A 60,948-nucleotide genomic window follows, 5' to 3' on the forward strand; every position below is an offset into this window, starting at 1 on the left:
AGTGCGAGAAGGCAGAGCGGCTAGATCATGTTGGTTGATGAATTTGACAATGGGAATTTGACAATGAATTGTTAATGTTGCGACAGTTCGTTTCTGGTAACAGAACAAAATAGTCAGCACATAGTAACTTCTGATTTAGCTGTACTTTAATTAATGCAAACACGTGCGTGGTATATGTGTGGTTCGTATATATACGGTCTCGCTGTTTTACCTCGCAGGGCAAAACAGAGAAGAGAGCGTCACATTCTATTGTTATCTCTTTTATACTGAGAGATATTTCCCGCTCAATGCCGACCTGTCCGAGGGAGGAGGAGCGTGGTTTAAACTTGCTCCTCCTGTCGTCGGCGTGTAGGCTGATCCCAGCGTCGTGACGCACTTCCTGTTGCCGGTTGTAGTTCTTGTCTTCAACAGATGATTTACGCGTAGTTTATGTACTTAGCATAGCTTCCCCAGTATATTATAAAGGTTATGCATACAAATAGCCAGTTCAACCCTAACAGAATGTAATAGGAAAATACGTTTCTCGAACAGAGGTGACTGAGTTAATGTTCAGGATTATTGATAATAGTTATTGAAATAGTAATAAAGTATAATTTCAAAACATGAGCATGAAAATAGATAATGAACATGAATCATCATAGTAATTCACAGTAATCTGTTAAAATGCTGTTTCAGTCCTTCCTCTTGCATTAGCAGTATGGAAAGGGACAGAAAAAAGCGCTCGCGGGAGTTTTTCTGTGAGGGTGAAGGGAAAGGGTGGGGGAGCTAGGGGGCTGTCAGCTATAGTGTGTAGTCAATAGCTGATTGGCCCGGGGTATTTGGTTTGCATAATGTAGGGTATATAGGGTAGCCGTACCGAACGCCATTGTTACGGATACAGGTATCCTGAGTGTGTATTTCTTTCTCTCCTTCTCCCCTCACAGGTGACAATCATCATTCCCCAATCAGTCAGTAATCAGAGGACACCTGCTCCTTTACCATTACCCTATCACATCCCTTTCCCTTGGTTTAAAAACCCAGCCAGTTGTTTTCTCTGTAGCTCAATCTCTATGTGTTTCAATCTCTCTGTCATTCAATCTCGCTCTCTCTCTGTATGCAGATCGCTCTTTTGGTTTTCTCCTACATGTCACACCTGTGAATATTGTTTTTTTTAAAGTGCTGACTGTTTGTTTGATGGAGGGAAAAGGGGGTACCAAGACCAGTCGCCCATGGGCCTACATTACACATAGGAAAACAGTGTCTAAGTACCCTAGTTAGAACTGGGTGGACCACCCACTGTATTTTTGGTTAGTTAGTTAGCTGTTATTGAAGTAGGCTAGTCTAGTTTAGGGGTGTTTTTGGATTATTGTTTCTTTCCTTGGGTCCAGTTTAGCCCCTTTTCTCACACCCCATTACCGTGTGTTTAAAAATAAACCCTAAGCGTTTGACGGTAGATTTAAGTTGTCTGTGGTTTTTGTTCTCACTGTTCCTTTTCACCATTATAATTTGCATGAGTTATGTTACGGGTCTCGTTCCCATCCCCCCCTAGACTGCAGGGCCAAAGGGATTCGTAACAGCCATATTACACTTCAACCCGACAATTTATAGAATGGTAAACCGAAGATATGCATGTCCCTATGGGCTTTTGAGAGGCTTGGTGCTGGCACATTGCCTCCAGAGGTGCAGATATGTAGACTAGTATTTGTTTTATGTAATCTCCACCTAGCCAAAATCTGTTCCTTGTGAATGACCTTAATGTTTTCCCCAACAGGACTCAGTGTTTGCGTCCTCGCAGATTCTATGCTTCAAGGAGCGAAACATGCATTGCCTGATGCACACTGCTGGGTGCACCCTGGCACAACTCTGGAGCGAGCAACAAATCAGCAGTTGTACCATTTGCGTACCCGTCAGTGATCCAATGCTACTGATTGTACACATTGGAACAAACAACGTAGCTCAAGGGGATTCTCCTAACAACATTATCAGGAGGATGCTGGAACTGATCGTCAGTTAGGGAGTATCAGTATGAAGTAAGGATTCTTCAAATTAAGGGCAACCATGGCATCTGTGATAGGGAGAAGCATCCATCCATGATAGTCTAGCTAGCTACATTTTCAGATATTACATATATTTTAAAGTTAAAGTGTACTGTTAGCTAACATTACGTGTATGATCTTATTATTCGTATCTCAGAGCCATTTGCTTTGCTAGTTATAGCCTAAAGTTTTTTCTGATCACAAGTATCATCCGATCCGACTATCAAATGTCAATTTACACATTTCAGCCCTGTTTGGTGTGGAGATGAAAGGTCTTAGAAATAATTGTGGTGTGCTTGCTAGTCTTGGTAATCTATGGAGAAATGTTCCCAAGGCACATGGCTGGTGGCTCAATTGATAGAGTAGAGTGATTTCAACACCAGGGTTGTGGGTTTGTTTCCCATGGGCGACCAGTGTGTAAATGTATGCATTGTAAGTTCCTATGGATAAGCATGTCTGCCAAATGAAATAAATTTGTCTTTGAAGCTGTTTGATCAGGCGCTAAAGAATACTGTGTCTGAGGGCTCATCTTTTGGAAGATGGTGATTCATCGTCTATGGGGGAGAAATTCCCCAGGAACTTGTCTGTTCGATCAGTCACAACAGGGAGCTGAATAACTACCTCCAGGTGCTGGCCAAGATCATTACCCTCTCAGTCTACAATGCCCTCTTGGATATGCTTATTGAGGGCTAAGCTTATTTAAAATATGGGTTCTATTTGAACGCCATCATTAAGTTTGCCGACAACATGACATTGGTAGGACTATAGACAGGAAGCCAGAGACCTGGAAATGTGGTGCCAGGAAAACAACCTCTCCCTTAACGTCAGCAAGACAAAAGAGCTGATCGTGGACTACAGGAAACGGAGGGCCGAGCACGCCCCCATTCACATCGACGGGTCTGTACTGGAGCGGGATTAGAAATTCAAGTTCCTCGGTGTCCACATCACTAAGGATCTCATGGTCTAAGCACACCAATAGTTGTGAAGAGTTCACGACAATGCCTCTTAACCCTCAGGAGGCTAAAAACCTTTGGCATGGACCTGGCAAATGTATTACCTCAGAGTCGCTCTCCAAGGACAGTGTTTTTGACAATAAATACCCACTGCTTCAGAAGACTGAAAAGAGAACACTCTTTCTTTACCATATATTTGTCATTATATAAGAACATATTTTTAAATAACAATAAATCATTTAAGCTGTTTTTAGATACATTGCTAGCTACTTATTTACCTCAGCCTACCTAGTCAGCTAGCTAGCCAGTTTTATTTAACTAACGTTAGCTAGCTAACTGTTACTGTAGCTTTCTGTTTGTATATAGCTTGCACTTTAGCCTGTCTGGGCTAGGGGGCAGTATTTTCACTGCCAGATGAAAAACGTACCCAATTTAAACAGGTTACTACTCTGGCCCTTAAACTAGAATATGCATATTATTAGTAGATTTGGATAGAAAACACGGAAGTTTCTAAAACTGTTTGAATGGTGTCTGTGAGTATAACAGAACTCATATGGCAGGCAAAAACCTGAGAAAAATCCAAGCAGGAAGTGAAAAGTCTGAGAATTGTAGTTCTTTTGATTCTCTATCGAAGCCACAGTGTCTGTGGGGTGACGTTGCACTTCCTAAGGCTTCTAAAGCCTTCAGAAAGTGGTTTGAGCATTTTCCTGTCACTGGGCAGATAATAGGAGCTCAGTTACTGAGTGGTCTGCCTGGCAACAAAGGGATTGGATATGCTCGGTCCCGCGCACGTCCCTCCTTTTTCTTCTTGAATGAATATGCTATTGTCCGGTTGGAATATTATTGCAATTTTACATTAAAAATACCATAAAGATTGATTTTAAACAGCGTTTGACATGCTTCTAAGTACGGTAATGGAACATTTTGACTTTTCGTCTCTCGTTCCGCGCTCGCGCGTTATGCCTTTTGATAAGTGATCTGTACGCACAAACAAAACAGAGGTATTTGTACATAAATATGGATTATTTCAAACAAAAACATTTCTTGTGGAAGTAGCAGTCCGACGAAGATCAGCAAAGGTAAGAGAATATTTCTAATACTAATTCTGAGTTTAGGTTGCCCCGAACTTGTGTCTGAATAGGGGTGTCTGAATAGCTCACCGTGATGGCTGAGCTATGTACTCAGAATATTGAAAAATGTGCTTTCTCCATAAAGCTATTTTAAAATCTGACACAGCGGTTGCATCCAGGGGTAGTCTATCTATAATTCTTAAAATAATTGTTATATATTTTGTCAACGTTTATGAGTATCTTTGTAAATTGATGTGCTGATTCACCGGAGGTTTGGTGGGAATACATTTTCTGAACATCACGCGCCAATGTAAAATGCTGTTTTTGCATATAAATATGAACTTTATCGAACAAAACATACATGTATTGTGTAACATAATGTCCTAGGAGTTTCATCTGATGAAGATCGTCAAAGGTTAGTGCTTCATTTAGCTGTGTTTTGGGTTTTATTGACACATGTCCTTGCTTGGAAAATGGCTGTGTGATTATTTTTGTCTATGTACTCTCCTAACATAATCTAATGTTTGCTTTCGCTGTAAAGCCTTTTTGAAATCAGACAATGTGGTTACATCAAGGAGAAGTGCATCTTTAAAATGGTGTAAAATAGTTGCATGTTTGAGAAAGTTGAATTATGACATTTTGTTTTTGAATTTTCCGCCCTGATATTTCACTGGCTGTGTCCCGCAGTCCCACCTAGCCCATAGAAGTTAATGGCATCAATTGAGGAAATGTTATCTTTGAAACCAGGCGAAGTACTATGAAGGCACCACTGATCTCGACAAGAGGGGCAGAGAAATTCACATTTCTGGGTAACGTTAAGCAGTTAGCTTCTACTAGATCACTGGAAGGATTTATGTACAACCATTTTCCATCTAGCTAGTTGATCATCTACATGTTGCTAGTTATACATGTATTTATATGGCTGTCATATTGAGGTATCTAGCGATAAATTAAATCTGATCAATCAAATGGAAAGGTGTAAGCAATTATGGTAGAGAGACAGACAGCCAGAAACATGTACAGAGAGGAAGAAAGTGAGAATGGATGAAAGTGAGTGAAAGACAGATGGGGAGAGAGAACAGACTTAGACTTTAGTATTTCAACAACTCTTGTCTTCCAACTTGTTAGGCAATCACATGTACCTACGGATGAAGGATGGCCATCCACACATGAGGGTGATTTTCATTGAGAAGGAGTTCGTGCTGACCGAGATGCATGCTGGCCATTTTGGAGAGAAGTGCATGATTGCCAAAATCAACCTTCTTCTGGCGTGGGATTGTCAAGGAGCAGCTGGGCAAGTGAAATAACTTTTTGTTTATCAATCACATTCAATTATATCTGAAATTATTGTAATTTCAATGAATGTCATATCAGAGAGCACACGTTTAAATTGTTCATTTTGTGCTTTACATTTTGTGCTTAAAGATCAGTACCTGTCTAGCCAGCCAGAAGTTTGAGAGGGTAAAGACTGTGGCTCAAGAGTTGAAGCCCATCAAAGTTGTTTCACCATGTGCCATGATCGGTAAGTGTCACAATACAAATGTTGATAAGTTGTTAGGTTGCTTTATTTGACCACAGCATTGTTCAATGTTATAGTATGTGTTTGAATCCTTACTATGAACATCTGCATACTATATATGACACAACAAATGAAACTTTAACGTAATAAGTAATGTATGACATATGTCAACAATCTGGTGTGTAAGGAAATGGGGTGTTTGCTAGCACAGCTGCAACCCGGGTTCGCTTTACTACATTTGTGTCTGAAGTGGGATGGTAGCCGTGAGTCACGTGACAATTTTCACCAAGTGGCTTAACCCTATTTATGCAATGCGTAGGGTGTTCATCTTTCATGCCAATTAACCAGGGTTTGCTTCCCTGCCCCAAAGTTCTCTAAAATATAATACTTGTGCTGTCAGTTTTTTGGTAATATGTATGATTACTTAATGTGAAAATGCTTTGTAATTATTTACAGGACAATTGTTCAGAGGATGGGGCTGGATGGAAAGCTCACAGGTGGCCAGGCCTCAAAGAAGTGGAATAATTTAAAGAAGTACAAGGTAGCAAACATTGGATGGGTAATGTCACTGTTGTTTCATAATCTCCTAAACTCATTGCTTTTGCCCTTCAATATTGTTGGTTCAATGAATACATTACTGAACCCAACTAAGATTTCCATAGTAGGTTACGGTAAATTTGAAATGTTATGCATGCCAGCTGGAAAAATGCTCAAACAATATATTGACATTTTCTTGTTATTTTACCCTCATGATAGGACTTGAAAAATGCTCCTACTGGAACAGGGACAGATCAGGGAGAGGCCACTGCTGAGAGCTGGTTCAAAGTAATGCATGAGGAAATTGGGGCAAGGACATTTATTTCACCACCTGTCCTGATTGCCTCTTGCATTGTAGGCCCCTCCACCTCAGCAGCAAAAGTGGTAGAGCAGCCCTCCCGAGGCCCCCTCACCCCAGGGAGATCCAAGCAAACCCTCCCCACGTCACCCCATCTACCACAGTGCAGCAAGATGACGCAGACAGCACCTCAACCCGCAAGCGCATGTGTGGAGCGGACAGAAAATACACCCTTGTGGAAAGGGAGAGTGAATGGGATAAGGCCAGGTTTACACGCCTGGAAGCCCAAACAGAGAGTGTGTTCTCGTCCAAATGGCAGATAAAATGTAGATTAATGTCATTATGCATGGCTGTTCTGTTCATTATTTTCTGTCCTGCAAGCGCACACACACACACACACACACAGTTGCCTGTATACATATGAAATGTTATAACATGTATTTTTTTTATGTATACAATTGTTAAAAACACAAGTGTTTGGGAGACTTCCGGTCGGGATATGTAAGAAGAGAGAGAGGTCCCCAATTAAACTTGAATTTTAACATTTTTTACATGTGGATGTATTAGTTGGTTATATTCTTCTAATCAATTTCCATGATACCATGAGCAAGACAAACCTGATGAGAATTGCTACGACTAACACATACCAACTACGCAAACACCGAAAATGGCTGCTGCGGCCAGCCCTCCTGTAGAGTCGGAGGCCTTGTCTATGACCATGCTTCTAGCTGAGGTAGCTAAACAAAGAAGTAGCCTAAAAGAGGATATGGCTTCTCTCATCAGCACTTCACTGGCACCTCTCCAAACATCCATTGACGACCGGTCAACACGTTTGGGCGACACCTCACTACACTAGAAAGTTTCTCAACTGACAACACCGAGCGGGTTGCTGAGCGAGAGGCAGTTGTCGCTCATATGAAAACAGTCAACATAGCTCTACTTTCCAAGGTAGATTTGTTGGAGAATTGTCCCACAAGGGAAAACATCCGGATCGTTGGCGTCATGGAGGGAATTGAGACTGGAGTCAACCCTGTGAAATTTTTCTCTGACATGGTGGTGGAAGTGATGTGGGTAATGGGGTCTTTGACAAGCTGCTGGAGCTTGACCGAACGCACAGATCTCTCGCCCCCAAACCCAACTCAGTAGAGGCCTGGGGCAATCATAGCATGCTTTCATCATTACCAAGACAAGGAACGTGCAATGCGCCGGGCGAGGAGGGAGCATCAACCAAAATTCCGTGGCCAAGATATACATACAATTCTACCCAGACTTCAATGCCAATCTGTCTCTACAAAAACACAAGTGTTTTAAATTAAGTCTGCTTGTCTGCTGTGTAATTTAGCACGTTTAAACAACTAGGATTGTTTATACTTTCTGTGAATTCATGTTTTGCATGGCCAAAAGTATCTGAAATTAAACTTGTTTTAGAGTAAAATAGTTTTAGACCTTTCAGAATGAGGCCCCATGGTAAAGCAAAAACTACAGCTTGGCGAAAACGAATACCTTATGCAAACAATTAACTTTAAAACAGCGGTTTCTAGTTTGATCTGCAAAGGGCCGGTATGGGTACAAGCTTTCATTCCAACCAGTAAGTCACATCTCTGATTCAATAACTTAGTCTTGACTGGACACTTTGACAAGGTGAATCAGGTGTGTAATGGACTGATTGGAATGAAAGCTTGGACCCACACTGACCCTTTGTGGATAAAACTGGACACCACTCAATGAAAACAGGTTAAAGAATAACAAGACATATTGATAATGACCACTAATTGTTTAACCTGTTATGGATAGGGGGCAGTATTTTCACAGCCGGATAAAAAACATACCTGATTTAATCTGTTTATTACTCCTGCCCAGAAACTAGAATATGCATAGAATTGTTTGATTTGGATAGAAAACACCCTAAAGTTTCTAAAACGGTTTGAATGGTGTCTGTGAGTATAACAGAACTCATATGGCAGGCCAAAACCTGAGAAGATTCCAAACAGGAAGTGCCCTCTCTGACCATTTCTTGGCCTTCTTTAGCCTCTTTATTGAAAACAGAGGATCTCTGCTGTAACGTGACACTTTCTAAGGCTCCCATAGGCTCTCAGAAGGCGCCAGAACGTGGAATGATGACTTTGCAGTCCCTGGCTGAAAACGACGTCTCCCGGTCTGAATATTATCGCTATTTTATGAGAAAAATCGCATAAAAATTGATTTTAAACAGCGTTTGACATGCTTCGAAGTACGGTAATGGAATATTTCGATTTTTTTTTTGTCACGATATGCGCCGGCGCGTCACCCTTCGGATAGTGTCTTGAACGCACAAACAAAACGCCGCTATTTGGATATAACTATGGATTATTTGGAACCAAACCAACATTTGTTGTTGAAGTAGAAGTCCTGGGAGTGCATTCTGACGAAGAACAGAAAAGGTAAAAATTCACCGGAAGTGTTCGGTGGGAATGCTAGTTCTGAACGTCACATGCTAATGTAAAAAGCTGGTTTTTGATATAAATATGAACTTGATTGAACAAAACATGCATGTATTGTATAACAATGTCCTAGGAGTGTCATCTGATGAAGTGCTGCATTTAGCTGTGGTTTTGGTTTTTGTGACATTATATGCTAGCTTGAAAAATGGGTGTCTGATTATTTCTGGCTGGGTACTCTGCTGACATAATCTAATGTTTTGCTTTCGTTGTAAAGCCTTTTTGAAATCGGACAGTGTGGTTAGATAAAGGAGAGTCTTGTCTTTAAAATGGTGTAAAATAGTCATATGTTTGAAAAATGGAAGTTTTCGGATTTGAGGAGTTTGTATTTCGCGCCACGCCCTATCATTGGATATTGGAGCGGTGTTCCGCTAGCGGAACATCTAGATGTAAGAGGTTAAACATGTTAAATTACACACCCCAACCTTGGTTGACACAAAATGGACAAAAACATGAAACGGGTAATAAGAACTTTGAAGCAATGCTGTCCAGTTTTATCAGCGATAGGCCAGTGTGGGTCTGTGTAACAGATGTATAGCATACTCTCCTTGCGTTGTGTTTTTTTCTTCTAATAAATCACATCAGCCAGTGGTCCCAGTTGAGCATCATTTATTCCTGTTGTTAAATGAGAAACAGCACGGTAGTTGTGCAGGGCTTAATGATACTGATGGCTGTCGATGGCAAAAGCCCTTGCATCACATTTTCATACTGGGTCACAAAATACAAAAATACAATACAAAAGATAACGTGTAAATACCTGTTGTTAAATGAGAAACAGCACGGTAGTTGTGCAGGGCTTAATGATACTGATGGCTGTCGATGGCAAAAGCTGTAGCATGAAGACAACTGTGTTAGCAGTGGGCTTATGTGACCATTACAACGGTGTATGCTAGCTAACACTTATCTACAGCAATCATATGCCAAAGCACATTCCAGAAAGCCCCTCAATCCCTAACAGGTACCATATACCCACACATGTATAAATCCGTAACGTACAGCAAACTTGAACACATTGTAAAATATAAAATATAAAACAGTATTCAGAACGTGACCTACCCCTTGCATCACATTTTCATACTGGGAAGACCTGATGTTCGCGATCTCCCCCTATCTGCAAGCGGGGCCAATCACAACACACCTTATTGTCATCAGTTGAACCAACCAATACGAATGCTTGAACATTAAGTACACATTTCTTTAGAGGCAAGTGGAAACATAACCAACCCTGTTACATTTGCGCTTTTATTTCAACCAGTAAGTTACAGCCTGACTGGTTGGAATTAAAGCATGGATCCATTCTGGCCCTTTGCGGATAAGATTGGACACCAATACTTTAAACGCAAACTACTGCTGGAAATAACAACTCAAAGTGAATGAGACCAAGAGGGTGATTTACACAGCTTGATTGTAGTTGTGGTCAGCCAAAATGGGAAGAACTTGGGACAGGTGCTAAATACATGCTTCCAAGTTGTTCCTGCAGCCCCGTTTGCTTCATTTGGACCCTTCCTTAGTACTCGTCCGGCGTCTACAATGTCTATTTGCATCTCTGGGTCTGGTTCCCCAACCCCCATGCAGATGTTGTGAAAAACAGCACAAGCACAGATGACTCTCAGCACAAACGTGTGTTGAACGTCCAAGGCCTTGAAGAAGATGCTCCTCCAACGCATCTTCAACATCCCAAAGGTCCTCTCGATGATGCAACATGCCTTTGAGTGCTGCTTTTTGTAGTGTTTCTGGACCACACCATGCACAGGCTACTGGAATGGGGTCATTATAGTGATGGGCTGTACGATGCTGGGATAGCCTCCATCGCCTAAGATGAAGTATTCTGCAGGCTTTTCTCAGCATACACAGGGCTGTTCTTAGCCCACGAAAATGTCAATGAAGCTCCCCTTGCTGTAACAGATAGCTTGAAGTTGAATGGAGGAAAACAGCTTCCTGTTGACATAATCCTGTGCATCTGGGCCTGTGGATGCCTTAATGCACACTTGACATCCATCGATTCTTCCCACAGACTTGATGAATGCCTGGCTCCTTGATAGCGTAGCAAAGCCTCCAACTCCTCTGGTTTGAGCAATAAAATGCAGCTATGACGGATGTCATGCAACTTCTCTGTGACCTGCACTGCATGGAGAACAGAGGTTTTCGAGACAGCACTGTATGAGAGCCCGTGTGCCAACCAATAGATCATATTTAGAACCTCAAGGTGACAACCCCAGCCATGTTGTTTGTGGACGTCAAGGTGACTCATAACCATGTTCATGGCTTCTCTGGACTAACAGGAAATCACTGCCAACATGAGTATCTACTGTAAACAGGTTTGAAGCACAGCACTCTTCATATGAACAAATAGTTTTTGAAGCAAATTTTACTTTTGTAGCGTAAACAGTGCAGTTAAAATAGAGGGTGCTAGCATTGCTAATGTTATCTAGCGCATACAACTTTCCCTGACAACACATTTATACATTATTGTTTTTGATTTACTTGATATGGTTGGATGGCTAGCATTTGATGTCTGCGGATGCATTGTCTTCTGGCCAAGATAAAAAATACAATTATTGTCACGACTTCCGCCGAAGTCGGCTCCTCTCCTTGTTCGGATGGCGTTCGGCGGTCGACGTCACCGGCTTTCTAGCCATCGCCGCTCCATGTTTCATTGATCCATTTGTTTTGTCTTGTTCCCTGCACACCTGGTTTACATTCCCCAATCACACTGCATGTATTTATTCCTCTGTTCCCCCCATGTCTTTGTGTGATATTGTTTGTGTTACGTGTTATGTTGTGACGCGTCAGACTGGTGTTCTTATATTCCGCTTTGTTCACGAATAATGTTTATTTGTTAAACATACATTTTGTGACTGTTTGCGCGGTTTTGCACTTTTGCCAATTGGCTGGAGGTTTGGACGCAGTCCGTCTGTTGGTTTTTCCTACCTCAATAAAGAGTGCGCCTGTTCACAACCCTCTGCTCTCCTGCACCTGACTTCGCTACCAGTACGCACACCCTTGACAATTATAATTGACTGTAGTGCATATAAAGCAAACAGCTTCTGCTGGTTCCATGATGACTGAAAACACAACTGTGGAACGAACGAGTGACGAATTACCGGGCAAGGGCGGTCCATTTAATATTCTTTCATTCCTCCCTCGCCCTACAAGTGTCAACTCATCATACGTCATGATAAGTGTCCACTTCATTTGAGGGCCAAGGGTGTGTCTTTTACGTGTTTGGAGTGCAGTCCCAGTTCTTCCATGGCCTGCATACTCACCAGACATGTCACCCATTGAGTATGTTTGGGATGCTCTGGATCGACGTGTACGACAGCGTGTTCCAGTTCCCGCCAACATCCAGCAACTTCGCACAGCCATTGAAGAGGATTGGGACAACATTTCACAGGGCACAATCAACAGCCTGATCCCAGTTCTATATTGTGGATCTGCTCCTAGCGGTTTACTCCGCTCCCTAGGCAGCGAACAGCCTGAGAGAAAATGATTCATACCCCTGCAGCCAATAAGAGTACAGGTGTCCCTATATAAGGGGGACGCTCCTCCTCAATCAGCCTCCCATTATCTTCAGCGACAAGACTGGACTGAAGAAGCCTAGAAGAGAAGAAATCTCAGGACGAACCCGTCGTCAAATCCTGTTCTCAACGCCATCCTTCAATGAGCAAGCCTTTCCATCTCCAAAAGCTCTTTTAAGAACTCAGCGTCGCTGGTCCTCTATGGCGGCTTCGGACCCACATAACTTATGTTTTGTGTGCTTAGGTTCAAAGCACGCTAGGGGCGGCCTCACGGATCCTCCGGAATGCCCTAGCTGCATACTCCTTTCTTAAAGGAGAGGAAGCAGCGGTGGGCATTTTTCAGAAAGGATACACCTCTAGAGGACGCCATATCTATGTTAGCCTCAGGTGTCATATGATGACGTTGCCTCTGGAGATAATGATGATGTTGGGAGGTGTCTGGGTTTTTCTCTGGAAAAATCCAGTCTACCAACCAAGGCTGAAATGTCCTCCCTAGGGAGAGTGAGGGGAATTTCACATCCTTATGCGAGGACAAGATGGGCTCTGAAATTTCAGCAGCCCCCTCCTACGCAACGGCCTCTCTGCGCTCGGATTTTACAGGGGTCATTGAGCAGGCTGCGAGACGGCTGGAGATTACACTGCCCCCCCATTCCCTCCATTGCAGAAGTGGATATAATGGTGGGCGGCCCCCACTCCAGACCAAGACGGGCGGCTGTGCCTTTGGCACCAACCATGCCCTCACTCGAAGGCGTACATCCCATTCCCCAAAGTAGATGGAAAACGACCTCAAGAGATCCCTAGGCTCGAGGATGCACTAGCTGCATACCTTGTCCCAGGTACGAGCTCTTGGCTGTCGTCCAAGAAACCCACACTACCGACGACTAAGGACCAGCTCACAGCACAGCTGGCTGAGGAGTCCTTTGTTCTAGGTGTACAAGTTGTAGCAGCAGCTAACAATATTGCCCTCTTGGCAGCCTCTCTATCCCGTCTCACCATGGGTAGGATTGAGCTGTCGGGAGAGGAGATAGAGGCGTCAAAAATTCCGGCGCCATCCTCTGTCTCACACCGGCTGTATGTTTTGTCAACGTCTGTACATAAATGTCAAATTTTTATCAAATTCTGGCTGTCTGTACTGTTAAGGTTCAAGGTGAAGTGGGATAATTGTAAGCCAAAAGCTGAAATTATCCCAATTCATTTTAAGAAAATAGTTGAATGGGCAAGGAAAACCCCTGTATGCAAAGTAAAAGAAAATGTAATCAACCACAGAATGCTATACGTGAAATTGATAGAAAATTGTCGTCCTAGAGACCGATTACCAATATCGCCTTCCACCTGGCTACGGACACAATTAAAGGGTTTAGACAACAGTCTGAAAGATTTTAATTGGCTTGTTTTACATAGACGTTTTCCAGTACGTTCAACACTACATGATCATAATTTGACCCAGAATACATTTTTTCCCAGGGACAAACAATTGTTTCGCAATTGAAACAATTCCCCATGTTTTATGGGAATGTTCCTTTGCCCAATTAGTTTGGTAAAAAATAAAACCGTTTTTTTGAGAATTTAAAAAAACTTTAAGAAGGGGTAACCAAATTTGAACAAAAAAATGTGGAAAAGGTGCAATTATTACAATTAGTGACTCTGGTGTCCCTTATTGAAGACCAAACTTTGGGAGGCCAGATGTGGTGCGGTCAATGACACCCTCAACTGGTCACCGACGGGATTGGTTCAATTTATAAAACAAGACATTTGGAAAAGAATACATTTCGAAATAGATAAGTGGGGCATCATATCAGTCAAACAGAGATGGAAAGGGATATACCCTTCATTGTAAATGGTTTCTATAGCCTATATATAATTGTATTTCGTAAGTAAAATTGAAATGTAGACTAAGCCTTTGTACATATTTGATATACCCTGAGGTTTATACAGAGTTCACTTTGGAATATGTGTATGTTTTTATTTATAGAATTGTTTGTATTCTTTTTGGAGTTTGTTAGAGGCATGCTAATCTTGAATGTAGGCCTATAATACTGGTCAGGTTCCGCAGAACAGCACTTTTTGTTATTTTTATATGGTTACGGTACTTTTTGATACTGTTTTTATAAATCCATGTTATGTACAACGTAATGCACTGCATTTGTAATTGTATTTGAATGTGAAATTAAAATTATTAGATTTTTTTTTTTTTTTAAATGTGCGGGGACGTTCATGGCCACTTTGGTTGTACTGGAACGACACACCTCTGGCTATCAAAGATGTGACGGCTCATTTTGGAAAGCATGAGGAGAGAAATATGCTGTCTAGATACCTGCCATTGGCAGGAGGGTCTAGAACAGCTGCAAAGGAACCCCCTCGCTCCACCGTCGAGCAGCTGCACCTGGCGTGCCGAGAGTGGGCCCTGTCCCTCCGCCAGCACCAAAGAAGGCGGCGGTGAAACTGATGAGAGAGACTTTCATTTCGTCACCCTGGCAGTCGAGAGGCGGTCAGAAGAGATGACGGCCATGACGGGAGGAGGGAGAGAGGACGGGAGAGAGCGCAGCACTTAGTGTGAGGGCGCCCACTGTAAATCCCCCACCCCTGTAAAGGGATGGAGGAGTCATTGTGTCTGTGGTTAATAAAGAATGTGTTCCATCTGAATTTCTCACAAGAGAACCTCTTTTCCATAACAAAACTGAGACCACTCAGATTCCCTCTTACCACTCTGTGTGCCGCACAGCCCAGTGCGTAGCTGAGCACACACAGAAGGACGTTGTGAGTAGGAATGACATGAGGAAAGCAAGACGGACGCTCGTAATGAGCCGTCATGCTATACCTCATAAAAACCCTACACTACACACTCTTAGGAGTGAAGTAGATAAGGGTTTTAAGAGCAGCCTCCATACACAGCCCCATAGTGGGCCAATGACACAATTGCTGTTGGGAGACAGCTGTCAGGAAAACACCTCAGTGTTTTATTTATTTTACCTTTATTAACAGATTTTTACCTTGTCAGCTCGGGGATTTGATCTTGCAACCTTCCAGTTACTAGTCCAACACTCTAACCACTAGGCTACCTGCCGCTCACTAGGCTACCTGCCGCTCACTAGGCTACCTGCCGCTCAGACCTGTGCTGTGTTCACGGAGGGCTGGAACCACCAGGTTACATGTATAACCGAAGTGTCAGCGCCCCCTATTCTCACAGAACGCGCTAGTATTCCCTCCCCCTTTCGAAGGGGGCCCACCCTTAGCTGTCCCACCATTTCAGTGTTGGGAGACAGCAGCGGCTTGGGCCATAGAGGAAAACAGGTCCTTCCTACTATCTGTACCACAGTGCTCTCCTGCTCTCAGAGCACTATTGGGAGTGGCAGCGAAGCTGCACCCTCTCCTGGCGAAAGTCGGACGCTGGAGAAGGATTATGCCATTCAATTCCATCGAACCCCCCCGTTTTTGGGTGTGGTGGAGACGGTGATGAAGACGCCAGAGAAAGTAACCGCTCTTGTGAAAGGGATTACGGAACTTTTGGCGAAAGAGGCGGTCACAGTAGTTCCCCAAGAGTAAAGGAACAGCGGGCTATATTCACCCTATTTCCAAATGGCCCTTTCCAATGCTCACGTCAAAGTCTACTGTGATGTATTCGCAACAGAGACTTTTGTGTAAGCATAGACCTAAAGGACGCATATGCTGGTACTTTCGCGTCACAGGAAGTTTCTGCGTTTCACCTTTCAAGGGGTGACGTACGAGTATGCCATTCTGGTAAGCCCTGGCACCTCGCACATTTTCCAAATGTGTGGAGGCGGCATTGGAACCATTGCGCCATCAAGGGATAAGGCTATTAGCCTACCTAGACGACCTACTGGTTTTGGCACCGTCAGCAGAGCAGCGATCACACACACACAACACTGACTCACCTCGCACGTGTCTGGGGTTCTGGGGGGGGGGTTGCTGCAAATTGGAAAAAGGGAGCGCCTTGGCCCAGTCAGAAGACTGTCTGTCTGGGATTACAGCTAGATACTGTGACCATGAATGCAGATCCTCAATGGGCTGCCTTGTTGCTAGCCCTAAGGTTTTATCCGAATCACGAGGTGATGGCGCATTCTGTCATGACACTTCTGGGTCTCATGTCGTCTGCCCACTCCGTGGTTCCGCTGGGACTTTTGCACATGTGCAAAACACAGCGATGGTTTGCCCAACTACGACCTAACCCAGTGAGGCACCGTCGTCGGTTGTTGACAGTTCCCCTTTCGCTCAGAGCGGACCTGAACTATTGGAGAGAACCGTGCGTAATGACGCAAGTGGTCCCAATAGGCAGTGTCATCCTGCAATCCAGTGTACACAGATGCTTGTCTGACTGGATGGGGAGGGACATGTCAGGCATGGGCAGTCAGAGGTGTGTGGTCCCAATCAGGACATCACATCAACCTCCTGGAATTGGAGATGGTTCTACTGGTTCTGACCCACTTCATGTCTACCCTACAGGGACACAAAGTGCTGATCTGGTCAGACAACAGAACTGCAGTAGCCTATATAAATCGCCATAGGGGAGTCAGGTCTCCTGCACTCCCCCGGTTGGCGGAGGAATTGTGGCTGTGGGCTCACAAGCACCTTTACTCGTTGACAGCAGCACACATTCCAGGCTGTTAGAACGTCGGAGCAGACCTCATGTCTCGAGGGACGACGAGTGGCGACTGCACCCCGATGTTGTTCTCCAAATATGGGAACAGTTCTGGAGAGGTCGCGTGTGACCTCGCAGTGTCCCCTATGGTTTTCTCTACGAGCCCAGGACGAACCGCCACTAGGGATAGATGCTTTGGCGCACCAGTGGCCAGATGTTCTCCTGTACGCATTTCCACCGCTGTCCTGCATTCTCCCACTGCTAGCCTGCGTGAGAATAGGAGGGCTGTAAATGATATTGATAGCCCCCAATCGCCCAGGGGCTCCGTCGTACACGGAGATGATTCAAATGTTGATTGCGCCATCATGGCCAATTCCACAGACAGGGCGCGATGTCTCAGGAGGCATGCATGATAGAGCACTGAATGTCTGGTTCCTGAGAGGGACAGGGTCGAGCGCCGTGGGTTATCTGATTCGGTAATCAGACCCATACAGGGCTCACGTGCCAGTTCCACATACAGGACATATGCCAGCATACGGAACTTGTTTTCACAATGGTGCGCCACAGAGAATGTGGACCCGTGTGCTGTCAGGTTGAGAGTGTGCTTTTTTCTACAGTTCATGTTTGACAAGCAGCGCTCACCCGCCAGCATTAAGGTGTTTGCGGCAGCGATTTCAGCTTGTCATGAGGGGTTTGGCAGAGACTGTCTTCAGTCACCCTTCAGTGAAACGGTTTCTATTGGGAATGTGGCGGCTTAGGCCAGTGGCTAGAGCCACAGTGCCCCAGTGGGATTTAACTGTGGGACTCGAGGCGCTCTGTGAGACACCGTTCGAGACATTGAATCAAATTCCCATCAAGATGTTGTCTCTGAAGACGGCACTGTTGCTTGCCTTGACTACAGCTATTTGGATATAACTATGGATTATTTGGAACCAAACCAACATTTGTTGTTGAAGTAGAAGTCCTGGGAGTGCATTCTGACGAAGAACAGCAAAGGTAATCCAATTTTTCTTATAGTAAATCTGAGTTTGGCGAGTACCAAACTTGGTGGGTGTCAAAATAGCTAGCCTGTGATGGCCGGGCTATCTACTCAGAATATTGCAAAATGTGCTTTCACCGAAAAGCTATTTTAAAAATCGGACACCGCGATTGCATAAAGGAGTTCTGTATCTATAATTCTTTAAATAATTGTTATGTTTTTTTGTGAACGTTTATCGTGAGTAATTTAGTAAATTCACCGGAAGTGTTCGGTGGGAATGCTAGTCACATGCTAATGTAAAAAGCTGGTTTTTGATATAAATATGAACTTGATTGAACAAAACATGCATGTATTGTATAACATAATGTCCTAGGAGTGTCATCTGATGAAGATCAAAGGTTAGTGCTGCATTTAGCTGTGGTTTTGGTTTTTGTGACATTATATGCTAGCTTGAAAAATGGGTGTTTGATTATTTCTGGCTGGGTACTCTGCTGACATAATCTAATGTTTTGCTTTCGTTGTAAAGCCTTTTTGAAATCGGACAGTGTGGTTAGATTAACGAGAGTCTTGTCTTTAAAATGGTGTAAAATAGTCATATGTTTGAGAAATTGAAATTATAGCATTTTTGAGGTATTTGTATTTCGCGTCACGGGATTCCTCTGGCTGTTGACTAGGGTGGGACGCAATCGTCCTACCTAGACCAGAGAGGTTAAGAGCTCATGCAGGTCACAGACTGTTGAGCTATGGGCAAACCCCCCCCCCCCACTCACAAAACAGCGGCTGTCTCATTGGCTTTGCGAAGGCATTGAGACGACTTATGAGGCAGCCAATGTCTCAAGGCGTAAGAGCCCACTCCACTCGTGTAATAGCGGCGTCTAGGGCCATTTTCAGAGGAATTGGGGTAGAGGATATTTGTGCAGAGGTGTCGTGGTCGTCACCGTCTCCTTTTATCCGATTCTACCTGTTAGACATGTCGTCTAACTCTCTAGCTCGTTCAGAACTTGAGTTAATTAAGAAAGGTTGCAGGACTAATGGGCTGTGTTCCCATCAGGTCCGCTATTTTTGACAGCCAGGGGAAAAGACTCGTGTAACATGACCTTTATTTGACACTGTCAACACAACAGGGAATGTCTAGACTGCCACCGGTGTGTCATTGTGCTGGGAAATAGTACTGTAACCAAGTGTTACTTGACTATTAGACCGGTCACTGAAGTTGATGGAATATTGAGGTATCATCTATCTGCTGAGGCAGAAATAATTGGCTCTCCCTATGGATTGAGTGTGGTGGATTACACTGTGAAAGCAGTGAGCTTGTCTCTTTAATTGGTTCAGCCTGTACTCAGTTTTGGCTAATGTGAAGGCTATAATTAAGGCGGGAAAACACAGGATTAACTTCACTAGGGTAGGGGGCAGCATTCGGAATTTTGGATGAAAAGCGTGCCCAAATTAAACTGCCTGCTACTTTGGCCCAGAAGGTAGGATATGCATATCATTACTAGATTTGGATAGAAAACACTCTGAAGTTTCTAAAACTGTTTGAATGATGTCTGTGAGTATAACAGAACTCATATGGCAGGCAAAAACCTGAGAAAAACCCAACCAGGAAGTGTGGAAATCTGAGGTTTGTAGTTTTTCAAGTGATTCCCTATACAGTGATGTAGGGTTCATTTTGCACTTCCTAAGGCTTCCACTAGATGTCAACAGTCTTTAGAACGTTGTTTCATGCTTCTACTGTGAATGGGGAGAGAATAAGAGGTCCTGGAGTCAGAGAATGACATGAGTTCAGTGGCGCGCGCTCCCGTGAGAGTTAGCTGTGTTCCTTTTCATTTTTGAAGACACTGGAATCGTCCGGTTGGAATATTATGGAAGATTTATGTTAAAACTTCTTGCAGCGCTGATCCCTTTAGCGGGATCAAATTCGACAACATCCGGTGAAATGGCAGAGCTCTACATAAATAGTCATATTAAACGTTCATGAAAATACAAGTGTCTCACATTGTTCAAAAGCCTAGAATCCTGGTAATCTAACTGCGTTGAAAGATTTTTAAAAGGATTTACTGTGGAAGCATACGATGCGATTATCTGAGGAGAGAGCCCCATAACAAAATACTATTTCAACCAGCACACGCGTAACAAAATCACAAAGATCTTCCTCTGTTTGCCATCCCAAGGCTCACTGTTACACAATGGTCTTTTGTTTGATAAAATAAATTTTTATAGCCTAACACGAAACATTTTGTGAAGCGCTTGTGTCGTGAATTCCGTCTCATTCAACTTTCGCTGAAGCATTCGATGTAAATACACACACTAAACGTGCGTTTATCCAGTCATGTTAGGATTCATTGCAATCAACTGGTTGTTTGTAACGCAACCAAACTTGATGGTTCTTTTTGCGGGACATATTGACCGAAATAAACCGATTTGAAGACAACAAGTAATGACCTCATTGTGCACCAATTATATGAGCGCTGTTTCGTTGATTGACCGTATTGTAACCCAATGACCACTGATCGTCTTGAAATCTAGCTAGGTAGATAGCCAATGAGCTGAGGTAAACGGCAATATGTGATGTTTGTGTGTTGGAAGACCAGCCCATGTAGTAAACTCGGGCGTAAAGAAGGTCTTTCGCCATTGAACATTCATAGTGGAAGGAGCCACGCTTGTTACGCACAGCAGTATTTCGGTGAAGCGCATCTTCAGCTACTTTTTATATTAAACATTATGGCGACTAAGTCAGGGAAAGTAAAATCCAAGTCTAGATATACAGATGTGCACCAAATGATTGAAGAAATTGATAGGGAAAGTGAGACAGAGTTGCTCCTGGATGAAGATTCAGTTAGCGAGCATAGCTATGACTCCCAGATGGAAGATTATTTTCTGCACGGAGAGGACATCGCTTTGGACTGGTAATTTCTTCTCATGCTAATGCCGTTGTTTGAAATTAATAATATCAAATATTATTCGTGATTTTTAACATTTTATTTGCAATATATAAAAATGTAATGAAATGTGTAAAGTACTCATATATATGTGTGTGTGTATATATATAAAATAAATATATGTATATAAATATATATATAAAATAAATGGAATGGAGTAGAATGTAACAGCAAACCCACACATCTCAACACAGCGACCATGATTCCTCCACTCAATCAACATATTGTGGATTAGAGGCCGCATGCCCGAGATGCATGTGTCTGCCGCTCCACCCCACCCCGACATGAAATAGCCTATTTGAGGCTGTTGAGGGGAGGGGAGGGCAGGCCCACAACAATGGCCAGAGTGAAATGGAACAGCACTTCAACCTAGTGACTATGTTCCCTGTACTCTATATATATCTGTTTATTATACCTGTTGATACAGGGCTCAGACGTGAAACTATTCTAACTGAACTTTTTTCTTTCACAGTGCCACTGACTCCGATTGGGAGCCCCCAATGTCAAGGTGTCAATACCCCACTGAAGCTGGTCCATCCAGCCGGACCCCTGCTGTCTCTGGCTCCATACCTCCTGGGCCATCTAGAGGTGTGAAGGCACTGATACAGAAGCAGCGGAGGGGAAGTGTGCAACCCGCAAACAAAGGGACAGACGGGGGTTGGCACACTGTCCTAGAAGCTGACGTGGGGCCACCTCAACCAAAATTTAGGCCGAAAAGGAAGCCAGGACCCCAGCTGAACATGACTGCAGGTTACAGCCCCCTTCAGCTTTTTCAGTTGTTTTTCTCCCAACCAGTTGTAGATTCGCTCGTGTCTAACACGAATAAGTATGGGGCGAAGAAGCAAGCAGGCAAAAAAGTAGCATGGAAGCCCATTTGCATGTCAGACTTATTCTGCTACCTTTCATCTACATGGGGCTGGTGAAGATGAAAACTCTGAGGGACTACTGGAAAACGTCATCTCTCTACCAACTACCTTTCCCCATGACTGTCATCTCATGCAAGAGGTTTCTGGTTCTCTCACGAGCACTTCATATCAGTGACCCAAAAGATGATGAAGAGAATGACAAGAAAGGCACAGCAACATTTGATGGACTCTGCAAAATCAAACCTCTCTACCTCAGCATTGTTGAGGCCTGCAAGACCTACTTTCAGCCTGCACAGAACCTCTCCATGAGAGGATGGTAGCCTCAAAGGCCAGAATCAGCCTCAAACAATACATGAGAAACAAACCGACCAAGTGGGGTTACAAGCTGTTTGTTTTGGCTGATTCTGTGTGTGCCTACACTTGTAATTAGGGACTTAGCTACGACACTGTAATTGAGTTATTGGATTTTCAACTGCTGGGTAAGGGCTACAAACTTTGTGGATAACTTCTACACAAGCCCTACCCTGTTTACAGACCTGAAGAAGCGGGACGTGTGGGCTTGTGGCACCATTCGCACCAACAGGGTGGGCTTTCCAAAGACAAAGGTGAATGACATGCCTAAGCGGGCTGAGCGGGGTACCTTGCGATCTTCCACCCTGTGAAGATGGCCTGCTCTTTGTAAAGTGGATGGATACCAGAGATGTGGTGATGTGCACAACAATCCACAAATCCTTCAGTGGCGATCATGTAGTCAGGCGGGTGAAGAGCGCTAATGGGGCATGGACCACAAAGAATGTCTCCATTCCAGCTGCTGTGAAGGATTACAACAAGAGCATGGGAGGTGTGGACATGTCAGATGCGCTGATAGGTTATTACAATGTTCTGCACAAGACAATGAAATGGTACAAGACGTTCTACTACCATTTCATCGACATTGCTGTGGTGAATGCATTCATCCTACACAAGGAAATTGCTAAGAGCTGTGGAAAGCCCCCCATCTCACAGCTAGCCTTCAGAGAGCTGCTCATCAGGGAGCTTGCTGGCTACAGCACCACTGCACCTGTCCCTTCTGCTCCTGCAACAAGTGTTCATCTGCCCAAATTTATTTCTGCAGGCATGGATGTGCCTCAGGGCCAAAAGGGCACAACATGGAGGCGTCGTTGTGTTCTATGCAAAATGAAGTCCCCCATCACCTGCACCACATGCTTGGTGACCCTTTGCTTTACAGCAGAAATAGACTGCTATGGCACATGGCATGAGCAGCGCAATATTGTGTAGAGGACTGAGGGTCTTCCAAATATTGAAAGTGTGTAAATGGGGCCACAGTGTCTCCTGACCCCTCCTGTCTCAGCCTCCAGTATTTATGCTGCAGTAGTTTATGTGTCGGGGGGCTAGGGTCAGTCTGTTAGATCTGGAGTATTTCTCGTCTTATCCGGTGTCCTGTGTGAATTTAAATATGCTCTCTAATTCTCTCTTTCTTTCTCTCGGAGGACCTGAGCCCTAGGACCATGCCTCAGGACTACCTGGCATGATGACTCCTTGTTGTCCCCAGTCCACCTGGCCGTGCTGCTCCTCCAGTTTCAACTGTTCTGCCTGCGGTGCTGTTATAATCTCCACCCGGCACAGCCAGAAGAGGACTGGCCACCCCTCATAGCCTGGTTCCTCTCTAGGTTTCTTCCTAGGTTTTGGCCTTTCTAGGGAGTTTTTCCTAGCCACCGTGCTTCTACACCTGCATTGCTTGCTGTTTGGGGTTTAGGCTGGGTTTCTGTACAGCAATTTGAGATATCAGCTGATGTAAGAAGGGCTATATAAATACATTTGTAAATAGTTACCCGTGTTTTTTTGTACATTTATATATTTCTTTTTTTTCATTTTCCCCCCAATTTTTTTGGGGTGTGTTAGAATACCATTTAGGTATTTTGTATATAGTTATTTGCTTCAAAATGTATAACTTCACGAATTTGGCCACTTGGGTACATTTTGGTAACTTGTGTGGGACACCTGGGTGACTTCATGCTAAATTTGATGTAGCACACTCATTCCGGAAGTTATCATTCTGAAACTTTGCACAAGTACTGTTGCCCTCTTAACTTTTTCACTGAAATTGCCCCCATCATTCCATCTGAATGTCTGTTTTGTCTTGTTCATTTTAAAGATGATGCAACAACAATAAAAAAATGGATGGTTTTTTCCTTGTATTATCTAAACCAGATCTATTGTTATATTCTCCTACATTCAATTCACATTTCCAAAAACTTCAGAGTGTTTTCTTTCAAATGGTACCAAGAATATGCATATCCTTGCTTCTGGGCCTGAGCTACAGGCAGTTAGATTTGGGTATGTCTTCAGGCGGAAATTGAAAAGAAGGGGGGGGGGGGTAGCTGTAAGAGGTTAAAAACATTCTAAAGTTTGATGCTATAAATCGTTTGACATATTTCTACGAACGTAAATATAACTTTTTTGACTTTTCGTCGTGACATTTTGCGCACGCTTCCTGCATTTGGAGTAGTGGACTGAACGCGCGAACAAAAAGGAGGTATTTGGACATAAATTATGGACTTTATCGAACAAAACAAACATTTATTGTGGACCTGGGATTCCTGTGAGTTCATTCTGATGAAGATCATTAAAGGTAAGTGAATTTTTATAATGCTATTTCTGATTTTAGTTGACTCCAAAATGGCGGGTATCTGTATTGCTTGTTGTTGTCTGAGCGCTGTACTTAGATTATTGCAAAGTGTGCTTTCGCCGTAAAACTTTTTTGAAATCTGACACAGCGGTTGCATTAACTTCTATGGGCTACGTGGGATGCTAGCGTCCCTGCGGGACACAGCCAGTGAAATATCAGGGCGGCAAATTCAAAACAACAAAATCTCATAATTCAAATTTCTCAAACATACAACTATTTTATACCATTTTAAAGATACACTTGTCCTTAATCCAACCACATTATCCGATTTCAAAAAGGCTTTACGGCGAAAAGCATAGCATTAGATTATGTTAGGACAGAGCCTAAACAAGAAAAACCACACAGCCATTTTCCAAGTAGGAGAGGTGTCACAAAAACCAGAAATACAGCTAAAATTGAGCACTACTAACCTTTGACGATCTTCATCAGATGACACTCCCAGGACTCAATGTTACACAATACATGTATGTTTTGTTCGATAAAGTTCATATTTATATCCAAAACCCCCATTTTACATCAGCGCATGATGTATAGAAAATATTTTGCCTCCAAAACTTCCGGTGAATGAGCACAAAAATACTCATCATAAACGTTAACATTATATTAAACTGTTATTCAAAGAATTATAGATAAACATCTCCTTAATGCAACTGCTGTGACAGATTTCAAAAAAGCTTCACGGGGAAAGCACACTGCAATAATCTGAGTACAGCGCTCAGAAAATCAAACTAGCAATACAGATACCCGCCATTTTGGAGTCATCTAAAATCATAAATAGCATTATAAATATTCACGTACCTTTGAGTGTTTTCCATCCAAATCTACTAATAATATGCAAATATTTGACTCTGGGCCCGAGAATTAGGCAGTTTACTCTGGGCACGCTTTTCATCCGAAAATGAAAATACTGCCCCTTATACCTTAAAATGTTAAGGAGAAGTTTATCTTTAATTCTTTGAATAACAGTTTTTTATTTTATCAATGTTTATGATGAGTATTTCTGTAAATTGATGTGCTCATTAACCGGAAGTTTTTGGAGGCAAAACATTTCTGAACATTACACGCCAATGTAAAATGGTTTTTTTGGATATAAATACGAACTTTATCGAACAAAACATGCATGCATTGTGTAAAATGAAGTCCTGAGTGCCATCCGATGAAGATCATCAAAGGTTAGTGCTTAATTTTAGCTGTATTTCTGTTTTTTGTGATGCCTCCCCTTGCTTGGAAAATGGCTGTGGTTTTTCTTGTTTAGGCGCTGTCCTAACATAATCTAACGCTATGCTTTCGCCGCTAGCGTCCCACATACCCTAGTAAGGTTAATGGACAGGGTTTAAATCAGGTCAGGTTTTTTCCTTTATTAGAAGGACTGCATGACATGACTCCTGGCTAGGTGGCACAGTAGTCAGGAGGGATTAGGGACATAGTTCTGTAATTGGTATTACAGTATTATTAGACCAATCTTAACCTGTTATGGCTAGGGGGCAGTATTTTCACGGCTGGATAAAAAACGTACCCGATTTAATCTGGTTACCACTCCTACCCAGTAACTAGAATATGCATATACTTATTGCATATGGATAGAAAACACCCTAAAGTTTCTAAAACTGTTTGAATGGTGTCTGTGAGTATAACAGAACTCATTTGGCAGGCAAAAACCTGACAAGGTTTCAGGCAGGAAGTGGCCTGTCTGACAAGGTGTCGTTCTTCTTGTCTCTGTTTATTGAAGAGTGAGGATCTTAGCTGTCCCGTGACACTTCCTACGGCTGCCATAGGGTCTCAGAAGGCGGTAAAAAGCTGAATCGTGGCTTTGCAGGCTCTGGCTGAAAAAAAGTAGCGCGTTTGGGTAGTGGCTGGTTACAGTACTGTGAGACTCATGCTTGTCGATGCGTCGACCGAAAGCTTTGTTTACTTTCCTCTGTTTAGCTAAAAGGAGACTCCCGGTCGGAATATTATCGCTTTTTTACGAGAAAAATGGCATAAAAATGGATTTTAAACAGCGGTTGACATGCTTCGAAGTACGGTAATGGAATATTTAGATTTTTTTTGTCACGAATTGCGCCATGCGCACGACCCTGATTTACCATTTCAGATAGTGTCTGGGACGCACGAACAAAACGCCGCTATTCGGCTATAACGATGGATTATTTTGGACCAAACCAACATTTGTTATTGAAGTAGCAGTCCTGGGAGTGCATTCTGACGAAGACAACAAAAGGTAATCAAACTTTTATAATAGTAAATCTGATATTGGTGAGTGCTAAACTTGCCGGGTGTCTAAATAGCAAGCCCGTGATGCCTGGGCTATGTACTTAGAATATTGAAAAATGTGCTTTCACCAAAAAGCTATTTTAAAATCGGACATATCGAGTGCATAGAGGAGTTCTGTATCTATAATTCTTAAAATAATTGTTATGCTTTTTGTGAACGTTTATCGTGAGTAATTTAGTAAATTCTTAGTGAATTCGCCGGAAGTTTGCGGGGGGTATGCTAGTTCTGAACGTCACATGCTAATGTAAAAAGCTATGAACTTGATTGAACAAAACATGCATGTATTGTATAACATAATGTCCTAGGGTTGTCATCTGATGAAGATCATCAAAGGTTAGTGCTGCATTTAGCTGTCTTCTGGGTTTTTGTGACATTATATGCTAGCTTGAAAAATGGGTGTCTGATTATTTCTGGCTTGGTACTCTGCTGACATAATCTAATGTTTTGCTTTCGTTGTAAAGCCTTTTTGAAATCGGACAGTGTGGTTAGATAAAGGAGAGTCTTATCTTTAAAATGCTGTGAAATAGTCATATGTTTGAAAAATTTAAGTTTTTGTATTTTTGAGGAATTTGTAATTCGCGCCACGCCTATCATTGGATATTGGAGCAGGTGTTCCGCTAGCGGAACGTCTAGATGTAAGAGGTTAATATCAATAGAGTTGAGTTCATATATCTGTGGTAAAGTTATTATGACTCATTCTGTTATCTGCCCACTAGTAATTGATTTTGCCTTTAGACTGAGTGGGCGGATTAGACCGATGACGCAGTACATTGTAACATAGTCTGTTTTCACAGTATATTACAGTACTGTGGGATTTGGTCGCAGCCATTGCTGAACTGACCTTTTCTAAAGTGGGAAGTGTTAGGCTCGGCAGGGAGTACATTTTGGGAGCGTTTCGCTCTGCCTTAAACCGCTCCCCTATGAGGCGGAGCTCCACGATGAAGAACGATAGTTACCGGAGTATAACTCCAGTTCTATGAATGGAGCGGAGCCCTATAGGGTTTAAGGCCCAGCTTAAGGCCCACCCCCAGTCTCGCTGAAGATCATTCTTCGGGAGGCTGATTGAGGGGAAGTGTTCCCTTCTACAGGGACACCTGTAATCCTATTGGCTGCAGGTGTGTGCATAATTCTCTCTCAGGCTGTTCGCTGCTTAGGCAGCAGGGTACACCACTAGGAGCAGAGCTCCCCTATGGGGCTCCGATCCACTTTACAACTCTGGTAACTATCGTACCTGGCAATATCCAGCAACTTCGCACACCCCAATGAAGAGGACTGGGACGGTCACAATCAACAACAATCAATCAACTCTATCTGATGGAGATGTGTTGCGCTGCATGAGACAAATGGTGGTCACACCAGATACTGACTGGTTTTCTGATCCACTCCCCTACCTTTTTTTAAAGGTATCTGTTACCAACAGATGCATATCTATATTTCCAGTCATGTGAAATCCATAGATTAGGGCCTAAGGAATCTACTTCAATTGACTGATTTCCTTATATGAACTGTAACTCGGTAAACATGCGAGAGTAAATAATAGCAATCAAGCATGGGCTTGGATCACATCAGTCAGCAATTGAATAATTACACGGACAAAGTAAGCCTGCTAAACAACGCCAAGTAGACAGACAAACAACTATATAGCCTCACCAAAGTCAACCGAAAATAACTAGATTGAACAATGACTACCTACGGAATATGATTCAAACACAATGTTTGGAGAAGAGGAGACTAATGCCCTGAGACAAGTGACTGTGAGTGAAACAGAGCCATGCGTGTTGTCTGGGGAATGAGAGCAGACAACAGCAATGCTATTGCTTGTACTAATCCTATTGCTTGTACTAATCCAATCGTTGCAGCAGGCTCAACCGATGCCCCGCCCTTTTCTTACCAGACAGAAGAACTAGCAAATAGTTGTTTGGAGCACACAGCGTTTCACACTGTGAGTGAAAGAGAGCTGAAAATAACATTTCTTTCAAATTTTGGATAATTACAAAAAGCACTTACATCATAAACTTATTCGGAAAAATTCTCCATGTCTGTTACAATACTTGAGATGTCCAAGTACACAGGCCTTGATGAAATATCTCTGGTTATTTCACCCCAAGTTTAACTCTTCTTAGGTGAGTGAGGTCACCTCACTCACCACAAGTCTGGTTTCATACAATGCTGAATATATATTTATTTTAACCGTTAGTCGCTCTGGATAAGAGCGCCTGCTAAATGACTAAAATGTAATGTAAATGTAAATGTAATATCTCAACGAGTCATGGTGGTGTGGTCATGAACTTGACCTGTCCTGTAGATGGCTAGATAGCCATCTTCCTGCAGTTCGGATGTGAGTACAACTATGACTGGAAGTTACTTTTTCGTAGGAGAATTTACGCACCAGATTAGGATAATTAACGTGGAAGGTTAAGAGGCATAAATAATGGTCAGGAAAACTTTTAGGTACAATGTCCTTCTAACCTGCTACAAAAAGTAACTTCCATTGTAGCTATACTCCCTCTCTAGTCACAACCCTGCAGCAGTGTTCATCACCGTGGAGGACGTACGTCAAAACATCATCTAGCGACAAATCAAGCAGCCAATAGCAGTTTTCGCTGAATTCTTTTTGGCAACACTTGTTCCCAGAACAGCAGAGCACAGCACCTCTCGCTGTACATGTGGTCTCAGTGTTGCAACGATTTTACAGTGAGAAATGCCAACGATTTTACAGTGAGAAATGCTATTGGCTCCTAAGATTTGTCGCTAGATAGCGTTTTACTATAGCCTCAACAATGTCACAGCAGTATGTCAATGTTGCGACAGTTCGTTTCTGGTAACAGAACAAAATAGTCAGCACATAGTAACTTCTGATTTAGCTGTACTTTAATTAATGCAAACACGTGTGTGGTAAATGGGTTGTTCGTATATACGGTCTCGCTGTTTTACCTCGCAGGGCAAAACAGAGAAGAGAACGACACCTCCTTTGTTCTCTCTTTTATTCTCTGACAGAGTTAGTTCCCGCTCAATGCTGGCCTGTCAGAGGGAGGAGGAGCGTGGTTTAAACTTGCTCCTCCTGTCGTCGGCGTGCAGGCTGATCCCAGCGTCGTGACGCACTTCCTGTTGCCGGTTGTAGTTCTTCTTGTCTTCAGTTGATTTACTCGCAGTTCATATACTTAACCTCTCTAGGCTAGGCGGGACGAATTCGTCCCACCTACGTAACAGCCACTGCTATCCTGTGGCGCGATTTTCAAAACCTTAAAAATCCTATTACTTCAATTTCTCAAACATATGACTATTTTACAGCCATTTAAAGACAAGACTCTCGTTAATCTAACCACACTGTCCGATTTCAAAAAGGCTTTACAACGAAAGCAAAACATTAGATTATGTCAGCAGAGTACCAAGCCAGAAATAATCAGACACCCATTTTTCAAGCCAGCATATAATGTCACCAAAACCCAGAAGACAGCTAAATGCAGCACTCACCTTTGATGATCTTCATCAGATGACAACCCTAGGACATTATGTTATACAATACATGCATGTTTTGTTCAATCAAGTTCATATTTATATCAAAAACCAGCTTTTTACATTAGCATGTGACGTTCAGAACTAGCATACCCCCCGCAAACTTCCGGGAATTCGCTAACATTTTACTAAATTACTCACGATAAACGTTCACAAAAAGCATAACAATTATTTTAAGAATTATAGATACAGACCTCCTCTATGCACTCGATATGTCCGATTTTAAAATAGCTTTTTGGTGAAAGCACATTTTGCAATATTCTAAGTACATAGCCCAGCCATCACGGGCTAGCTATTTAGACACCCGGCAAGTTTAGCACTCACCAATATCAGATTTACTATTATAAAAGTTTGATTACCTTTTGTTGTCTTCGTCAGAATGCACTCCCAGGACTGCTACTTCAATAACAAATGTTGGTTTGGTCCAAAATAATCCATCGTTATATCCGAATAGCGGCGTTTTGTTCGTGCGTCCCAGACACTATCCGAAATGGTAAATCAGGGTCGTGCGCATGGCGCAATTCGTGACAAAAAAATCTAAATATTCCATTACCGTACTTCGAAGCATGTCAACCGCTGTTTAAAATCAATTTTTATGCCATTTTTCTCGTAAAAAAGCGATAATATTCCGACCGGGAATGTCCATTTAGCTAAACAGAGGAAAGAAAACAAAGCTTTCGGTCGACGCGGGCACGAGCCTGAGTCTCACAGTACTGTAACCAGCCACTACCCAAACGCGCTACTTTGTTTCAGCCAGAGCCTGCAAAGCCACGATTCAGCGTTTTGCCGCCTTCTGAGAACCCATGGCAGCCGTAGGAAATTTCACGGGACAGCTAAGATCCTCACTCTTCAATAAACAGAGACAAGAAGAACGACACCTTGTCAGACAGGCCACTTCCTGCATGAAATCTTCTCAGGTTTTTGCCTGCCATATGAGTTCTGTTATACTCACAGACACCATTCAAACAGTTTTAGAAACTTTAGGGTGTTTTCTATCCAAAGCCAATAATTATATGCATATTCTAGTTACTGGGCAGGAGTAGTAACCAGATTAAATCGGGTAATCCATAGATATATCCAAATAGCGGCGTTTTGTTCGTGCGTTCAAGACACTATCCGAAGGGTAAAGAAGGGTGACGCGCCCGGCGCGTTTTGTGACAAAAAAAAATCAAAATATTCCATTACCGTACTTCGAAGCATGTCAAACGCTGTTGAAAATCAATTTTTATGCGATTTTTCTCATAAAAAAAGAGATAATATTCCGACCGGGAAACCCTGTTTTCATTCAAAGACGAAAAAATAAAAACATTGTGCGTCTCGTGCACGCGCCCCAGTCTCATTGTTCTCAGATCGACCACTATCCAAATGCGCTACTGTTTTTCAGCCATGGCCTGCAAAGTCACTATTCAACGTTCTGGCGCCTTCTGAGAGCCTATGGGAGAGTTAGAAAATGTCACGTTATGCCAGAGATCCCCTGTTTTGGATAGAGATGATCAAGAAGGCCAAGAAATAGTCAGAGAGAGCGCTTCCTGTTTGGAATCTTCTCAGGTTTTGGCCTGCCAAATGAGTTCTGTTATACTCACAGACACCATTCAAACAGTTTTAGAAACTTTAGGGTGTTTTCTATCCAAATCAAACAATTATATGCATATTCTAGTTACTGGGCAGGAGTAGTAACCAGATTAAACCGGGTACGTTTTTTATCCGGCCGTGCAAATCCTGCCCCCTATCCCCAACAGGTTAACATTGTCACCGATTAGGCTATTATTGATTTAATGTTGTCTTTACATATACTAAATAATATATGTGTGATATTGGTTTTGATTTAGAATGGACCATTATCATACACCTGTCTCGGACTGTTAATAACTGTGTCAACTGTACACTTAAATAGCGAATGGAGTTTTTCCCCATGGTTCATTTTCATGCCTGCCATGTAGGCTATACTCCCTTTTGTAAAGCAAAGCAATGTGCTTAATATTAGTAAAGTTGAAAAATAAATATAGTAGGCCTAGCATAGAGAAAGCTGATGGGATCCGCCTCCTTTTAATAGAGACAGACCATCAAAACTCTGTTTTATCACACATTTGCATAGCCTATAGAAATGTTGCGCAGAATGAGTTCATGGGCACTCACAAAGTGTTTGATTTGATTTTCGATTCGCATTGATATCAAAGTGATTTGAGGGACAATAGAGTGCTGAGTACCAGGCAGTTAGCAAATTTGGCGCATCAGCGCTTGGAGAAGCCGAATTACGTGAGTTTGACTACCATCATGACACGTAACCACCATAACAGCCCTAGTGTCAACAAAGGCAGCCTGAAAAGTAGCTTCATTTGTTGTTACACTTACAGTCGCTGGAAACCCTCTAATTATAGCGATAAATCCGCTAAATTGGCAACACTGGGTCTGGGTGTCAGCCAGGCAACACTTGCAGACCCGACCTTTATGAAAAAAGATTGAAGCCTGATTGCAGTACACTGCAGTTATTCTGCAATTACTGCGCCCAAAAAAACAGTCAACTGCAGTTACTGCACTTTTACAGCAGTTTCAAAACTACCATCTTTTTTTGTAACGGGAAGGCCTTTTTTCACCAACTTAGTTGTGATTGTTTCGTTCGAATTCCAGAAAAAAAATCTGATTTTGACACACTAAACCATTCACAATAAATCGTTCACAAGTCTTATGCGTAATTCACATTATGTTATGCCAATATCTGTGGCAATATGTTGTTTAAAGTGGCTAGAGAGGTCGCAGTAATGAGAGAAAAATAATATACAACTGAAAATATTCAGATGGGCAATTCATCCTTTGCTATATTTCATTTAGCTATGTCTAGAATTGACAGTTCACGCAGCTTTAGAATTTTGATCCTAGAGTTCGGATCATGGAATTCCGAAAGCATCACACCTACATTTAAATGTGTCTACCATGTCCACAGTGTGTCAGGATTCCCTTTTCCCAGCCTATATTAAAATGCCAGTATGCATTCTACAAACTGTGGAACAGGCAAAATATGATACCAACAACTGATGGCTAACTAGCCGGCTAACCTCTGTTCCAAGTTAGAAAGCAACGCTAAACGGCTAATGCTAGCCAAACACACTCCCCCCCCCTTCTAAATATTTCCTAACTGGCTCGCATTTATGAGGCCAGCAAACTTGTTCTTCACACAATAGCAACGTATTTCCTCCAATGTTATATTGAAAAGGTGCTTCTTGGTTTTCTGGAGACTTGTGGGAAGAGTGCTGATGATGTCACCCACTGTATGCACTTTTGGTAGCCTGATTGCGTCCATACCGAGGAGAAATCATCTGCACACAATCAGACCACTGTGGCAAACCTCTTCAAAGTTAGGAGCGTTTGTCACAAATTAAGTGGGAAACTGTCACCAAAGTCAGCCCAGAATGAAAGTTATTTCGAACATGACAGTACCTATGTGTTTGTTTCGCTGTCCTGGTCCACCCAGGCCGCAGGTAAGGTCAAGGATAGCAGGGTTCGGTACACAAATCTGGTTCTCGGTAGGTCCAGGTCTAAACGCCAAGAGTAAGTCCAAAACAGTCCAGCTCGTACACGGTAAATCCAGCCAATGTAGATTGTCTCTTTCTCTATGGTTCATAGATCCTTCCCTCTCTCTCTTCCTGGTTTTTCTTGACCTTTTATCTGTGGGTCGGCTCCACCTTCTGAGGGTTCCCCTTGCTCCTGGGAATTGTAGTTTTGGCAGTCGGCAATTTTGTGATCTGTAGTTCTGATCGGTGTGGCCATTTTAGTGATCGGGCAGAGCCCGTTTATTAGTTCTGCCCTCACATATCTGCCATTTATCACTCGACCCCCTTTGCCACACCACAAAGCGAATTTTGTGCGTCTAGATCCGTCTTTTCAACGGGATCTTTGTATTCCGATAGCAGAAGTCGCATGTAAGTGTCAAGTGTAGACACAACCTAAGACAATGTTATTGTTGGGACTTTTATTAAGACATATAGCGTTACCCTTCCCAGTCTCACATGTGCGTGAGGGAGATTGATGTGACAGAGAAGTTCAAGAGATGGTGTACATAAAGAGAGGACAACTTTTGCTAATGGCTTCGGTACCCTATAAGAAAGGGAACTTCATTATAACCAGACTCAATCATCAAAACCAGATCCTCCACTGGTAGCTTATCCCAAGCTAGCCTACCAGCTAGCTTACTTGCTGTCATATCATACTCGTGTCATGGGGGGAGAGTTCTGCTGTCACCTTTGGTAGGCTGGACACATGACATTTTTAACATTTTTTTCTTTCTTCCTGATAACTAGTTCATTGCATCCACCATGGAGCCCAGTTTCGTAATATTACCATATGTCCCAGCTACTCACCGTAGTTTTGAAGTAAACAGGCTTTATTTTGGGGCAGTTTTTAGCACCAACTTGCCTTCCGAATGTTCTATTCCCAGTCCATTGTTCTGTGTCACAATGCCTGCTTTGCTATTGCTGGCAATGAGACCTGCCCCCGTTAACCTCATAGGCTTGCCTCAAGTAACTTATTAACCTTTTCACATGTACCAACAATCGTGTGTTATCATTCTACAGTGGTTCAGCGTACGATCAAACAGACGGGGGTGATTAGAACGCTTATTAAGAATGTCCAGTTTCGGTTAACGCAACAATCAGCATTTGAGCTGGCCAATGTTTTTCACAGAAACATTTTGCACGAGTACAGTCCTTACAAAGTTATGTTCAGAATGTGACCGGTTTATATTTTGGATACAATGTTCAGACATTTGCAGAAGTAGCTACGGCATAACACAATCATCCAAACCCGGAAAATGTAGGCTACATTTGTTCTAGCGCTAACTGAGGAAAGATTGATGTAACATGAGCGGTCATATTTTTTTTAACTCTCAGCTGACAGAAACTACAATACGAATTGGCTATGAGCAATTACTATTTATAATTAAATCACATCACTGGTGAGCTCACCATTGATTGAAATAATTGAGTAAAATACTTTCTAGAAATCAAAAGTAATCCGACAATGGGTAGAATGTGTGTGCAGTCATGTTTGTTTTCGCGCATCCACCAAAGATAATAAGAGGAGACAAGATGAATTTGATCTATAGTATGCATGTTGAAGAGGGTGTGTCGTCTACCATCGTTCACTCACGGAAGTATTTCTTTTTTTTAACTTCTTTTTCTCCCCAATTTTGTGGTATCCAATTGGTAGTTACACTCGTCTCATTGCTGCAACTCCCGTACAGACTCAAGAGAGGCAACGGTTGAGAGGTGTGCATCCTCCGAAAAACAACCCAACCAAGCTTCTTGACACAATGCCCACTTAACCCAGAAGCCAGCCACACCAAAGTGTTGGAGGAAACACTGTACACCTGGCAACCGTGTCAGCAAGCATGCGCCTGGCCCGCCACAGGAGTCGCTAGAGCGCAATGGAACAAGGACACGTGAAGTGAACCCTCCCTCACCTCATTTTGTTATAAAATCTTTGGTCCAGAAAGCACTGTATATCAACAAACATGGCTTCACACATAGCTGGAATGAGCTTAGCTCATCAGTACAACCTTCAAAAAAGTATTTTCCACATATAATGTGTCCATTACAATCTATGCAAGAATCAGAATGCATGATTTGTCACCAGTACTTAAAAACGTGAATAAAACAATAAATAAATAATTACCACACAAAACATTTTCTGATAGTGATTTATTGATACAAGTGGCGTGGGCAAGCAGTCAATCACGTAACCTCTCCCATGTAGCTAGTGAGCTAAGCTATAGCATTAGCAATGTCTTTCAAAAGGAGACCACTCACAAATGTGGAAATTCTGGAGATTTTTTATAAATTCTGACAATGAGTCTGAGTATTGAAAGTCAGGAATCGGATTCTGACAGTGAGGAGCTGCCCCCCAACCTTGTAGCCATTGACAACCCTGAATCTGAGGGCCCCTTGTCTACTGACAAAGTCCCAGGTTTCTTTGAAGATGCTGGTGGTGATGGAGGCAGACCGACAGTGGATGCAGTACAGGAGTTCTGTGGTAGCTGGAAGGCCGCCAGCCATTTCACCCCTTCTGGCCTTGCTGTTCGCTTTGATGAGTCCCAGTCTGGAGTGCAAAGCCCCTTGCCATTTCCCTCTGAGGCAGAGTGCTTCAAGCTGTTTCTGACAGAGGAGTTGGTGGGAGACATAGAGGAGACCAATCACTATGCCTTGGCGCTACAAGAGAAGAGAGAGCCAGGAGTGGGGGGAAACTCACTAAATGGGTGACAACCACAATTTCTGAAATGTATACCTTCCTGGTGACAATCCTTCTCATGGGAATAGTTAAGAAAAACTCCCTAAGAGAATGCTGGAGCACAGATCCTATGTTTGCAACTCCCTTCTTTGCCAAACTCTTTTTGTCAACAATGCTACTGCCAACCTAAATGACCCATTACACAAAATAAGAAATGTTCTTACCAGCCTGACATCAGCATTTGGTCGGGTTGCCATACAAGGATCTATGCATTGATGAGTCCCTGATGTTATGGAAGGGTAGGCTGGTGTTCCGTCAATATATTCCCTCCAAAAGACACAGGTTTGGAGTCACGTTCTTTGTCATGTCCGAAGTGAAGATAGGATTTGTCCAGGACATTATAGTCTACACAGGGTCTACCACTGACATCCAACATTATGAGGGGCTTGGGGTGTTCGTGTCCACGGTGATGACCATGCTGGCTCCTCATCTAGGCAAGGGGCACAGTTTGTATGTGGACAATTGGTACAGCAGTCCCACACTCTTCCAGCATCTGTTCTCCAACAGCACAGGGGCCTGTGGCACAGTCAGGTCGAATAGGAAGGGGATGTCGGCATTCGGATGCAGGAAGATGCAGAGGGGAGGTTGAGTTCACTGAGAATGGTCAACAACTGGCAGTAAAGTGGCATGACAAACGAGACGTCCATGTCCTCTCCGCTGTCCATACAGCAACCATGTCGGCCACAGGGAAGGTGGACCACCTGACGGGAGAGAGAAAAATCAAACCAGACTGCGTGCTTGACTATAACCTCAAAATGCGGGCAATGGATAAGGCTGACATGATAAACATATTTTTGGAATGCACTCTAAAAAAAATATTTTTCCATCTGATCGACACTCCTGCCCTTCACCGCCAACTAACAGGTGAGATGATTACTGAAGGTATTTTTTGTAATTGGATGTATAGTTCACATACAGATCACATACAGTTCCATTATGCAATTATAGTAACAATATCTTACCCACCTACCCAGTGCATTATCATCTTCTCCCTTCCCTGATCCTTCCCACGCCCTCATAGGTAAAGTAATCACCTACCAAAAGTACAGAGAAAACCTAATGAGAGAGCTGCGGGAGGAGTACCACACCCGTCCTGCTGCAGGCAATCCCCTATGCCTCACTGCACGGCATTTTCCCTGCAAAGTCCCTCAAAAACTGCTACTCAAGGTAGTCGCACACGGAGGCACTGCAAAGTCTGCCTGTCTGGCACCAGGAGAAGGAAGCAGAGGAAGTTGACAAAGTACATGTTTAGCTTGTGACACACCTATGTGTTTCACCATGCTTTGGGGAGTATCATATGCTCAAGCACTATTGAGCACATCTACAGCAATTACTGACTGACCTGACAGGTGACTTGACAGGTGCATACTGTAGGGTGTATAGCGTAGCCATATTACACTTCAACCCGACAATTGCTAGCATGAGCATTCAAGACCGAAGATATGCCCCGCATGTCCCCATTTGCTGTAGAGAGGCTTGGTGCTGGCACGTTGCTTCCAGAGGTGCAGGTATGTAGCCTAGTATTTGTTTTATGTAATCTCCACCTAGCCAAAATCTGTTCCTTTTGAATGACCTTAATGTTTGCCCCAACAGGACTCAGTGTTTGTGTCCTCGCAGATGTTGTGCTTCACGGTGCGAAACATGCATTGCCTGAGTCACACTGGAGCGAGCAACACATCAGCAGTTGTACCATTTGCGTACCCGTCAGTGATTCACTGCTACTGATTGCACACATTGGAACAAACAACGTAGCTCAAGGGGATTCTCCTTACAACATTATCAGGAGGATGCTGGAACTGATCGTCAGAGTTAGGGAGTATCAGTATGAAGTAATGTTTGCCGTTTGCTTCATTCTACCCCGACCGAAGGACGATGCTACTACTAAACATGTAGTTAAGGAAACAAAAATCGTCTTTTGGAGCATCTGTCATATGAAAACGATGGTGTCATTTATTTTAGGCCTAACAGATTATTTCTGAGGCACTCACAACCAAATCACACACTTTATAACAGTGACCGACTTCATCTTAATTGTCACTGCAAGGGTAGACTTTTAGATTATTTGCAGCGTTTTTTTGTGTGTTTCATTACGAGGTAGGGAAGTCAAGGCAGGTTTAGATAGTTTATTACTGTTTTTTTTTTTTTTTTTTTATATTTTACCTTACATTGATCAGTGATGCAAACTGCTGAAGGCACAAAATGGTGGCACTTTTTTTGTTGTTGCACTGAAACATAAAAAAAAATATTAAAAAAGCCCTGCTAGGAGGCAATGCAGGTTTTAACTTCTCTAGGGCCAGTGGGACCTACGTAACAGCCAGTGGAATCCTGTGGCGTTTTATTCAAATACCTTAGAAATGCTATTACTTCAATTTCTCAAACATATGACTATTTTACACCATTTTAAAGACAAGACTCTCGTTAATCTAACCACACTGTCCGATTTCAAAAAGGCTTTACAACGAAAGCAAAACATTAGATTATGTCAGCAGAGTACCCAGCCAGAAATAATCAGACACCCATTTTTCAAGCTAGCATATAATGTCACATAAACCCAAACCACAGCTAAATGCAGCACTAACCTTTGATGATCTTCATCAGATGACACACCTACGACATTATGTTATACAATACATGCATGTTTTGTTCAATCAAGTTCATATTTATATAAAAAACCAGCTTTTTACATTAGCATGTGACGTTCAGAACTAGCATACCCCCCGCAAACTTCCGGTGAATTTACTAAATTACTCACGATAAACATTCATAAAAAACATAATTATTTTAAGAATTATAGATACAGAACTCCTCTATGCACTCGCTATGTCCGATTTTAAAATAGCTTTTCGGTGAAAGCACATTTTGCAATATTCTGAGTAGATAGCCCGGCATCACAGGGCTAGCTATTTAGACACCCACCAAGTTTAGCCCTCACCAAAGTCAGATTTACTATAAGAAAAATGTTATTACCTTTGCTGTTCTTCGTCAGAATGCACTCCCAGGACTTCTACTTCAATAACAAATGTTGGTTTGGTTCAAAATAATCCATAGTTATGTTCAAATATCCTGTTTTGTTCGTGCGTTCAAGACACTAGCCGAAGTGTAAAGAAGGGTGACGCGCACGACGCGTTTCGTGACAAAAAAATTCTAAATATTCCATTACCGTACTTCGAAGCATGTCAATCGCTGTTTAAAATACATTTTTATGCCATTTTTCTCGTAAAAAAGCGATAATATCTTTGACCGGGAAAGCGTGTTTACGTTCAAAGAGAGAGAAAATAAAAACATGGGATCCCCTTGTGCACGAGCCTCAGTCTGATGGTCCTCTGATAGAGCACTTACCAAAGGCGCTAATGTCTTTCAGCCTGGGGCTGGAATTACATCATTCAGCTTTTTCCCGGGTTCTGAGAGCCTATGGGAGCCGTAGGAAGTGTCACGTTACAGCAAAGATCCTACATTTTCAATAAACAGAGCCAAGAAGCCCAAGGAATGGTCAGAGAGGGTACTTCCTGTACAGAATCTTCTCAGGTTTTTGCCTGCCATACGAGTTCTGTTATACTCACAGACACCATTCAAAAAGTTTTAGAAACTTTAGGGTGTTTTCTATCCAAAGCCAATAATTATATGCATATTCTAGTTTCTGGGCAGTAGTAATAACCAGATTAAATCGGGTACGTTTTTTATCCAGCCGTGTAAATACTGCCCCCTAGCCCTAACAGGTTAACCAATTAAACATCAAAGAATAGGATCTACATGATCAGTCTCTGTGTAAAATAAAGTGGTTCATGTGAACCTAACTCACAGCTAAAAAAAAAATGTAAAGAAAGCAATCCAATGTTATTTGTTGCCTAGACTTTACTACAAATGACACTTAAGTCTTGAAAAAAAAAAACAATACACTAATATTTGTTAGGGTTTAACCAACTATTTATTTGCATAACCAATGTAATACAACTATTTAAACCTATATATTAAAATTAGTTGTGGTGCATAACTTATGAATACTAATGCTAAACATAAGAGGTTTATATTGTATTAACATAGATTGAGCGACATATAATAGACATGACTAACTGGAGGGTTGCTGGCTAGTAGTGTAGGCTGAGTAGACTCGTGACACACACAATGCCTGGTTGTGGGGCCGCTCAAGGACAGGTGTATGTGAGGAACTGAGAGAGGGGAGAATGGCTGTGGCACAAGAACAGGCACTGTCCTTGGGTGTCTGACTCTAGGGTACACACACGAAGATAAGCTAGAAGACAACTATGCTTGGCAACAAAGATGCGTCTAGAGGCTGGGACCAGCATGCAGGCCAACGATAGGCTGGAGTAAGTCTAAACCACACCCAAGCCTCTACTATGACAGGCCCTCAGGGAGAGGGAACTACGTCTGTCAAGAAGTATTTAAGGAAGAACTTATGTCATTTCAGTTCTCTGTTTGCCCTGCGAGGTGTTACAGTGAACCCATATATACGAAGATTGCATTTACCATTTATTCTGCTTGACTAATTCTATTAATAAACAGCTGAAAATATATTCAGTAGCCTAGTGTTAAATTTTGTTCTGATACCAGAATTGAATTGACGCAGCCCTAACATATTGCAGTTAGCCATGACAGCCTTTAATAATAGAACGCCTGTGACCACACACATAAATATTGCACTTGGGAAAAGAACATCTTAAAATAGAATGAAACAAACAAGCATTCTATTTTTGCTATATTATAGTGGCCACTATAGACATCGATCAAGTGCACAAGGCTACATGTGTGCAAAAACAACATTCACTGAGCAAAAAAATGTATAATTCCCCCCTTACTCAGTGTTACTGTCAAGTTCAACACAACAAAAACAATATCTTAGGGCCACACTGCACATTATTTACATTGTACACTTTCTGCCTGTGGACATCTGTTCTACAATGTGCCAGCAAAAGTGAAAAAGCGGGAAAGTGTGTGGTGTTCCTTTCACATTTATAGTGGCATCCAAGCTTAAAGGTAGGCCCAGCTCCAGCTCTACTTGATCCCTGAATCCACTTGTTTTAACAAGAAACGTCTAATTTTCACCTAATTATCTCATTCTAAAAATGTACCACATACTGTAGCGGGAAAACATTAGTTAACAGATAGTGCTTAGTTCGTTAACTAGTTAACATTTCACACATTGCCAGGGTCCAGTAAGGAACCTAACGCGTTATAACTTGAGGAACGGCAAGGAGTCGTATAGCAGTTAATACTATAGCGAATTAGTTAGGTTACTAATGTTAGCTCATCTGATGTTGTAACGTTAGGTAGCTAACGTTAGCTGTCTGACTTTATTAGCAAGCACATTTTCACACCATAAATTCAATTATTTGATCAGATAAGTTGGCTAATGTTGCTCAACATTTCTCTGGCTAGCTAATGGAGAATTCGATCCAGTTAGCAAGTCACTTAACAACGCTAATACTTGAACCACCAAACTTTCTCCCTCACTTCATACTTTCCAAATGCCAGTAGTTTTTCGGTTACAGCTCATGAAGTACTCTCCCTCACCTCTCTCAACCCGCCTCCGTGGTCTTCTCGCCTAACTTACCTCTTCGTTATCGCTGAGGGGACGCGCTGCTGTAACTGGCAAGCTGCCTTTCCAGAGAGCGCTGATGCGGTAACTAGTCAATTGGTTCTCTTCTTTCTTCAGTCATGTGCTGCGCTGCATTCTGTTGTAATGTAACGATTGGCTGAGCCTCGGTGGATATTTTCTGAAAATCCTCCCAACCATGAAAATGAATAAGTATGCCTGTATATGTTAGGTTAGACAGCAGGCCGGCTAAGAATGAACGAGTTGCCCTGATTATGTCATATTGCATATATTTTAGGATGGTTGTAAAGCCCTATGTCGACCGTCAATTTTACTCCATGGGAAAGTTTTGTTTGAGAAGTGTTTTGATGGGCTGAGCGCTGTTTGGATGTAGTAGCTGACAGAGGGCTGGCTATGAACGACGCGGAGCGGTCATCTCCCAACGGAGTGAAAATAATTTGCTTACTGAAAGGTGTAAATCACATGAGCATTCAAGAAAATATATTTATATCAAGCTTTCGAGATGGAAGGCTGCAGACGTACCCCACGCGTTTTGATCATGGTCACTCATTACTTTACAGCTAGCTATATATATCTTATTATGCCTGTGTTGATTGATTGATTTAATTTAGAAGACAATACAAAATAAAAACATAAGGGCGCTCCAGCCAGTGACGCATCCACATACAATTTAAGAAAATCATCAAGGATAACACGACAAAGCTTAAAATCTTATTCCATTATTGTCCTTTTGAAGAGGGAAGGAGGTATGCAACATGGTTAAGTGGCAATTGTAATGTCAACAGACAATGATGTTTGAGTCATAACATGAAATAATTAGTACAATTCCCTTTCCTAATAAACAACTATGGACAGGTACATCTCCCTTGTCTCACATGCCCTTAATATATAAAACAACCAATACCTAATATATACAAGACAATCACAATATGATAACAGGCACCAAAACGCAGACCATATGCATTTTCCTTCTCAGCCACATACTATAATCTTACGACTCGCTTTTGAGACAATACTACTATTTAGCCATTTTTTTCAGTAAGAACTTGAAACTACATATGGCAGATTATTCAAATTCTTAGGAAGATTATTCCAAAGAATGGCAGCTGAGTATAAAAAAGTGTATTTCCCAATACCACTTTTAAATCTAAAGGAACAACATCAGTTTCACTCAATCTAGTGGAATAGTTATGGTTATCCCGTACCAAGTTAAAGTAGTTACATAGGTACCTGGGGACCATACAACTTCATCTGAGAGACTCTCCTCCACTTTGAGCCATCTAAAGGCTTTCAAAGTGGGAATGGTCAAGATGCCTAAATGCTGGAAGTTTAAGAATAATCCTGACTAATTTGTTCTGAGATGTCTGCAATTCATGTCATATTATCTTTGGGGCGCTAGTGGCGCACCAGTCTAAGGCAATGCATGTCAGTGCAAGAGGCATCACTACAGTCCCTGGTTCAAATCCAGGCTTTATCACATCTAGCTGTGATTGGGAGTCCCAAATGGCAGCACACAATTGCCCCAGCGTTGGCTGGGGTAGGCCATCATTGTAAATAAGAATTTGTTCTTAACTGACTTGTCCTACATTTTTTTATTTTATTTCACCTTTATTTAACCAGGTAGGCAAGTTGAGAACAAGTTCTCATTTACAATTGCGACCTGGCCAAGATAAAGCAAAGCAGTTCGACAACATTCAACAACACAGAGTTACACATGGAGTAAAACAAACATACAGTCAATAATACTGTAGAAAAATACGTCTATATACAATGTGAGCAAATGAGGTGAGATAAGGGAGGTAAAGGCCACGGTGGCAAAGTAAATTAAATATAGCAAGTAAAACACTGGAATGGTAGATTTGTAGTAGAAGAAAGTGCAAAGTAGAAATACTGGGGTGCAAAGGAGCAAAATAAATAAATACAGTAGGGGAAGAGGTAGTTGTTTGGACTAAATTATAGATGGGCTATGTACAGGTGCAGTGATCTGTGAGCTGCTCTGACAGCTGGTGCTTAAAGCTAGTGAGGGAGGTAAGTGTTTCCAGTTCCAGAGATTTTTGTAGTTCGTTCCAGTCATTGCCAGCAGTGAACTGGAAGGAGAGATGGCCAAAGGAGGAATTGGCTTTGGGGGTGACCAGAGAGATATACCTGCTACAGGTGGGTGCTGCTATGGTGACCAGTGAGCGGAGATAAGGGGGGACTTTACCTAGCAGGGTCTTGTAGATGACCTGGAGCCAGTGGGTTTGGCGACGAGTATGAAGCGAGGGCCAGCCAACGAGAGCGTACAGGTCGCAGTGGTGGGTAGTATATGGGTCTTTGGTGACAAAACGGATGGCACTGTGATAGACTGCATCCAGTTTGTTGAGTAGGGTATTGGAGGCTATTTTGTAAATGACATTGCCGAAGTCGAGGATTGGTAGGATGGTCAGTTTTACGAGGGTATGTTTGGCAGCATGAGTGAAGGATGCTTTGTTTTGCGAAATAGGAAGCCAATTCTAGATTTAACTTTGGATTGGAGATGTTTGATGTGAGTCTGGAAGGAGAGTTTACAGTCTAACCAGACACCTAGGTATTTGTAGTTGTCCACATATTCTAAGTCAGAGCCGTCCAGAGTAGTGATGCTGGACAGGCAGGGAGGTGCAGGCAGCAATCGGTTGAAGAGCATGCATTTAGTTTTACTTGTATTAAAGAGCAGTTGGAGGCCACAGAAGGAGAGTTGTATGGCATTGAAGCTCGTCTGGAGGGTTGTTAACACAGTGTCCAAAGAAGGGCCAGAAGTATACAGAATGGTGTCGTCTGCGTAGAGGTGGATCAGAGAATTACCAGCAGCAAGAGCGACATCATTGATGTATACAGAGAAAAGAGTTGGCCCAAGAATTTAACCCTGTGGCACCCCCATAGAGACTGCCAGAGGCCCGGACAACAGGCCCTCCGATTTGATACATCGAACTCTATCAGAGAAGTAGTTGGTGAGCCAGGCGAGGCAATCATTTGAGAAACCAAGGCTATTGAGTCTGCCGATGAAGATGTGGTGATTGACAGAGTCGAAAGCTTTGGCCAGGTCAATGAATACGGCAGCACAGTATTGTTTGTTATCGATGGCGGTTACGATATCGTTTAGGACCTTGAGCGTAGCTGAAATGAAGCCTAGAGCAGTCTTTAAAACAAAAAGCTGCAGTTTTTGTTTTTTTCTTACCCAGTTTACTGGTCCCGTCAGTGGTGAGCGTAACCTCGTTTTCATGCATCATCCTCTCTTGAATTTGCTGCACTTGACACCTGTCTTGCCTCCAGTCCAGTGTAATATTTTTGACATGTTGATGTTAGGTAACCTATCAATTTGCATCTCTGCCGTATTTTTTACAACACAATCTATTACTTGAGGTGCTTTGTTACATATTGACCGCTCTAAAGCACAGGTCAGCTCCATCACTGTCCATCTTGTGTTATCACTAAACACGCGACCATCCACTAGTGTAGAGAGCAGTGTTGCCAACTCCTCAGTAAGGAAAGTAGCTTAATCGGCTGTCCTAAAAGAAGCTAAATGACGTCATCGCCTAATTTGCATAATTGGCCATGTGCATGTAATTGTGATGGACGCTGTAGGAGAGAGGAATAAGGTCATGGGAGAGACAAAAAGTGAGTAAAAAAACACCCTTAATATGTTTAGAACTACAAATGAACTTTCTTCTGTCGATTCATGTTTTATTTGGGGGACCGGCAAAAGTGACCCAAAAGAGACACTGGCGGAGTTACTTATTTATTTATTTTTTTATATTGAATTTCTTTGTTTTTTTAGTTTAGTTTTCTTAATTTGGTTTGGTTTTTAACCTTATGGTCCACTTAGGAGCCTACAACAAGTCACAGTAAAACATGAACATTTTTAACCAGAACATTTTTATTTTTTTTGTATACTATCTACATGAACAATCTAAATGGACCAAAAAGAGACAATAGAAAAAACTGTCAATGGCAATGTGAGAAAATTATAGTAACTAGTCTGGCCCTAATTCAGGTTAATTGTTTAAAAAAAAAAGTAAACTAGGGCAGCATCAGCCAGCGGTGGCTTCCCGCATGCGTGATTCATTTGCAGTCTGGACGTGGAGGGGTGAACATCTGCTCTGACTGCAGCTGGGAGGGAAAGCTGCGCGAGGACTGTGAGTGCTTTGGGACAGGGGTAGGGCCCACGGCAGCACCCGCTGCTCGTTGAGAAGGGTAAGAACTATACGTGCTTTCACGTCAGTCTCCAGAAAAAGTAGCTAGATTTGTCGCTAGTCACTTTTTTGAAAATGTGTCGCTGGATGGGTCTGAATACTTGCTAAATATAGCGACAAAGTTGCTAAATTGGCAACACTGTTGGAGAGGCCCCTATCTGTTTCTTCCGTGCTTTGTTGGGATTGCCAGTAAACTATCTCATTGTTTAAATCATCAATTTTATCTGGCAATTTTTTTTCCTTTCTCTTCTTATACTGAAGTGTATTTAAATTGCTCTCTTCCACACTGAAGGTTTTTAGTTTACTTGCAGCTCCTCTACATTGCTCTCCAACTGTAAATTAACCTGTTCTAATCTGTGATTCGCTCCTTTCTGCTCCGTGATTTTAGTTTGAAGTAAATCTATTTTAACATCTTTACGTTTACTGCGTTTGTTTGAATTACGGAAGGTCTCTTCCGCGCTCTGATATTTATTTGTAAGGGAGATGCTGTTTCTTTAACTGTTGTAGCCCATGCTTCATTGCGTTGAATCTGAAGTCTAGACATTTGAGTCTTTAGTCTAGAAATGTATGAATCTAAATCTTTTAATTTAATTCTAGATATACACCAAATTGCACGCAGTTATTATTTATATTGTTGCTCCCCCTCACTTGTAGTTATGTTTTAAACGATTTTGCAGTCCTCTCAGTCAGTTCTTCCTCTTGAGTTAGCAGTTTGGTGTAACGGCTGTCTGTGGAAGTAGACCAAGGTGCAGCGGAGTTAGTGTTCATCTTGAATTTTAATAACCGTAAGAACACTATACAACAAAACAAGAATAGAAAACCGACAGCCAAACAGTACTGTCAGGTGCAAGACACTAAACAGAAACAATCCCCCACAAAACCCAAAGGAAAAACAGGCTCCTTATGTGTGACTCCCAATCAGCAACAACGAACTACAGCTGTGCCTGATTGGGAGCCACACACGGCCCAAAACAAAGAAATACAAAAACATAGAAAAATGAACATAGAATGCCCACCCAATGTAACACCCTGGCCTAACCAAAATAAAGAACAAAAACCCCTCTCTATGGCCAGGGCGTTACATGTGGAAAGTGACAGGAGTGGTGTATAAAGGGGGAGCAATTTTTCAGAAATGTCAGTCGTCATCTATTGTAAATATTTAGCAGTACTATAAATAATGTCACCAAATAAGTGTATAGTAATCCTTAATGAAGTAGAATTACAATGAATTGCTAAATATAAAATATTTGTTAGTTCATTTTATCACTTACAACCATAAAATAGCCATTTACAGCATGACAATGAACAATGCAACAATGATCCATATACCCTTAAACCAAAACCACCATACATTTAGTTAATTATAAAAAAAAAAAAAAAACTTTCTTAAAATGGGTAACATTATCTGCCAAAATAACACCAAGTGCCAATCAACAGTTGAAATAGTAACAAAGTGGGCTCCCAACACTGTTTTGGTAAAAAGCTGGGATGGGGCTGGAGAAATGTAACCCCTATAATGTATAGACAGCGTTATAGATGCAAGGACTGACCATCCATGGTACAACAGTTATAGTGTTAACCATGTTTTGAGTCTTTACAGTGTTTTTTTTTAAATCTTTTAATTTGACAAACATTGGAGTAAAACATAGCTTGTATTTTGGGTTCTGATAGAGAATGATAGTTGAACTAAGCTCATGAGGTATTTATAAGTTATATTATTTTGGGTATGGTAGATATAATTAGTTTACATGTTCAAAAATGGATGCAGTAACTGTTTATTCACCTTTAACATAAACACAGACTAGACACAGACACTGGAAATTAGATTGATATATATATAAATCTGGTAGATCGAGAATGTTCTCTTTGTAGTCATGTAAGGTTAGGCAGTGAGCTAGCCTTTCAAATGTCAGAAATGACACATTACTGTTGGGACTTTGAGGTTGCCCTTTTGTTTTCCTACGGGAAATTCTACACGGACATGTCTGTCTGGTTTAGGATGGGTGTGTAGCTGGTCTCCTGGGCGGTGGGGGATATCGGGGGTTCAACCTGGGTGAGGATGGGGGTGTAGCTGGTCTCCAGGGTAGTGGGGGATATCAGGGGTTCAACATGGGTGAGGATTTTTATTTATTTTTATTTCACCTTTAATTAACCAGGTAGGCAAGTTGAGAACAAGTTCTCATTTACAATTGCGACCTGGCCAAGATAAAGCAAGCAGTTTGACACATACAACAACACAGAGTTACATGGAGTAAAACAAACATACAGTCAATAATACAGTAGAAAAATAAGTATATATACAGTGTGAGCAAATGAGGTGAGATAAGGGAGGTAAAGGCAAAAAAAGGCCATGGTGGCAAAGTAAATACAATATAGCAAATAAAACACTGGAATGGTAGATTTGTAGTAGAAGAAAGTGCAAAGTAGAAATAATGGGATGCAAAGGAGCAAAATAAATACAGTAGTGGCAGAGGTAGTTGTTTGGGCTAAATTATAGATGGGCTATGTACAGGTGCAGTGATCTGTGAGCTGCTCTGACAGCTGGTGCTTAAAGCTAGTGAGGGAGGTAAGTGTTTCCAGTTCCAGAGATTTTTGTAGTTCGTTCCAGTCATTGGCAGCAGAGAACTGGAAGGAGAGACGGCCAAAGGAGGAATTGGCTTTGGGGGTGACCATAGAGATATACCTGCTGGAGCGCGTGCTACAGGTGGGTGCTGCTATGGTGACCAGTGAGCTGAGATATGGGGGGACTTTACCTAGCAGTGTCTTGTAGATGACCTGGAGCCAGTGGGTTTGGCGACGAGTATGAAGCGAGGGCCAGCCAATGAGAGCGCACAGGTCGCAGTGGTGGGTAGTATATGGGGCTTTGGTTACAAAATGGATGGCACTGTGATAGACTGCATCCAGTTTATTGAGTAGGGTATTGGAGGCTATTTTGTAAATGACATCGCCAAAGTCGAGGATCGGTAGGATGGTCAGTTTTACGAGGGTATGTTTGGCAGCGTGAGTGAAGGATGCTTTGTTGCGAAATAGGAAGCCAATTCTAGATTTAACTTTGGATTGGAGATGTTTGATGTGAGTCTGGAAGGAGAGTTTACAGTCTAACCAGACACTTAGGTATTTGTAGTTGTCCACATATTCTAAGTCAGAACCGTCCGGAGTAGTGATGCTGGACGTGCGGGCAGCGATCGGTTGAAGAGCATACATTTAGTTTTACTTGTATTTAAGAGCAGTTGGAGGCCACAGAAGGAGAGTTGTATGGCACTGAAGCTCGTCTGGAGGGTTGTTAACACAGTGTCCAAAGAAGGGCCAGAAGTATACAAATTGGTATCGTCTGCGTAGAGGTGGATCAGAGACTCACCAGCAGCAAGAGCGACATCATTGATGTATACAGAGAAAAGAGTTGGCCCAAGAATTGAACCCTGTGGCACCCCCATAGAGACTGCCAGAGGCCCGAACAACAGGGCATCCAATTTGACACATCGAACTCTATCAGAGAAGTAGTTGGAGAACCAGGTGAGGCAATCATTTGAGAAACCAAGGCTACTGAGTCTGCCGATGAGGATGTGGTGATTGACAGAGTCGAAAGCCTTGGCCAGGTCAATGAATACGGCAGCACAGTATTGTTTCTTATCTATGGTGGTTACGATATCGTTTAGGACCTTGAGCGTGGCTGAGGTGCACCCATGACCAGCTCTGAAACCAGATTGCATAGTGGAGAAGGTGCGGTGGGATTCGAAATGGTCGGTAATCTGTTTGTTGACTTGGCTTTCGAAAACCGTAGAAAGGCAGGGTAGGATAGATATAGGTCTGTAGTAGTTTGGGTCAAGAGTGTCCCCCCCTTTGAAGAGGGGGATTACCACAGCTGCTTTCCAATCTTTGGGAATCTCAGACGACACGAAAGAGAGGTTGAACAGGTTAGTAATAGGGGTTGCAACAATTTCGTCATATAATTTTAGAAAGAAAGGGTACAGATTGTCTAGCCCGGCTGATTTGTATGGGTCCAGATTTTGCAGCTCTTTCAGAACATCAGCTGACTGGATTTGGGAGAAGGAGAAATGGGGAAGTCTTGGGCGAGTAGCTGTGGGGGGTGCAGTGCTGTTGACCGCGGTAGGGGTAGCCAGGTGGAAAGCATGGCCAGCCATAGAAAAATGCTTATTGAAATTCTCAATTATAGTGGATTTATCGGTGGTGAGTTTCCTATCCTCAGTGCAGTGGGCAGCTGGGATGAGGTGTTCTTATTCTCCTTTGACTTTACAGTGTCACAGAACTTTTTTGAGTTTGTGTTGCAGGAAGCAAATTTCTGCTTGAAAAAGCTAGCCTTGGCTTTTCTAACTGCCTGTGTATACTAGTTTCTAACTTCCCTGAAAAGTTGCATATCACAGGGGCTGTTCGATGCTAATGCAGAATGCCATAGGATGTTTTTGTGTTGGTTAAGGGCAGTCAGGTCTGGAGAGAACCAAGGGTTATATCTGTTCCTGGTTCTACATTTCTTGAGTGGGGCATGCTTATTTAACCTCTATGGGCTATGTGGGACGCAAGCGTCCCACCCCTGGTACACCCTATCAACAACAGGTGAAATATCAAGAGCGCCAAATTTGAAAACAATTAAATGTCATAATTCAAATTTCTCAAACATACAACTATCTTACACCCTTTGAAAGATAAACATCTCCTTAATCTAACCACGTCGTCCGATTTCAAAAAGGCTTTACGGCAAAAGCATAAAGTTAGATTATGTTAGGACAGTACATTGAAAATAGCTGTGTGTAATGTTTTGTCAATGCAAAGACACGCGTCACCAAAAGCAGAAAACCAGCTAAAATTATGCACTAACCTTTGACAATCTCCATCAGATGACACTCCTAGGACATTATGTTAGACAATACATGCATTTTTTGTTCTATCAAGTTCATATTTATATCCAAAAACAGCGTTTTACTATGGCGTTGATGTTGAGGAAATCTTTTCCCTCCAATACCGCCAGTCAAATCAGCACAACAAATTAAATAATTACTATTCGAAAACATTGGTAAAATATTATATTGTCATTCAAAGAATTATAGCTTTACATCTCTTGAACGCAACCGGATTGCCAGATTTAAAAATAACCTTACTGGGAAATCACACTTTGCAATAATCTGAGCACTGCGCCCAGAAAAATACGCTTTGCGATACAACCGCCATGTTGGAGAGATCTAAAATCGAAAATACTATGTAAATAATCCAGTACCTTTGATTCTCTTCATTAGATGTCACTTCCAGGAATCCCAGGTCCATAACAAATGTAGTTTTGTTCGAAAAAGCTCATAATTTATGTCCAAAAAGCTCCGTGTTGTTAGCACATGATCTAAGCCCGCCGAACTTGTCTTCATGAAAGAGGGGAGAAAAAAAATATTTACGTTCGTTCAAACATGTCAAACGTTGTATAGCATAAATCATTAGGGCCTTTTTCAACCAGAACATGAATAATATTCAAGACGGACGATTGCATTCTCTTTTAAAACGTATTGGAACGAGAGTACCCAACATGAACTCGCGCGCCAGAGTCTTGTCGGCCACCACCGTTCCAAGGCTCTTGTTCGTTCAGTTCTCACAGTAGAAGACTCAAACCACTTTGTAAAGACTGGTGACATCTAGTGGAAGCCATAGGAAGTGCTCAACGATTAATAAGCCCCTGTGTGTTTCAATGGCATAGGCTTAAAGGTAATTCAACACATCAGGTATCCACTTCCTGTCAGAATTTGTCTCAGGGTTTTGACTGCCATATGAGTTCTGTTATACTTACAGACACCATTCAAACAGTTTTAGAAAATTCAGAGTGTTTTCTATCAAACCTGAACAATAATATGCATATCCTAGCTTCTGAGTTGGTGTAGGAGGCAGTTAAAAATGGGCACATTTTTTTCAAAATTCTCAATACTGCCCCCTATCCCCAATTAAGATGGAGAGGAAGGCATTTACATTTTTTTTTACCAGGCATCCTCTACTGACGGGATGAGGTCAATATCCTTCCAGGATACCCGGGCCAGGTCGATTAGAAAGGCTTGCTCGCTGAAGTGTTTCAGGGAGCGTTTGACAGTGATGAGTGGAGGTCGTTTGACCACTGACCCATTACGGATGCAGGCAGTGATCGCTGAGATCTTGGTTGAAAACAGCAGAGGTGTATTTAGAGGGCAAGTTGGTTAGGATGATATATCTATGAGGGTGCCCTTGTTTATGGCTTTGGGGTGGTACCTGGTAGGTTCATTGATAATTTGTGTGAGATTGAGGGCATCAAGCTTAGATTGTAGGATGGCTGGGAAGTTAAGCATGTCCCAGTTTAGGTCACCTAGCAGGTGATATCGGGGGTTCAACCTGGGTGAGGATGGGGGTGTAGCTGGTCTCCTGGGCGGTGGGGGATATCGGGGGTTTAACCTGGGTGAGGATAGGTTGTAGTTTGGGGGCATGGGTGTTGATTGCCACTGCAAAATAGAACATATTAAGGAAATGGGACAGACAAGTGGACAACAGTTTCCAATTGGCAGAGGTGAACATGTATATTTAAGCAATAAGGCCCGAGGAGGTGTGGTATATGGCCATTATACCACGGCTAAGGGCTGTTCTTATGCATGATGCAAAGCGGAGTGCCTGGACACAGCCCTTAACCCAAACCCCCGAGGTTCCTTATTGCTATTATAAACTGGTTACCAATGTAATTAGAGCAGTAAAAATAAATGTTTTGTCATACCCGTGGTATACGGTCTGATGTACCAAGGCTTTCAGACAATCAGCATTCTGGGCTGGAACCACCCAGTTTATAAATAAACTTCTACACAGGATATGTGAAAAGAATGTGTTGAAATGTTGCTTGCCTGAACGAACTCCTCTACTTTAATAATAACAATAATTATACATTAAACATACATAGCTTTACAATTGAATCCTACAGACGAAGAACCATATATGTGACAATTTTTCCATTTTAAGATAATCAGTTATTTTTATATTAATTGTGTGTACCACATTACAGATGCCCTTCATGTAAATAACTTAAATGCAATATGTAGTTAATTCATTTGCATGGAGGTTCATTTAAAGGTGGTCTATCAACTTTAGCACTGATGACTTTTCTTAAAAGTTGAGTCATGAAATCTTAGTCTCATTTAAAATGAAGCCCTCAATGTGAACATACCATAGAATAACTACAAAAATAGAATACAATTAAATTAATTCAATCAAAACAAGCACAACTTTTACATATCAAATATGGATCAATGTGATGTGCCAATATGCATGTCCTGTCACGGCTGTTGTATAGATTAGACCAAGGCACAGCGGGTTGCGTGCTCATCATATTTTATTAAACACGGAAAAACAAGAAAATAGAGAAAACACGACAGGAAACAGTTTTGCAGGCTATAACTACGAGCAGTGCAAAAACAACTATCCACAATACGACAGGTGAACAACCTCCCTAAATATGACTCTCAATCAGGAACAACGATGTACAGCTGTTCCTGATTGAGAGCCACACCAGGCCAACAAAGAATTACAAAAACTAGAACAGCCCCTAGAAATACAAAAACACAACATACCCAACACAAATCAAATAACCCCTCTATAATACACACACAAATAATCCCCAAAAACACTACACAAAATATCCCTCTTATCTAAACATATACACAAACCCATGAAAACAAATACCCTCTGCCACGTCCTGATCAAGCTACAATAACAAATAGACCCCTATACTGGTCAGGACGTGACATGTCCATTATGCAGGTCCCTAAGGTCAATATTACAAAACGTTCAGAAAACCATTCTCATTGCGTTTAACCCTATGATCAGTAATTAAGTTTTGAATTGCATTAAACCCATGCTAAAGGCAAGAAATGTCCTTCTGTACTGAGGTGACAGCAGTAAATAAGTATTAACTGCTTAGAGTTAATGCTAAATGTGGTGACAGAGACGTACTGTATTGTAATGAATAAAAAAAAGGGGATCAAATGAATACTCACACTGAATGTGATGAATTATTTGTTTTTATTAATTCAAATTAAAAAAGGTTCAAATGATCACACAAAATCATTCTCAACAGAACACATTGTACATAACATTTTCTACACTAGGAACAACATCTTAATTTTATTAATTCAATATATTGTGCTGGTTCAAATCATACACAAATTGATTCACATAGAAAACATCTACTATACATTTAATTTCCTACAATAGGGGTGACATGTCTTCTGAAATGTTTTCAGATTCACCATACAGGTTCAGGGGATCATAAACTCAGAAAAAAGTTAATTATGTAGCTTGGTTTAACAACAAATTATTCACTCTGCAGTGATTTATAAAAAGAGCGTGCAGCAGCTGGCAAGTAGTTGAGCATGGTCAGATCTTGGTACTTGTTTTTTTTTGATGGGCAGAGGACTCTCATGTGCTCTAGGATAGTGGCTTGCAAAATAGGGAGGTTGAGGTGTAGCTCCTTGTTTTGGTTTGGAGCTCAGCCACGATTTCCATCCCTCAAATAGACTGTGGCTCTGTCTGGCGTACAGATTCCAAGGATCCTCAACTGAAATCACAACAGAAACATTTTAAGTTCCTGACATCAATAAACAACTTTCAGTCAAGCATTAGGATATTTTATTGTTAGAACAACATGTTGCATGTTGATGGGATGATAGTAAACTATTCTCTGTCCAATACCTGTGAATTTTAACCACCTCACTGAGGTGATCTGTAGTCCAGCTGGTCGCTTGAGGACAGAATCTGAGAGGTGCCTAAAGTCTTCACATTGCATCCTCATCACCTTGAATGGTTTTGCTTCAAGTATCAGGTCTATGAAGGACTAACACCTTGCGCCTCTTCTCAATGGTGGCAAAAGATCAATCACAAGGAAGAAAAGAATGACCAGAGACCATGAACTTCTGCTCAACTTGGGGAAAGTTACCCATAGAGACGAGCATCGACATCAGATTGAGCATCCGACAGTTGTTATTCTGCCCACAGCATCTGTCACTGAAGATGATCAACTTGCGCACCTCTGGTTTGGTGAGTGGCGTGAATTTTGTCTTCACCCACTTCAATGTGCAGCTTGCCACCTCAATGGACCCTCGGTGTGCAACCCCCTCATGCCAAACACACATGTATGCAGGATCTTCTTTTCCAAGTTCCTGGATGCAAAGGTTAAAATTTGACAGCTGCCGCTGGTAGTAGACATTGGAGTGGGTCAGATTATGGGTGTACATCACCCCCTGTTGATCCACAGAAATGACATGGCAGTCAGCATTGGCTTTAGCCCACTCAGTGTCACTTTGAAGCTGTGTGTAGGCCTTTGATGGTGCAACTCACTTTCAACTGCAATCTTCCTCTTCTCCAATCTTCTCTTCATAACCGGGGTACAAATCCCGGTCACGCCATTGCCGTTTGTGGCTGGGGGGTCCTGTAGGGCGGCGAGAATTAGGCCAGTGCCGTCCGGTGGGAGGGGGAAGGTAATCGGCACTCAGTCCTCAATGCTCAGGTTGTAGTTGGACAGCTTCGTTACCATAATTTTGTTTAAAAGTAATAAACATTTTTTTATTTTTGTCTCAGAATTCGCTATTCATCCATTCGATATTCTATGTTAATGTTTAGAAGATTGTTTAGAGCACTGCTACAGTGAAATAATCCAGGCTGGAATCCATAGCGCATTACCCATTGCTATGCTTCCTCTTCTAAAGGAGACCTAGCCTCAGTAGCCTGATTTGGAGACGCTGCAACCTCACCTGCCTCAGCTTGAACTCCTAACTTTTCCTGAACAACCAAAACAATGACATTTCAATTAGCAGGTTCTTAAAAACTAGTACAGAGAATACAATATGTTTGTAAATTATATTCATAGACATTAATTCATATTTTCACTTGCCTGAAGACGGCTGTTGGTTAGCTGGAACAGACATGAAAGTGACCTTGCACACATTCAATCTCTGGCCTGCTGTACATGGTATTTGAAGGTTTGTTTCCGTCGTTTGTTCTCCTTTGTATCCTCAGGTTTACGTCTCAGTTTCACCTCATGCTGCAATAAAAATTGACAATGATAAATTCAGAATTTAATATACTGTAGCACATTCAGGGGATTGCTTGATCAGGACCTCCATCTTTCACACTCCCAACCTATACACAGGATGACTTTGTATTGCACCATTGTGTAACACTGCACTTTTAGAGTTAACGTACGTATCATTGCTGTCAAAGTTAAACTATGCAAGTGTTCAATATAGCTATTATAATAATAAGTGTTGTCTTATTTCTAACCTGTTCTAAGCCTGAGAGAATCAATGCTTGTTGTTTATCGTATGGGACAGTGTAAAAACTGTTGAACAGATGCAGCTTGCGCTCATCAGTCAACTTTCCACAATCCTTTCTGCACGTCGTGGAACACGCTCTTCCCTGCAGGATACAGTGTAACGTTACATATAACTAGCTAGCTACTGTAGCCATGTTGAATCATCCGGTGGATGGAGAAAAAGTAGCTAGCTATGTTTCTTCTATAATCTAGCAATAACATTTGTAACGATAATGTACAAGTTAGTAGCCAACGAACTTTAGCTAATATGTTCTCTATAGTTACAAATTAGACAACCCAGAACATGCATGTTAGTTACTGTACTCTATAGCTAGCTTGATTGTTTGATATACGGTTCTTCCACATACCTCTTTTGGACAGCTTTTCCCAGTTTTTTCTTGACCCTTACGATTTGTATAGGGTTTTCCCGCAAGATCTTCTTTTGCCTGTCTTTCCCATTCTTCTAGTTTTGTTTTACGTTTCTTTCCCACATTTCGGCGATTTTTTTGCCCGTCCATTCTGAGTGGTGTACATAAACGGTTATTCCACGAGAGCCTCTTTAAAATTATTGTTAATTAGCACGTGGAATGCTTGTGAAACCGGTTCACTATAGAAAAAGGGTGTCCAATAATGATTTTTCATGTCACATATATGGTTCTTCGTCTGTAGGATTCAATTGTAGAAACTAACAACAATCTAACTAAACAACAGACTTAACAAAATGAAGAAAAACATTCAACTAAATACTTTGGTGCGAACATGTGTCCTTTGTCCTGATCTTGTCCACATTCTGATTGTGCCCACATTTTTAGAAATGCGTCTGTCTACACGGTCTTATCCGTCCACTGTGTCCGTATTGTGAACAGATTTACTGGTCCCACCTTGTATGTCAATTCTTGGACAGATATTCTTTCAAAATAATACTTATTTATTTTAAGATATATATATATTCCATAAGTCAATGGTGCCACCTGTCAATGATTTTAGAAGGCAGGATGATTTAAATGGTTTCACTGTCAACTCCAGACGTGGTCAGGAAGATCTGATCACAATGCTTCTTTTAATCCTCTACACCTTTCTGAAAATGTGGGCACAATCAGACTGGACAAGATCAGGACATAGTATACATGTTAGAACCAGGTATAAATGGGGCTAAATAGAGGCAAGAAGGGCTCAAGGAATGGATGTGATGTGTGAGACAGCAGGTGAGTGAGCGAGCAGGTGTTGCGCCTATGTGTGAGTGTGTGCGAGTGTGTGAATCAGAAGAGGTGAGTGTGAGAATGGTGGAGTTGGAGGTAAGGGTAGGCCATGGTGAAGAGGTGGGTTTTTTAGGCGGGACTGAAAGATGACGATGGACTCAAGTCACGGATGGCTGGGGGGAGTTCCAGAGCCTAGGAGCACCCTGGAGAAGGCCCTGTCACTGAAACTCAGGAGCTTGGACCTGGGGATGACAAGGTAGCCAACTGTGGTTGAGCGGAGAGAGCATGAGGGCTGGTACTGTAGGAGAGAAGAAGGTCAGAGAGGTAAGGGGTAGCAAGGTGGGGGAGAGCTTTTTAGGTCAGGAGGATCTTGTAATTAATGCGGTGGGAGACAGGGAGCCAGTGGAGTTCAGAGGATGGGGGTGATATGCTGCGAGGATGATTTAGTGTGGGTTAGAAGATGGGCTGCTCAGTTTTTAACCATTTGGAGCTTATAGAGGGAGTTTGTGTTCGTGCCAGGGAGTAGTGAGTTGCTATAGTCTATTCGGGAGAAGATGAAAGCATGGATGTGAGTGTCGGCCAGCAGGACAGGAGGGGCTGAATTTGGCGAATTTGCATAAGTGGAATAATTCGTTTTTTACAGTCTGACAGATGTGGTGGTTGAGGGATAGGGTTTTAAGGTAGACAAACATACATATTTCTGTCCAAATACCTTTCACAATTGCCTCATACAACCTCTGGATTGCTGCCATTGAGGTCTGATTCATCATACCACTGTGAGGACAGTGCAGTTGACAACAAAATGTTATCCTTCTTCCTCTTGCTGGGAAGTAGCAGGAGGTACACTCCTACCTTGTGAAACCTATGTACCTGGAATCATTAATGACAAAATAACTTCCAGAAACACAACAAATATCAGTCAAATAATGACATTTAGAGGAACAGTCTTAAATGACACTGAGACAACAAATAAGTGCATAGGGCCTATCATATCCCTAAGCTAGAAATGCAGAAATCTCTTTAGAGGAAAACATGATAAAGCTTACCAGCTTGTTTGCTGCTTTAACCTGTCAAGGTGTAGGAGCAGTATTTTCACAGCCGGATGAAAAACGTACCCAAATTGAACTGGTCACTACTCTGGCCCAGAAACTAGAATATGCATATTATTAGTAGATTAGGATAGAAAACACTGAAGTTTCCAAAACTGTTTGAATGATGTCTGTGAGTATAACATAACTCATATGGCAGGTAAAAAACCTGAGAAAAATCCAACCAGGAAGTGGGAGATGTGTAGTTCTTCTTTTGAATCCCTAGCGAAACTACAGTGTCTGTGGGGTCACGTTGCATTTCCTAAGGCTTCCATTGGCTGTCAAAAGCCTCCAGAAAGTTCTCATCATTCTCCTGTAACCGGGCAGAGAATAGGATCTCAGTCAATGAGTGGACTGCCTGAGGACCAAGGACTTGGTGATGTGCGAGCCCGATAGCGCTCGCACATCCTTTTTTCTTCTGGAATGAATACGTTATTGTCCGGTTGGAATATTGTTGCATTTTTACGTTAAAAATACCATAAAGATTGATTGTAAACAACATTTGACATGCTTCTACGAATGGTAATGGAACATTTTGACTTTGTGTCTCGAATTACGCTCGCGCATTATGCCTTTGGATAGTGACCTGAACGCACGAACAAAACTGAAGTATTTGGACATAAATATGGATTATTTCGAACAAAAACAACATTTGTGGAAGTAGCCGTCCTGCGAGTGCATTCTGACGAAGATCAGCAAAGGTAAGAGAATATTTATAATACTAATTGGGTATAGATGCTTTGATGGCGAGCTATGTACTGAGAATATTGAAAAATGTGCTTTCGCCAAAAAGCCATTTTAAAATCTGACACAGCGGTTGCATCAAGGAGTACTGTATCTATAATTCTTAAAATAATTGTTATGTATTTTGTCAATGTTTATGATGAGTATCTTTGTAAATTGATGTGCTGATCCACCGGAGGTTTGGTGGGAATACATTTTCTGAACATCACGCGCCAATGTAAAATGCTGTTTTTGGATATAAATATGAACTTTATTGAACAAAACATACATGTATTGTGTAACATGATGTCCTAGGAGTGTCATCTGATGAAGATCGTCAAAGGTTAGTGCTTCATTTAGCTGTGTTTTATTGACACATCTCCTTGCTTGGAAAATGGCTGTGTGGTTATTTGTGTCTATCTACTCTAAAATAATCTAATGTTTTGCTTTCGCTGTAAAGCCTTTTTGAAATTGGACAATGTGGTTATATTAAGGAGAAGTGCATCTTTAAAAGGTGTAAAATAGTCGTATGTTTGAGAAATTGAAATGATATTTTTGCTGTTTTGTATTTCGCGCCATGCTATTTCACTGGCTGTTGAATAGTGTTTCGACATTTGTCAAAAAGCTCCCACAAAGGGTTATCCCAAAAGGACTTCACATCAAAAGTAGCCATTTTAAACTACTACACCAAACACAAAAGCCAACAAATAGCAAACACTAATTCTGATGCTCAACACTGAACTAACCGCTATAACAATCTGCATGAGCGGCATGGGCGTCAGTAATGACAGATCCTGGATGAGCCCCCACTTATGTTACGAATCCCTTTGGCCCTACAGTCTAGGGGCGATGGAACTGAGACCCGTAACATAAATCATGCAAATTATAATAGTGAAAAGTAACAGTGAGAACAAAAACCATAGACAACTGAAATCTACCGTCAAACACTAAAGGTTTATGTTTAAACACACGGTAAGGGGGGGGGGGGGGGAGTGTGAGAAAAGGGGCTGAGCGGGACCCAAGCAAAGAAGCAATAATCCAAAACCACTCCTAAAATAGACTAGCCTATTTCAACAACAGCTAGCTAACTAACCAAAAATACAGTGGGTGGTCCGCCCAGTTCTAACTAGTGTATTTAGACACTGTTTTCCTATGTGTAATGTAGGCCCATGGGCGACTGGTCTTGGTACCCCCTTTTCCCACCAAACAAACAAGTCAAACAAAACAATACTCACAGGTACCGGACAAATGGGGTGAAAGAGCATACAAAGAGCGATTGCGAGAACGACACAAAGCTTGATCTCACAGAGAGAGATTGACCAG

The 60,948-nt window shown here is 42.1% G+C and overlaps 2 long non-coding RNA genes across 6 annotated transcripts; both read right to left on the reverse strand.

Annotated features, from left to right (window-relative positions):
• Positions 1 to 35,904: 35,904 nt before the first annotated feature.
• LOC123725208 (uncharacterized) lies at positions 35,905 to 43,517 on the reverse strand. Of its 5 annotated transcripts, none has more exons than XR_006757720.1 (4): positions 42,093 to 43,517; positions 37,490 to 37,557; positions 36,688 to 37,224; positions 35,905 to 36,444 (listed from the first exon to the last, which is right to left on the reverse strand). It is a non-coding gene; the product is annotated as an uncharacterized lncRNA (long non-coding RNA). The 5 variants fall into 5 exon arrangements; XR_006757721.1 differs by having other exon boundaries at positions 42,053 to 43,517; XR_006757719.1 differs by having other exon boundaries at positions 37,494 to 37,557; positions 42,093 to 43,516.
• Positions 43,518 to 53,597: 10,080 nt separating this feature from the next.
• LOC106563821 (uncharacterized) lies at positions 53,598 to 58,957 on the reverse strand. Its single transcript, XR_001319334.2, has 3 exons — positions 56,984 to 58,957; positions 54,998 to 56,719; positions 53,598 to 54,863 (listed from the first exon to the last, which is right to left on the reverse strand). It is a non-coding gene; the product is annotated as an uncharacterized lncRNA (long non-coding RNA).
• Positions 58,958 to 60,948: the final 1,991 nt, after the last annotated feature.

Source organism: Salmo salar, chromosome ssa11 (assembly GCF_905237065.1).
Source record: "Salmo salar chromosome ssa11, Ssal_v3.1, whole genome shotgun sequence".
In the NCBI taxonomy this organism is placed as follows: Eukaryota; Metazoa; Chordata; class Actinopteri; order Salmoniformes; family Salmonidae; genus Salmo; species Salmo salar.